The 68570-nt window shown below is 34.0% G+C and overlaps 9 protein-coding genes and 1 long non-coding RNA gene across 26 annotated transcripts in view; 5 read left to right on the top strand and 5 right to left on the bottom strand.

The window, feature by feature from the left end:
- LOC110617124 (protein OCTOPUS) overlaps positions 1–1306 on the top strand; it is a 2075-nt gene extending 769 nt beyond the window's left edge. The window contains exon 1 of the mRNA XM_021759767.2: positions 1–1306. This exon is cut by the window's left edge and continues 769 nt beyond it. Within this exon, the coding sequence (XP_021615459.1) occupies positions 1–1133 (1133 nt within the window). The 3' untranslated portion in view covers positions 1134–1306.
- A 3847-nt stretch (positions 1307–5153) lies between these two features.
- Positions 5154–8413, bottom strand: LOC110616757 (protein NRT1/ PTR FAMILY 8.1). Of its 6 annotated transcripts, none has more exons than XM_043959348.1 (5): positions 8172–8413; positions 7385–7506; positions 7084–7301; positions 6304–6857; positions 5154–6159 (listed from the first exon to the last, which is right to left on the bottom strand). In XM_043959348.1, the coding sequence occupies exons 2-5, from the start codon at positions 7488–7490 to the stop codon at positions 5325–5327; spliced, it is 1713 nt and encodes a 570-aa protein (XP_043815283.1). In that variant the 5' UTR covers positions 7491–7506; positions 8172–8413; the 3' UTR covers positions 5154–5324. The 6 variants fall into 6 exon arrangements, with proteins under 6 accessions (XP_043815283.1, XP_021615115.1, XP_021615041.1 ...); XM_021759423.2 differs by having other exon boundaries at positions 7385–7497; XM_021759349.2 differs by lacking the exon at positions 8172–8413 and adding an exon at positions 7711–8156.
- Positions 8414–11524: 3111 nt separating this feature from the next.
- Positions 11525–15293, top strand: LOC110616958 (laccase-4). The gene is made up of 6 exons (XM_021759541.2): positions 11525–11720; positions 12940–13091; positions 13177–13421; positions 13516–13644; positions 13794–14714; positions 14851–15293. The coding sequence occupies exons 1-6, from the start codon at positions 11622–11624 to the stop codon at positions 14979–14981; spliced, it is 1677 nt and encodes a 558-aa protein (XP_021615233.1). The 5' UTR covers positions 11525–11621; the 3' UTR covers positions 14982–15293.
- LOC122724415 lies at positions 13104–13946 on the bottom strand. The gene is made up of 2 exons (XR_006351824.1): positions 13804–13946; positions 13104–13630 (listed from the first exon to the last, which is right to left on the bottom strand). It is a non-coding gene; the product is annotated as an uncharacterized LOC122724415 (long non-coding RNA).
- Positions 15294–22912: 7619 nt separating the features above from the next.
- Positions 22913–25543, top strand: LOC110616675 (transcription factor DIVARICATA). The gene is made up of 2 exons (XM_021759163.2): positions 22913–24241; positions 24725–25543. The coding sequence occupies exons 1-2, from the start codon at positions 23820–23822 to the stop codon at positions 25215–25217; spliced, it is 915 nt and encodes a 304-aa protein (XP_021614855.1). The 5' UTR covers positions 22913–23819; the 3' UTR covers positions 25218–25543.
- A 2486-nt stretch (positions 25544–28029) lies between these two features.
- Positions 28030–41774, bottom strand: LOC110616465 (beta-glucosidase BoGH3B). Of its 2 annotated transcripts, XM_021758865.2 has the most exons (9): positions 41401–41774; positions 40910–41114; positions 40657–40747; positions 39583–39728; positions 37867–38110; positions 37419–37523; positions 37160–37342; positions 29980–30181; positions 28030–28948 (listed from the first exon to the last, which is right to left on the bottom strand). In XM_021758865.2, the coding sequence occupies exons 1-9, from the start codon at positions 41552–41554 to the stop codon at positions 28455–28457; spliced, it is 1824 nt and encodes a 607-aa protein (XP_021614557.1). In that variant the 5' UTR covers positions 41555–41774; the 3' UTR covers positions 28030–28454. The 2 variants fall into 2 exon arrangements, with proteins under 2 accessions (XP_021614557.1, XP_021614630.1); XM_021758938.2 differs by lacking the exon at positions 41401–41774 and having other exon boundaries at positions 40657–40739; positions 40910–41052.
- Positions 41775–43101: 1327 nt separating this feature from the next.
- LOC110616593 (sugar transport protein 8) lies at positions 43102–45529 on the bottom strand. Its single transcript, XM_021759049.2, has 4 exons — positions 45211–45529; positions 44772–45091; positions 44039–44665; positions 43102–43810 (listed from the first exon to the last, which is right to left on the bottom strand). Exons 1-4 carry the CDS (start codon positions 45356–45358, stop codon positions 43340–43342), a joined length of 1566 nt encoding a protein of 521 aa, XP_021614741.2. The 5' UTR covers positions 45359–45529; the 3' UTR covers positions 43102–43339.
- Positions 45530–46528: 999 nt separating this feature from the next.
- On the bottom strand, positions 46529–50971 carry LOC122724683. The gene is made up of 5 exons (XM_043960412.1): positions 49796–50971; positions 48861–49663; positions 47682–48569; positions 47176–47307; positions 46529–47063 (listed from the first exon to the last, which is right to left on the bottom strand). Exons 1-5 carry the CDS (start codon positions 50874–50876, stop codon positions 46878–46880), a joined length of 3090 nt encoding a protein of 1029 aa, XP_043816347.1. The 5' UTR covers positions 50877–50971; the 3' UTR covers positions 46529–46877.
- An 835-nt stretch (positions 50972–51806) lies between these two features.
- LOC110615978 (ATP-dependent zinc metalloprotease FTSH 7, chloroplastic) lies at positions 51807–60047 on the top strand. Of its 9 annotated transcripts, XR_006351774.1 has the most exons (15): positions 51809–53073; positions 53723–53788; positions 53863–53997; positions 54126–54191; positions 54542–54727; positions 54816–54902; positions 54985–55098; positions 55191–55315; positions 55402–55510; positions 57170–57295; positions 57882–58202; positions 58281–58404; positions 58734–58817; positions 59010–59087; positions 59461–60047. XR_006351774.1 is itself a non-coding variant. In XM_043959323.1 (14 exons), exons 1-14 carry the CDS (start codon positions 52216–52218, stop codon positions 59012–59014), a joined length of 2406 nt encoding a protein of 801 aa, XP_043815258.1. In that variant the 5' UTR covers positions 51810–52215; the 3' UTR covers positions 59015–59280. The 9 variants fall into 9 exon arrangements, 6 of the variants coding, with proteins under 6 accessions (XP_021614251.1, XP_043815261.1, XP_043815258.1 ...); XR_002488137.2 differs by having other exon boundaries at positions 51810–53073; positions 58734–59087; positions 59461–60044; XM_043959323.1 differs by lacking the exon at positions 59461–60047 and having other exon boundaries at positions 51810–53073; positions 59010–59280.
- A 3135-nt stretch (positions 60048–63182) lies between these two features.
- Positions 63183–67554, top strand: LOC110616265 (phosphomethylpyrimidine synthase, chloroplastic). 3 transcript variants are annotated; one of them, XR_002488189.2, is made up of 6 exons: positions 63185–63635; positions 63715–63842; positions 64608–65434; positions 65817–66493; positions 66860–66960; positions 67149–67554. XR_002488189.2 is itself a non-coding variant. In XM_021758674.2 (5 exons), the coding sequence occupies exons 1-5, from the start codon at positions 63334–63336 to the stop codon at positions 66867–66869; spliced, it is 1944 nt and encodes a 647-aa protein (XP_021614366.1). In that variant the 5' UTR covers positions 63186–63333; the 3' UTR covers positions 66870–67094. The 3 variants fall into 3 exon arrangements, 2 of the variants coding, with proteins under 2 accessions (XP_021614473.1, XP_021614366.1); XM_021758674.2 differs by lacking the exon at positions 67149–67554 and having other exon boundaries at positions 63186–63635; positions 66860–67094; XM_021758781.2 differs by lacking the exons at positions 66860–66960; positions 67149–67554 and having other exon boundaries at positions 63183–63635; positions 65817–66497.
- The last annotated feature ends 1016 nt before the right edge of the window (positions 67555–68570 follow it).

Genomic DNA, 68570 nt, shown 5'->3' with positions numbered 1-68570 from the left:
AATGGCAGCTAAAACAAAAGAAAGATAAGAAGGAAAAGAAACATGTTATTGTTGGAGGGGGAGATGGGGATTTAGTAGTTGAAATTGAGAAGCCGAGTTCCAGAAGATTAAGGGAGACCCAGTCGGAGATTGGGGAGTATGGGTTGGGGAGGAGATCTTGTGATACTGACCCTAGATTATCAGTTGATGTGGCTCGGTTGTCTGTTGATGGTGCACGGTATTCTTTTGATGAGCCCAGGGCTTCCTGGGATGGTTATTTGATTGGCAAAACATGCCCACGGCTTGCTCCATTGGTTTCTGTTGTAGAGGGTTCCAAGTTACCTGGTAAAGGGATTGAGAATCCGAAAGAGAATGTAGACTTAAAGAATCAAGGGGAGACTAGCCCTGGGGGCACTGCTCAGACTAGGGATTATTACTCTGATAGGAGGAGGAGGAGAAGTTTTGATCGCCTTGGTTCAAATAGGAGGGTAACATTAGGTGAAGATGAGTTCAAATCAATATCGAATGCTAAGGTATCTCCCGAAGCAGTTGGGTTATTCCATGGTGCAAAGTTGTTAGTCACAGAGAAAGAACTGAGGGATTCGAATTGGTATTCTCTTAAAGATTATCATGCAGGGAATACTGATGCTCTTTCTAAGGATGTGGATTCTGTTGCTAGTGAGATTAGCAAAAAGGGTTTCAAATTCAAGAAGCTGCAGACGTGGCGTAGCATGTTGAATATTTGGGGTTTGATGCAGAGGAGAAGTGAGGGCAAATGTGGGGATGAGGGAAGCAGTGTTGGTGGAAGTGCAGTTGATGGGCCGGTAGCAGAGTCTTGGCATAAATTGGGAGGGGTGTCCAATGAGGGTACAAATGGGACTGTCAGCCAGAAGCTTATAAGGAGTTATACTGTTAGCGCTAGGGATTCCAGCAAATTGGCATGTAATGTGAGTAGTTTTGAGACCAGGGAAGATGGTATGAAGAGAAGAGAAGATCTTGTGCTGCAGCGCAACGGGAGTGTGAGATATTCTCCAAACAACATTGAAAATGGCTTGTTAAGGTTCTACTTGACTCCACTGAGGAGTTACGGAAGAAGCAAATCTGGAAAGAGTAGGCTACAGAACTCACACTCTATGGCAACGAATGTTTTGTAAAGGCGCATTAATTGTTCTTCAATGGAATGTGATGTTGTAAAGACATGGCTTAATGTGTTTCTCCTGGTTCTATAGATAAAAAAACACGTCATATTTATCACCTGTTTTCTCTGCTTAATACCTGTTTCCAATAATGCAGCAATGATAATTTGGAAGTATTTGTTTTTGCTCAATTTGAATTCAGTAATGATGCTTTCCAAGCAGTGGAGATGATTTATCTTTTGCGGCATTCCTTGCATATTGAATTGAAGTACTTGAAAATGTTATGAATAAAATTTTGGTCTCTGTATCCTTGAAAATGCTAGTTACTGATCTCAGTAGTCTAGTTTTGGCATTTGAATTTGCTTCCAGACACATAGCTGGCTGCTTGTTGAACGAGATCAATGATCATTACCATGTAGGATTATTGCCACTTGATATATATATATATATATTTGACACAAATCACAAGTTACACCAGACAACTGGCGCTACACTTGGAGGAAAGATTCAAACCTTTACATTTTCCATAAGATTAGACCACATAGTTCTTTACCATTTGAAGACTGATAATTGAACTGGGAACTAACCAGGATACCTCATTGATGTTTTCAATCCATGGGAACAGTTTCAAGTGCTGGCATTTTGCAAGAATACATGTAGTATTGTTGGTTGCTGATCTGTTTCATCCCGCTCTCTTACGGTTACATGAGGAGTCTATCTGTTTGTGGGTTCATTTCTACTTATTTGATCTTGTTGTCAGTGTAACTGGGGTGGATGATGAAATCCTTATATGATCTTTTACTTTAGGTGAAAGTGTAAAGTGTGATGTTTGCTTTCTCTGTCTTTAGGAATGGTTAATTGTGCTTAGTTAGTAGCTAAGGCATGTTGCTTTTTGATTTACTGGAATTGCCATTCACTTTTCTGGCTATAGGTTGATTGCTATCGGATCTTAATTTTGGTCATACGTGATCTGGAAGATATTGATGTTAAGGGGATAGAGAATTTCCACTTGCCCCAAATCGAGAAGAGAAAGAAAAGAGATAAAGCAAAGCATGACCGACATTTGAGACATAATTAGTGCATGAGTTGCTTTATCAAGTGGAGTAGGACTTTTGAGCGCAGTACTTAGATTTGGAGAGCAATTAAACGAAAATTCTGAAACTGAATACTAAGATCTTTACGTGGTCGGTGTGAAATCTAGTAGTTTTCTTAACACTATTGAATTTTCCCTTTCAATTTACCTTGAAATAGTTATAAGTTCTCTATTTGCCACCTTTGTGTTGAAGCTGTCATTGGGACAAACAGGTAAACAGATATTGAGAATTAGTTTGAGGTTAATTTGACATGTTTTAAGCGTAAGAAGTTCAAAATAATTAATATTTTTTAAAGTATGACAACAAAATTCAGTTAAAAAAAAATTAATTAAAACAATTTTGATTTAAAAATTCGATTGAATATCTTGATAAAAAGGTTTTGCTTCATTCATAATGAATCTTACTTTGGGTAACAGATAATAGTCCAGTACGACCTACCTTGTGAAAGAATTAGTGACTCAGCCGTTGAGGTTACTGTTATTACGCTTGTGAGATTTTGCCAATAATTGCTCTTGATGAATTATTTTCTTGTATATACAAACTCGATTGGTGCGATCCTTTTGGAGCTTCTGCATAGGATTCCCCAATTCTGCAATGTACTGTTTGGTCCCTGAAATCAAAGCCAATACGCCATAAAGGCCAAGTAGCCAAATACCTTTTTACCAGGACGCGTTATCTATATCTTCAAAAACTCGACTGTAATCATGATTTTAACTTCACTTCTCACCTGCATCTACATCGTACAAGGCCTCGATCTTCATTCAATTAAAGGTCCAGTAGCTAATCCTTCATTGTTATTTACTTATTTAGGAAAAAGAAAAGAAAAGAAAAGAAAAAAGAAAGTTGACATTTGGATTTGGAAGAATCTTAATTCTTGTGGAGCCAAATGACTGACATCTGTGCAAATGTTAAAAGTTTCTCTCTGATCTTCTATGATAAGAGTCCTTTCAGGGGGGACCCGAATATCAATAGTTTTCAATGTGCTCTTGCTTCCTGCATTAATCAAGAACGCAACGTATAGACACTGTTTTGGGAAGAGAAGAATCCGTGTTGAAAAAATTGAAAATATTGCTTAGATGAGTCCACGCATTATTCTCTTTAAGCAACACTAATTTCGTTTGAAAAATTTGAGTGCATTAGAGTATGATTCCTCTAATTCAACCACAAACGTACAACTGGTCTCTTTATTGTATGCTGCAATTTTTTGGTTGGGATTTTCGAAAAATTTTGTTGGACAAAATTCTTACATCTCATCATAAAATTAAAAAACATATCAAATTAAAAGTAACTGGGATTATTAGTGGCATAAAAAAATCTAATTAATGACTACCTATTATTCATACATCATGATGCATCACAATAGCTAACACGCAGATGCTATAACTATAAACACAAGTTTGTCTCTTTTTTCCATTTGAAGCATCATACTTGGTAAATCATGCCAGACAAGAGTGCACAAAACGAGTCTCATCATCAACCAAAACATTCATTAGGCATTCAGATAAACACTAACACAAATAGCTACCCGAATAAACTTTCATCAAACACTTAAACCCCATCCCATGATTGTTGTCCTTTCTGACTCAACAGTCAACAGCATAGCCTCTGTTCATTCCTCATCCTCAGCCGTAGCCTCTGCGCATCTTGCTCTGTAACTCTTTTTGATAATTGTGCGCATCTTTATCTCTTTTCACAACCCACCCTTTCGGCTTCATGTTGTACCGGTCATTCTCCCCTTGGTAATGAACTCTTCCCTGGCTTCTGTGTCGCCTGGATGCGGAAACTCTCGCCACCCTCTCTCTCTTATTTGGCCTTGGTTTCAGCGTCCACCATCCAAGTGGCCATGTTTCGTTTTAGAGCCACGCAACCCCGTACAGAGTGCAAGTGCACAGCAAATTCTTGCCTATTTGCTTCCACAAGTACCCGTCTTCTTCCTCTAATCCTTCGTTCCTCAGGTACTTGTCGCAATTCGCCGGTTTAAGATACTCAAAGAATGAAAACGTTAACTTATTTATTTTATACATGCTCTTTTTTTTCCCCTCTAACAAACATTTCATTAAAAATTTTAATATTTAATATAAATAATATTAATGACGATTTATCATCAGTTTAGAGAATGTTTTAGTTAAATGCAAAATATTTTCTTTCTGTTCTTTTATCTTCTATTGAAATAAAAGATTTTATCTGAGAAAAAAAAAAGATTTTAGAAAAAATTATTCTTTTCCTCTTCTCTATTTCCTTTTGTTTTTTTCTCTCTTTTTTAAGTACACTTTTAAGCGTTTAAACCGCATTCTACGTAAGGGAGATTGGCTCGATTTCAGATTGAGATCGAGAACTATGCTTCTTGCGAACTGAGCTAGATGGGTTTAGGGCTTCTGTTATTTTCTTTATCACGTAAAATATAACAGATTTTATCGTAAAAAATAATATTTTTTTAAAAAAATTAGTTTAGTATATAATATACAAGAATATCCCTTGGTTCAAACGAGGAAACTGAAGACCGAAGAGCTCCAGCCTTCGATGAGAAGACGGCAAGCCCACAATCTATGTGATGTTCAGCTGACTTATTGAGAAAGAATTCCACATCAACGATTTACTAGAAAAGGCGGATTCAAAAATTATTTGGTAGTTTAGGCAGGCTGAATTGTTAAAGCCTATTTTTATGTCAACCTCTCTGGTCTCAAACTCAACAGTGCGTTCATAAAGTCTTCTCCTTTATGGATTATAACCTGTCGTTCCTCTGCTAAAAATGCGGGTTTTTTGCCCATCAGAAATGCCGTTTTTGGATACTTACAATAAAATATCCAGGGGAAAGGTGATTCGTGGGTTTCTAAAAGCTCTATTTTTCATAACTGAGTCAATGGAATGATTTTGTTAAGAGGTATTAATCTATTTTTTAATATATATATATATATATAGAGAGAGAGAGAGATTTGAGCTTTTAGGTTCCATTCTCTGTTACATTATTGCAGACACATGGAGTGCTGCCTTTACTGCAGACTTCATAGATTCCTTTTAAGTTCTATTTTACAAATATGAAAATCTGGTAAAAAACATGTTCTCGATCACTGATTGAATTTGTTTACAGTTGCTTCAGCAACAACAGCAAATATGATCAACGGAGAGTTCCTATTGGTGTTTTGTATGTATACCACTTTGAGATGAAGAGAAAGGCACCTAAATTGAGCACACTCATTACTGCCAACATCCAGAAGAAGTAATCGACATGGCCATAATTTAAGTTGTCAGGTATCCACCCAGGTTTTCCATTCCTGGTGGAGATGCTTGTAGTAATAGTCATGAGGAGAGAGCTCAAATAATTGCCAAGAGCAACTGTGGTGAGTGATAAAGCAGAGCACAAGCTCCTCATGGCATCAGGTGCTTCCTGGTAGAAGAATTCCAACTGCCCAATGAATGTAAAAACTTCTGCACACCCTATAAGAAAATACTGTGGAACTTGCCAAAATACAGATATAGGCACTTGTTTGATGTCATAGGAGTCGTGTCTTTTAACAATTCCAAGTCTTATATCTTCTAAAACTGCTGCAGATACCATTGCAAATATTGATATGAAGAGGCCAATACCCATCCTCTGAAGTTGAGTCAAGCCATATCTGTTACCTGTGAATTTTCTTGCAAATGGCACAATGATGCGATCATAGATGGGGACCCAAAATATGACGCTGAGGGTGTCGAACACAGAAAGAGATGCAGATGGGATCTCGAAATTGGAATTGCCAACAAATTTATTCATTTGATCACCTTGCAACACGAATAAGTTGCTCATTTGACTGTAAACTGCAGCAAAGATTATACCCGTGGCCCATATTGGGAGCAAGCGAATGATGGATTTTAGCTCTTCAACTTGGGTTACTGTGCTGAGTCTCCATGGGTTTACTGAATCCTTTACATGATCTTTTTCTGTTTCCACTGCTGCCTTGTCAAAGAAACTGCAACAACAAAATTGCAGCAGCAGGTAAGAAACTAAATTAGAGTTTGATTACTGAAACTAAGATGAGAGATTTTTCTTTCCTGGTTTCTTTTGGATCCTTACGAATTGTAATATATTTTCAGCGATAGGTTAAGACGATAACCTGAAATATGTGGTGTGCTCAACCTTGCGGCTTCCTTTGATGTTGGATTCAGCATCTGCTGTCTCATACAAAAGAGACTTGTCAGCAGGCACTACAACCTTGTATTTCCTGATGGACGCTACTATCACCTGGCAGAGACGTGTGAGAGGGCTGCCTCCTGGCTTTTGGTACCTGTACAGCCGAGTACCTGAAAAAAAGCTCACAACAGCAATTGCCATTGCTATTGCAGGAATGCCAAAACCCCATCCCCAACTCCAATTGTTTTGTACATAAACCAGCACAGAGGAAGCTATAAGAGCTCCAACATTAATTGAAAAGTAGAACCAGTTGAAGAAAGAGCCTTTGTGCTTCTTCTCCACCTCATCTGTATCATCAAACTGATCTGCTCCATAGGATGAGACACAAGGCTTAATCCCTCCTGTGCCTACAGCTATAAGGTAAAGTGCAACAAAGCACGCTGCACTTTGTCCATCAGTTGGATCACAGTCATTTTTCGCATAACATTTTGGCTTTAGACCAGGGACAGACGCTGACATTGCTAAAAGTGTCATTCCCTATGAAAAGCAAAGCCAAAAATTGTGTTATTTAGCTAGAACATATGCTTCCAAGAAAAGCTTATTCTAAAATTCCAGGTTGATCTTGTCAAGGTTAAAGAGTTGGGTATTGTGTTAACACAAAATTCCATAGCAAAATCAAAATCCCTTTTGGTTTCAAAGGTTTCATCAGTAAACAATCTTCTGTAAGGTGAAATCCATGCACAAAGACCAAAAAGAAACTTACAATTACATAGATGATGGAGAAAGTCGCAATAGTCCAGTATCTTCCTAGATAAGCATCAGCCAGAAATGCTCCGATCAGCGGTGTAGTATAGCATGTTCCGCTCCAATCAGAGTTATTTTTAGCAGCAGTAGCACTCTGCTGATTCAAGACGTGCTTGAAATAAAGAACCAGATTGGAGCTCATCCCATAATAAGCCAATCTTTCACAACATTCATTTCCTGTTGATGAAAGCTAAAATTGATAAGCATTTTTCTTTTGCACGATCAGATCTACTACTTGTCTTAATAAATTACATCGTCACCTATTATGAAGGGGCAGGCTCTCCAAGTTCCAGTTTCCTTCCTGTTAGCAGGATTCCCACGGTAGTCTACAGTTCCATCTTTTGTGTATATATCCTCCTCTCCCATGGCTTCTCTGAAATTTCTTGCAAAGACAGAAAATTGAAACTGAAAGTTAGATTCACGAGAAAAGAAGACAAAATCCCAGAATTTGTCCTCCCCTCCTTGTAATTACAACAAGTTCAGATAAGAACTGACACTTCCTTGCAAAGTTAACGTGAAAAAAATGGAAACCTACTTCTCTGCTACTATTAATAACAGACTAAGAAAGGCAAATAAGCATCCAAACCTCAGCGTCAAGAATTCTTGCTATGATCAAGGAAAGCAGTTTGGCATGTGGGAAGAGAAGAAAATTTTGAAAATACTAACGTTTCAGGATATTAATCACTAATCAAAGCACATAAGGCTCACACTCAACCACACATATAAACTGGTGACCCAACTATTATCCACTCTCTAATCGGCAGATCAGATCAGTAATGTGAAAAAACAGGAACGCAGTAAAACAGATACCCAGCTTGATTCCGGCTTTGATTGATATCTGGTATTGACCAAACTTAGATAGTGGAAAATTCTAAACAAAAAAACTTTGGCTTTGCCTGAAAAAATTTCCCCCATGCCTGTGTACACACGCACACAGAGACAGAGACAGAGACAGACGTAAAGGACTTCTTTCCTTGGTTAGTTCAAACGCAAGTGCAACTATAGCAAGTAGCATTTTCAAGGTTTCCAACTGTTGAAAGTTCAAACCTTTTGTGCTCCACTCAAGTTGATAGGTGATGGGTCCTTCTTGGTGCGTCAAAAAATGCAAATCAGCTAAAGATTTGCAAACCTAATATAATTTAGGAACTTAAATAGAATGGATAAGAATCTCAGCTTATGGAGTCTTAATCATCTTCTTCCAGTTCAAATCTTGACAAGTAAATAAAGGGTCTCCATTGGTTTTAACTACAGTGACGTTGGGTTCAAGGGATTCACCATTAGTTCTCCTCTCCTAGCTGTAGGCTGTTGGCTGTTGCTATATACGTGCATAGCTTGGTCCCAGCTTAAAATGAGCTGCTTCTGCTACTATATAATTAAAAAATTATTAAATTGAGCAGTTTGTACCTCCATGGAAAACAACGTTGATTTACTAGTTTATTATAACTGCGTGACGTGGGGAAGACATAATTATGAGATTGGTATAAGCAGTTAAACATTGTAATTATATTATAATTCTATTCTGTTAGTTTCCTTAGAAAATGTTTCAGATATAAAGAATCTGCTGTCCCTTTGTTTTCTGCTGTATGATTGGTATTACAATGAAAATTCCTCTTAATATCCCAACTGAATATACTTTGAAAGCTACATGAAAAGTTATAATAAAATTAACGGCATCATGTGAATGGAGTTTAAGAATGGAAATCAAGTCAAATCATTGTGTGAATAATAATGTGGACAAATGCATAGCTAGGATTAGGATGTGAACGCTGGACTTATGCAGCTCCTGCACGTTGTCTTCTTCCCCTAAAGGACAATAACATGACTCCAATAGATTGGAAATTATTCATTTGTTTCTACTTTGATTATAAATTTTAGTCTTTTTTTTTAACAAAAAAGAAAAATGTGTGGCAGAATTGTTTGAAAGGTCTATGGTCTTCTAAGTCCCACATTTCTCTTTCAATACAACTTGCAGTAATTACAACGTTGGGCTTCCAGCTTTCGAAACACAAACTACTGTTAGTCTCGATAGAGACATGGGCATATGGCTAAGGTTGCGGCTCCAGCTAAGCTATAAAAATAGTTCAATTATTATTAAAACTTATTAGATAAAAAAAATTAAATATTTATGTTAACTTATATTTATATCAAAAATTTTAAATAATAAATTTTAAAATTTGAGTGAGAAATTTTATAATTTTATAATTTAATTTGATTTGCAAGTCTTTTGAAGAAACCTTCAAAAAGACCATTTGATTCAATACGGGCCCAGTCCGCCCAAAAGGTTCGGTTCGGGCTTTTATCTCTTTTGGACCAAATCACAAGCCCACATTTCTGCTTCCCCCACACCACTCCCTGCCCCATTTTTATATAAGCTTTTGTTTTGTCAGTCGGTGAAAACCAGCTTCTACCTAGTTTCAATTTTTTATGGCAAGAATTGCCCAATTTCCCTTGCTACAACTTTTGGTAAGCATGTTCATTTTGGATGTTTCTTAATTTTCACAAATTCTAAAGCACCATCAATTATTCAAGGCTTCCATTGATTCAGTAAATTGTGATAATAACATTTGCTACACTTGTATTAACATCCAGATGGCAGATGTCGTATCATCCTGCAATCGTATTTTGCAGATGAATTCAGCAGGGAACCTGCGGACTCTGTGTCTTTGAGTGAGCACACTGAACCCATGTCTGAACTGAATTCAGGAAAGTCCCGGTTCCAACCTATCAGAAAACATTGGAAAGCAATCTATATATGTAATAATTATTATATATATTTTAATTTTTAATAAAAATCGAAATGATAAATTTTATAGAATGGTATTTTTTAAATTCAATTGAGAGTTTTAAAATAATGCACCACACAGGAAGTGAGGCTAATAAAGTAAGAAATTGAAAAAGAGAAGACAACAACAGGACAACAACATTTAACTTGGACTTGCAGAAATCAGATTTGATACTCAGGATTAGAAAGGTCGGCAGCTCCTCTTAGCTTTGGTTTTGAAAGGATAAGAGTAATTACTTAGATATATCAAATGTTAAATTAAAATTATAAGTCATGAATGTATTTCTTTTTTAACGAGAGATTTTAAATTTAAGGTCTGACTATAAAATATTTTTAAAACGTAAGAGAACACATTTATATTTTAATAAATTTATCGGTTTCATTTTATTATCGGTGAAGATTAAAATTAATCAAGTTAATAAATTTTAAACTGCATATTCTAAAATACTTAGAAGTCATAAAATATAACATAAAACATTCAAGTAATTCAATACCTATTATAAGAAAATTATAGACATGATCACTTTTCATTTAATTATAGGTAAATAAAAAAGGAAATTATTTAATTAAATTAAATAAAATTAGGGAAAAAAACTAACTAATTATTTCTAGAAGGAAGAGCAGGATAATTATTAAACTCTGTTAATGAATTTGTCAGCCGCCATGTTATTATGTGAGTAATAAAAATTCCATAAAGTGGAATTAGATAGACAGATAGAGAAAGGTTAGATGAGATGTTACCCAACTCTCAAAATCTCAAAATCTTTAGCTTTGAGAGCAAAAATTTCCAGCCTATGAGATATTCATGACAACCATTTCTCAACCATACTTGATATCCAATATATGTATCTTTCATCTAACAACCACTTCCATACATTTACTCATTTAATTTCTAAGTAATTAATTTGAAGTATTAATAAAAGGCATATTTCATGTTTCATAATTTTTATTTCACATTGGATTAACTTTTTTTTTTTGGCATTTATGAAGATTTTAATGATTTTTTAGTGGTGGAGAAGGGGAACTTTGCTTTGAAAAAAAACTTGCACAAAATTCATATTGTTCAGTAAGGATTATGACATATATATATATAAAATTTTGAAGAAGTTGGAATCTAAAACATCTCCATTTTAATTAAAGCAAATTAAAGTTCCCAAATAATTAAGAGCTTGAAGGTTAATGGGTGTCTTTCTAATGCACTTATCTTCCAATCAATTGGTGCAAATTTCAACTGCAATCATATTATAATGGAACATAATAAAAGCTAATTGACCCAAAAAAAAAAAAAAAAAACTATCTCTATAAGCTAAGGCATTTTATTTATTTATTTATGGTTAAAAATTAAGTTAGATGAGATCGGGTGTACTTTACCCAATACGGTTGGACCAAACCCAGTTGCTGACCACCTAGTCAATTGAAAAATGGTCTCAAGAGGCTCAACTATCTTAGCTTCAAGAAATGTCTTTAGTTGATGGATAACTACTTTGTGTGATACACAAGAAATCATTTGAAGTTTCTGCTCACTTCTCTTTCTTTCTGCTCTTTCATTCCATATTCTATAAGGAGAGCTTTCTCTTCAAGTATTCTTGCTTCTACCTAATTGCCTAAAACGACATGGCAGCAATAACTGTGCCTTTATAAGCTTGCATTGCTCACACATTTCTTAGTGCACCAAATAAAAGCTTTGCTTGTGTGGGAGCCAAAAGAGAAAAAAAATGGAGAGAGCACCATGGATTCACCTCCTAGTTCTGATGGCTTGCCTGCAGTTGTTTCCTGCACCGGCGGAGTGCATGGTTCGGCACTACAAGTTCAACGTGAGTATATATACTACTTTGTTCTATTATTTATAATGCATGGTCCTGTTCTTGGAAGAGTTGCATGCACATTTATGTCACCTACAGCTAGCTAAGCTAAGCTAAGCTCATCATTTTAATCGAAACTAATAATTAAACCAGAGAGTAAGCTCTTCATTATTATTCCCAAACAACAGAGTTGCAGGCTTTCTTCTTTTTCTTCTTTGTTTCAATAAACCCCGCAAGCTTAAGAGCTTCATCCTTGGATTATGATAGGTGCTAAAAATAATATTATAGCAATACCATTACTTGTCTAAGTGAGTATATATATATATATAAATTAGCAAAATCCACTGATGCAAGAAATAAAATTGTAATTAGCTGTCTTTGGTGAAAACTTAACTGGCTCTTACCTATGGTTTATTGGTTGATGATCTTGTCGGTTTAATCATTTTCTCGTTTCTTATGGAACTAAGCAAAATCTGCAAGCTCATCATGCGCCCTTTTCTTCCCCGGCCCCAAACCCCAATACATAATTATAGATTTCATTTGTATAGGTTTATCACGAAAAGCTTTTAATTGAGATGACTGAGTAACACCCAGAATTAAGTTTATAATAATTCCTTCCTTTCTCTTTCATGAGAGATAGCAAATTTAATTAGTTTTATATATGAAGGAAATAGGACCCTTTTTTTCCAAAAAATAATGTAGTTAGTTTTAGTTAATGTTAATATCTGTCTGTCCAATTATAGTTATATTAATGATTGCATGTTTTGATAAACCTATACGGCAATTATTCACGTGGAAGTTTCCAACTTAGAGATTTATTTTTTTTTAAAAAAAAATGTAAAGAGAAAATAAAAATTGGGGATTTGAATAATTGGTTTGGACCATCAATTTGAACGTATATCCATAAATAGCTAGAATTCATATATTAACAAAAAAAAAAAGCAATATTATTCAACCAAATAAATAAATAAATAAAGCATTTATTACACTAGACATGTTGGCATCTAATTATTGAGTTTGGTAACTGAAGTATAACTAATAAAAAAGTGGTTATTTATAGATCTAATTAAATTATAAAAAAATATCAATAAAATAAATTATTAACCATAAATTAATACTGTTTATAAAATTTTATAGTTTTTTTTTTAGTGTATGAATATGTTAATTAAAGTTTAGTCGGACTTGGCATTCAATATCTTTCATGGCCAAATTTTTATATGTATATATGTAGGTGGTGATGAAAAACACAAGTAAATTATGTTCAAGCAAGCCAATTGTTACTGTGAATGGGAAGTTCCCTGGACCCACTTTAGTTGCTAGAGAGGATGACACTGTGCTTGTGAAGGTGGTCAACCATGTCAAATACAATGTCAGCATCCATTGGTGAGTACCCTCTAGATAAAAATTTTGGGTAAATTAACATGAGAATGAGAAGCATTTGTTGATGATATGATTATTGTTATTTTAGGCATGGGATTAGGCAGCTAAGAACTGGCTGGGCAGATGGTCCAGCGTACATAACTCAGTGTCCTATCCAGCCAGGGCAGAACTTTGTCTACAATTTTACTATTACTGGCCAAAGGGGTACCTTGTGGTGGCATGCACATATCCTCTGGCTCAGGGCCACTGTCCATGGTGCCATCGTTATCTTGCCCAAGCGTGGTGTTCCTTATCCATTTCCCACTCCCTATAAGGAAGAAGTCGTTATACTAGGTGAGCTTAATTAATCAAGTTTAATTTAGAACTACAAGAAACTGCAATTTATGAAAGAGAGATGATAATGATATGAAATTTTTTGGAGTTGTAGGTGAATGGTGGAAATCAGATGTTGAAGCTGTGGTCAATGAAGCCATGAAATCTGGGTTGGCACCAAATGTCTCAGATGCTCACACCATTAATGGCCATCCAGGACCTGTCTCAACCTGCCCTTCACAAGGTTCAAATTAAAACCCCAACAAATAGAATATAACATCTTAACGCCAATAAGCAAAACTGAGACTTTTTGCAGAGTTTCAAACCCAGCACAAGATTATATATATCGTTTAGTTGGAAACTTATTGAATCCTTATTTTGCTTGAACTGCAGGGGGATTTACCTTACCAGTACGTTCCGGCAAGACCTACATGCTTAGGATAATCAATGCTGCACTTAATGAAGAGCTCTTCTTCAAGATTGCTGGTCATCAGCTGACAGTTGTTGAGGTTGATGCCGCCTACGTTAAACCCTTCAAAACTGACACAGTCCTTATAACCCCAGGCCAAACCACGAACGTTCTTTTAACTGCAGACCGCAACTCCGGCAAATACCTGGTTGCAGCCGCCCCTTTCATGGACGCTCCCATTGCTGTAGACAATGTAACTGCAAGTGCCACCTTACATTATTCGGGTACCCTTTCTAGTGTTGCCACCACCCTCACCGCCCCGCCACCGCAAAACGCCACCCCAGTAGCAACAAAGTTCAGTAATGCTCTGCGTAGCTTGAACTCGAAAAAGTACCCTGCTAGAGTCCCTTTGACAATAGATCATTCCCTTTTCTTCACTATTGGGCTTGGAGTGAACCCTTGCGCTACTTGTGTTAATGGTAGCCGAGTTGTGGCAGATATCAATAACATAACCTTCGTTATGCCAAAGATTTCTCTACTTCAAGCCCATTTCTTTAATATTAGTGGAGTTTTTACCGACGACTTCCCTGGAAATCCACCGATCGCTTACAACTATACAGGGACACAACCAACCAACTTTCAAACCATCAAAGGAACGAAGGTTTATAGACTTGCTTATAACTCTACTGTGCAGTTAGTTTTACAAGACACTGGGATGCTTACCCCTGAAAACCACCCGATCCATTTGCATGGCTTCAATTTCTTTGAAGTGGGGAGAGGAATAGGCAATTTCAATCCAAAGCAAGACCCAAAAAATTTCAATCTTGTCGATCCTGTGGAGAGGAACACTATAGGAGTCCCTTCTGGTGGATGGGTTGCTATAAGATTTAGAGCTGATAATCCAGGTAAGTATATATATACAAATTTTTTATACTACTATTGATCCGATTTAGATAAAAATTTTCTATTTTTTATATTATATAATAAAAAACATATATTTATTTCTATTTACTTATTTACATATTTATTTTGTGGGTGTAGGGGTGTGGTTCATGCATTGCCATTTGGAAGTTCACACAACATGGGGATTGAAGATGGCATTTGTGGTAGACAATGGAAAAGGCCCCAACGAATCTCTTCTGCCTCCTCCTCCTGATCTACCCAAGTGTTAGAGAATTCCAATGTCTGCACCACAAATTTAATTAATTCAAAAGTTTCAAGTAGTGCTGGACTTCTAAAAATAAAACAAACAAGCAAGCGGTTTTAGAAGAGTTCTTACAATCGACCCAAGCTGAAAAATGCAGTTGCCCCAAGTAGAAATAATATTAATAAACCTCGGATTTTTCTTTTTTTGGTCCTTGTTTTGCCTTACAGTTTGTTCCCAAAAAAGGTTGTTTGTTGCAGGGCTTGATGTAATTATGCAAATATATGTTCTGATGATTTAAAGGTCCAAAGTAATGACAAGTTCCTTAATTTGTTTTCCATATAATCTTCTCTCACTTACTATTTTAAGCATATTAATAGATCCATGTTTGTATTTTTTTTTCATGCTGTGGATGCATAGTCCCTTTTGCTCAATGGTTGGCTTCTTTCTTGTGAGGAGCTAAAAATTAAGGCAATTTGGAGGTGGAGATTTTTTGGATATATCTCATTTCTAATTACTTAGAAAATTTCCATTGAGATAGATTTCATGTTAGAGAAAATGTTGAATTTTTATTATTTTTTAAACTTATAATCTCATAGTTTTAAAGTATTAAGGTAACCATGTGTACATTATTTTAAAATATAAACATAAATATATTAAATTCAGCACTCGTAAATTTAATTTGATGGTAAATACATTTAAATAAATAAACGAAAGATCTCGAATTTTATTTTGTGAAGTCTCCAAATTTCATTTAAAGTAGCTTGGCTTGCATTAGCTAGTAAAAGAAATAATCTATGGAAGAGTTGGTGCACTTCGTTTCCGGGAGTGGCTTAAAAGATAACTTCAAAGGGAATGAATCTAAGTGGGTGTGGTTAAGATGACAGTGTCAGATTTTTAATATTTTTATTTGATTAATTTTTTCTTAATAAATACTGCGTCAAAATTATTTCCCATGGAACGAAGGACTTCTGGACTTTTGGGCCCATAAAGGTTTGGCGAAATAAGGCCCAAATTTTCTGGGGTTTTGGGTCATTATTTTGCTTTATATAAATTCATTTTTATCTTATTGGAAGATCTTAACTCTAAGACATGTGACACTAATTTCAGAGTCTTGGGGGTCCATTTGGGTAAATGTGAATTTCAAATTAAGTTTTTATTTTTATTTTTTTAACTCAAAATTAAAAATTAAAAGTTAAAAGAGTAAAACTTTAGATTTCTCAAATCTACTTACTATTAAGTTAAATCTCTGAGTATAAATTAAATTAAAATTAAATTTTTAATTTCTTACTTTAAATAAAAAAAATCAAATTTAAATGCCTTTCATTTCATATTTTAAATAAAAGTAAATTTTCGTCATTAGTAAAATGGTTCAAAATTATTTTCCGTCATTTTCTAAATTTTGAGATATAACAATATATATATTTACGAAAAAGAAATGAGAAATTCTTAAATGGAATTGCTGTGTTATGAATTATGTCAATTTCAAAACATAAATATATAGGTTTTATTTTTTATAAAATTTTTTATTTATATCTTAAAATTAATTTGATTCACAATATACCAAATCCAAGCAAATATTTTTCTATTTAGAATCTAAAATTTTCACTAGATATGATTTTATTAAGAAAAAAAAAATGACAAACTTTATTTTATAAATAATAAATTTAAATATGCTCCTATATTTTTCTTCAGGATAAATAAGTTCATTTTATTTTATTTTTTATCAAATAAATTTACAATTTTAAATTTAAAACTAAACACATCTCAACATAGTAAAATATTAATTTTTGAAAATCTTTTAATGTAATTCTTGATGTTATGAGATTTAAAAAATAGAATTTACAATAATTGTGTAAGTTTAGTTTGAGAGGAATGTATTCTTTCTCTTTATTCATTTTTATTTATTTGTTAGTGATGTCTAACAGTATTTCTGCTATAGTGTCAACTATTTATGTCACGCGGATCCGTACATATAGAAGTGTCAAGATACTTCTTCATATTTAGGCAGCCATTTAATTTCTTTTAATGCGCATGCGGACAGAGTTGTAAAATGACTGAGCTTGTTGTCTTTTCTTGTGTCATGTCAGCGGACTGAACTTTTCCTTATTGCACTTAGACTTGTGAGTAATCCGACCTACCTTGTGTGCTTAAATCAGAATTGGAGATATTGAACCGGTTGTTTAGACAAGATTTTATGGACTTAGGGCCAGCACTATCTTTTTGAATTCGTTCTGCTCTAGAGTGGTAAAATCTGGAGGTCAACGATTCTTATTTTTTATTTTTATTTTAATTAAAATAACATATTATGAAAAATTAATATTGTGATATATTTTACCTTAAATTTTTTACTTCAAAAAGATTAAAATGAGCTTCTTTAAAATCCCATGAAAATTATATAGATAAATTTAGACTTGTGTTTTTTCTTGTGAAATTCATGAATAAACAGAATCTGATTAAATTATAAAAAAAAAAAACAAATATTGAAATGAGATCAGAGTAAATTTATATAATTAATAAAAAACTCATAATCAGAATGAAAATGAAAAAAAAAAAAAAGGAACAGGGAAGAAAAAGGTAAAAAGGGGAACACATGAGTCATGAGTGGGAAGCAAAAGAGAGAGAGTTTTGACTTTTCATGATGAGAGAGCGTTTAAAAAGGAATCTTTCCTTTTATGGAAACAAATGGGTGGTGGTTCCAATCAACTTTATTATTATAATTTTTTTTTTAAAAAAAAAGGTTATTTAAAAAATTATTGGAACACTATAAATAAATTTAATTTGGATGCAATCTTTAGTTGCCATCGGTTTCGATTCCTCCAGGCCAGCATTTGCCCCTACCTCCCTCTCCCTGTCTGTCCACCCTACGTTTAATGCCTATCACCTCCATATTTTCATATACCGTGTATTTTTTCAATCATCCATTCATTCTCCAAAACTAATATGTTCTTATAATAGTAAATAAATTATTTTTCTTAAATGGAAGAAAATAATTTTTTAAATAACTTAATTTAACACCCAGTGTTTTACTTTCATTGAAACAAAAACACAAAACCTATTTATTATTCACTATTAAAAATACACACCCAATATCAAAATGATTTTAAATTTCTTTAGAGCAAAATACAGTATTTTATTACTTAATTAACAGAGAATATTTGAAAATTCAATTGCAAAAAGACAATATACAACTAGAAAAACATATTATTTTATTTTATGGAATAAATTAATTGGTTGAAGGCGCATGCACCAACATATTTTAATTACAATAATTATTTTATGAAATGAGAAGCCTGGAACCAACTATATTATTATTTATTTATTTTTATTATGTTCCCCATATTGTGTTTGCCCAAACATTTATTCTGCATATATGACAATGCCAACCATTCATCTTCTCTTATTTTTATATATGATTCATCCTAAAATTAACAGTAATTTTAAATGTATTTTCATTGGGTGGATGGTAAAGAGAGAGGGAGAGGTGAATGTGAGCTGTCAATAGAAGAGGGTATTAATGGACACGTTGCCATTGAATGGGTGAGAGCTTCGAGGTATCCTTCCCTTCCTCCATACAAAGATGAAAGATGAAAGATGATGATGTGGACGTGGCCTCACCAGTCAACATGTTGCATTTGCTTCTACCTTTTTTTATTTTTCCATTTTAATTGATGTTGGTAATGGTTTCCACTTTACAATACGCAATCTCCCAGTTTTCTCAATTTTCACCCCACTTTTTCTCCATCTAATTTCAATCATCTTGTGGTCCTCTTCATTTTCGTAATCATTTTTTGTGGTCCATTTCCCTTTACTTCTCTCTCCTCCTCAACACATTTTTTTTATTTTTTTTATTTTTTTACAACATTATAATTAAATTATATACTTTTAAATAATTTTTCATTTGTTACTGCATCTGATTTACTTCTGTAAATCTTATAAATTCATACCCGATTTGAGAAGCTTTTTCTAGACTTGCTTCCAAACCTTTCTCCTCGGTACTTAATGAAATATTGATGGATCATAACATGATGGTCGAGAATTACTATTTTACTAAGAGAATTGTCATGAATGTGACTCTGCATGACTGGGAGCTGTAGCAAAAAGAAAGTGAAAATGGGGGAACCCATTAATTAATTAATATTTATAAATATAGTAAGAGAGTAATGGCAGAGTACTAAATTACCCTTATTGTGCAACTCAGGAGTTGGATAAAAACCGTTGTCAGAGAGAAGAAAACACAGTGAACGCCAACGAGAGAGAGAGAGAGAGAGAGGCAGTGTGGGCAGTGGCAATGCAAATGCAATGATATATGATAAGTACAGTAGTACTTGTAGCTATAATTATTAAGGAAAGTTAAAAATGCAAGTTGTCGGTTACTGCTCACTGGAAATTCAAATCAAAGCTACCTCTCTTTTTTTTTTTTTCACTTGTACCTATTTGCTTTTAATTTCTTCTTCCTATATGTCACACTCACTTTGCATAATTTGGTTAATTCTTCAGGGGCAATTGTCGTCTGTACCAATCACTCAGGATGCTGAATTTCTGGAGCTCCGGGAGCCTTTTGGATTTTTCTCCACACTCTTTTTTCCCCTTTGTGTATGTGTGTAGACCCATCTGTAGTTGCTTCAGAATCTAATCAAGTTAAATATATTCTTTTTAAAATTGAAATTGATAAAAAAAAATTCAATGAAAATTAAATTTATATTAAATAAAATTGATTAATATAGACGCAAATCAATTTTTGATCAATCCAAATTGAATTAGAATTCTGTGAATAATAAAACTATACATGTCTGATTTTCTGTGTGGGTACCCTCTTTCAATTGTAAGTGTATTATGTGTATAGACAATATTGTATTTATAGCAGTAGCCATATTCTGTGTCTTTTTCAATGATATTGCAAGGAATACACATCACCTTATAGTACGCCAAATTAACCAGCTCAACTTGATGTGAGCTCTCATAGCAAGATTCACTTTCTTCATATCACAATATTATTCTTTTTTTTTACTTGTTTTGTCCATTGTTTCAAGAGATATTGCACATAGGAATTTCACTTATTATTTTGTAGTTCAAAACCCTCAAAGCATGAGAACATGCTATTCGTCCTTCAGATTCAAACATTTCACATCTACTGTGGACATTATAATCAATTTTAAGGAATAACCAGTGTTGTACATTACCAAACAGTCTTATGTTCCTTTTCTATCTTTTGGTACGAATTCAAATTAGTTAAATCTTTAATTACTAATAAATTCTAAATATCGTGCAGCAGTAATATTTTGAAATACAAAAACGCAGTAGATTTCCATTTTCCAGAGAGGAGAGGAGTGGGGGCGTGGGAAGGACAAGGACAAAAGCAGTGGAGCAGTTGGTCACATCAGAAGGGGACCGCTTGGTTGTATTGGTTGAGGCTTGTAGAGGGAGCCAAACCAAAGGCACCACCTATGTGGAAAGAGCGTGCTCTCACGCCCCACCGTTCGCCGACTAGAATATTTGAAAGCTGGTCATTGAACATGACGTGCAGAAAATGGGTCCTACAATTTCTAGCTCTTTTATTTGGTCGTGAGAAACACTCGCTGGGATAGAGAATGTGAATAGTATTATTCCCCCTACTCAATTCCACTAACCTATCATTTGTGAAAAATGGTAAGACAGACAGGTCGCGGTTGGCTGGCCAAGCCCCGGAGGTGCCAATGTAGGTGACGAGAGGAACGTGCAAATGCTCGCCTATGGTCGATCTCATCATTGAAGATTCAACTTCTTACGTGGTTCCAGCTCATTGGAGGGTTACCACCTTTGATTGGCCTTTATTAAGGGAATAAGAAAAATACACAGTAGATAAAAATAAATAATGTGGGAAAAAAAGCAAATTAAAGCAATCATGTTGTTTGAAAAAGTGAATTTATTAATTCAATTAAAATTCATGTATATAAAATGTACTTAAATTGTACTTAAATGTATTTTAAAAATAAAAAAATGAGAAGTTTAGGGTTTTTTATATGTGAAAATAAATTGAGAGATAAAGCTCTAAAATTATGAAAATTATGTCGAAAATTAAAAAAATTTATACATATCTTTTAGTTATATGCTAATACATGTAAGTTTTCTTATATTTGACTTGGGATTGTTTGACTCAATTATGGTTGGTTTTGTGATTGTCTCTTATAATTATTAGTGACAAATAAAAGTCTATGGGAATTGATTGTGGTTTAGGGAATGAACTGATAGAGTTTATTATTAACAATAAATTTTTGATAATTTTAATATTTTTACGATTAAAATTATAATTTTTAGAAAAGCTTTAAGCTGATTTAAGAATAGTGACTTATTCTACGCTCAACTTTTAGTTTGAGGTATAATTGATCCTAATTATTAAGATTTATCATAATTCAGTAGTTTTGTTTTTTATTGTAAATTTTTTTATTTTGGAGATAATTTTTATTTCTATTAATTTTATTCGTAAGTCTGCTAACAATGTAATTTATACGCTTACTTGAGCTAGTCATGATATTCCGAACTTAGTTGAAATTTTTTTCTCACTTCCTGATTATATTTATGAGTTAGATCATTCTTGAAATATGAAATTTACATTTTTATTCAAAAAAATAAATAAAAATCAATACTTTAACACACCAGGAGTTTTTATTATTAAATAACAATTAAAAATATAAATTTTTCAAAAAATAACTAAAATCAACCCTTAATATACTAAAAATTAGCTTTCCTTTATCCATTAAAACATACGCTTTAAGTCATAAGTTTAAATTGAAATTTCTCCATATAAATATATTTTTAATTTTTTTAATAAAAATTGAGAAAATAAAATCTAAAACCTATTAGATTTAGATTTATTGAGATGCAATTACTAATAAAATAACCGTATAAGTATTTATTTATAATTTAATATCTTAAAATTAAATTTTATTTAAATTTTATTAATATATTTTAAATATATTAATTTTTTAAATATTAAAAAATATTTTAAGAGATTTTTTAAATTAAATAAATTATAATAATTAATTTATATATTATTATAGGATAAAAATAAAAATGAATAATAATTTTAAAATAATAAATAAAAAGTATAAGATGGAAAAAAACAGTGAAGTTAACGGATGGCCAATAGAATGTAGGTGTGCAATGGATAAGTATGATGCCCCATGCAATGCAATACATGAACGGTCCAAATAAATGGCTGCATGATATCAATAGCTGGGTTGCTGAATTTGGCAAGTCATTGTTGCTAAAGGAAGTGTTTGTAACCAGTGGCATCACGCCACGTATTTAAATCAGACTGGTTGTAAAGGACACAGTTCCTGGATTCCTTGAGATCGTAACCTGTTTAATAATGTGGGAAAGCGAGACTACCCAATTAGAAAGTGTTGTAACCGTCTGGGGTCCCACATCCCTAGTTACTTTTTAATCTGAAATGATTTGAAAAATAAATATTATTATTATTATTAATTGAATATTTATTTTAAAATTTATATAAATTCATTAGAAATATATTGTATATATAAATTTAATAAGTATAAAATTCTTTTAATAATTGCATTCCTTTGATTTTGCTATTTCATCGTCAGAACGTTTCCCGTGGCGGCTACCATTTGAAACTGACCATAACAGAAAAAGAAAAAGCGTAAATAAATAGAAAATCACTTAAATCAGGAGAGTTTGATCCTTTTACCGGTTGTTCTATTGGACGGTCCAGATAACTAGTTCAGAACATGTGAGCGCCTAATGCTCCACACAATAAGAGAATTTATACACTATTGTCGGGCGATAAGGTAAATTCAAAATTTTATAATTTGAATTAGATTTGTCTAATTTTAAATTTGAGTGACAGTAAAAAACAAATGAAAAAGAAAAATAGTAATAATATTTAAAAAAAAAAAAGTAGAAAACTCAGAGAAACAATTTGCTTACTTATATAATAGGAGTCAGGGAACTTTTCCATTGTTACAGTATAACAGGCCCCATATCCTCCAATCACAGCACACCACCTTCAATCTCTCTCTTGAAGATTTTAGCAAAAAGCTTAGATTCATTCCTTGGAGCTGGGTACCTTAGCTTTTGAGCTTCCAATGAGCGTTGTGGTCTCTCTCATTTCATAGGAGTGCTGCCTATATATTCTTTTTCTTTCTTCTCTTTTCTTTGTTGCTCAGACCTCAAGGAAAAAGGAAGAAAGCAGACAGATCTTTTCCCAGCTTTTCATTTTTTCACTTCTACTACCTCAGGAAATCAGTTTTCCATCTGCGTTTTCAATTTCCACATTTTTTTTCTTATTTGTTTTGAAGTTTTAGCTTCTCTCCAGTTTAGTTTTCTTTGTTTCCCTAACATCGAAGAGCTTGAATATGCTCTCTTAGTCCACCGCCAAGCTTTCCTCTATTCAAATTCTTCGCTTCTCTATCTCAGTTCCTGAGAATTGTATCTGGGTTTTTACTCTCTTGCTATAGAAAGTTTTGCTTGTTTGTTTTCCATGGAAGTTTAACTGGGTATAGATCTCAGTAGTGGTTCTAGGGTTTCATCCTAGAATATTTTGAGAGTATTTTCGGTTTTATTATAAATGGATTTTACCAAATTTTTTTCTTTGATTTTCGGAAAGTCGGGTCTTTTGTAGATTCCTCGGGGGTATGACTGCACCACGAAAAAAGCTATTCTGATTCCTCTTTAATGCTTCCTGATTTAACACTGATATTTTTCTGGAGAAACCTCCACCTCTCCGCATTTCCTATCTGGGTTCTTTTCCTTTTTCCTCTGTTTCACCAAATTCAGCGCCTCTAGCCAATTTTTTTCACTGAAATTCTCGGATTTGTTCCAATCTGTTTCATGTTATAATAGTTTTGCCTCTCAATTTGATGCAATGAAGTGGGAAATGGCACTTCTTTCACCTGCATCGCATCATTCAAGCACAAATTGGCTAATAGATGAGAGCAAGAGCACCAAGTGGACTCCAGCAGAGAACAAGATTTTTGAGAATGCTCTCGCAGTGTACGATAAGGACACTCCTGATAGATGGCACAGGGTTGCTGCTATGCTTCCTGGGAAAACTGTAGGGGACGTTATAAAGCAGTACAGAGAATTAGAAGTTGATGTTAGCAATATAGAGGCGGGGCTGATTCCAATTCCTGGATACAGAACCTCTCCCTTTACATTGGATTGGGCTACCAGTAATACCTGCGACGGCTTCAGACCATCGTATTCTCTCGGAGGGAAGAGATCTTCAGGTCGGCCAGCCGATCAGGAGAGAAAGAAAGGAGTTCCATGGACAGAGGAGGAGCACAAGTAAGTTTTTCTTGCAGTTTTATGTCGGTGCTCGTTCTATGACTATTACCATTATCTTTTTATCTTTTTTTTTTTTTTTAAATTTCAGCTGAAACTTTATGTACTAGGAAGGAAAATATCAATTTGAGAGGAAAGGAAAAAAAAAAAAAATACAGAGTAGTTGTTTTTTTCCTTTGAAATATTGTTTGTCTTGATTTTAAGGATGGTGAATGTGGAGGAAAGCTGTAGCAGTACTTGTATCAGGTTTTGGGTAGAGAGCGAATATAATCTGTGTTAGAATCTAATCTGGAAGACAGCATAATTGTACTAAGATTCTTTTAATTATTTCTTCTGTTCAATTGATATTTGGAACTTGTACTACAGACATGTTTTTTGCAGCTGCATTATCTTTATTTTAAAAAAATTCTACTACATTTTGCTGCCTGCCATTCTCTTTGATTAGTGTTCATCAACCACAAATCATAACACATCAATTTGCTGCAGGCTGTTCCTGATGGGCTTGAAAAAGTATGGCAGAGGAGACTGGAGAAATATATCCCGGAATTTTGTTGTAACTAGAACTCCAACGCAGGTGGCTAGTCATGCACAAAAGTATTTTATCAGGCAGCTTTCAGGAGGGAAAGATAAGAGAAGAGCTAGTATTCATGATATAACAACTGTCAACCTTAACGACGTGAGAACTCCGTCGCCGGACAATAAAAGATCACCACCTTCACCTGATCAACCCAATACTGTGCTTTCTCAGCATGCCAATGCTGTTGGCCTGCCTAGAACGCATTTTCAATGGAATCAACCCAATAGTGGAGGAACAATGGCTTTCGGTGCATCAAATGGGAATATGTTGTTGTCTTCTCCTTATGGAATTAACTCATATGGGCTTAAAATGCAAGCTCAAAATCTGCACAGAGAATCTTACATTTCACCTCAAAGTTTAGCCTTTCCGATGCAATCTGCACAGCACTATCCTCATGGATGAGAGTGTTCTATGGTTTCAATTTCTCCAATGCCATCTTTTCTTTTAGTGTCGCTTCCTTTTTGCTTTTATCTGGGGTCTTTGTGTATATGTCATCAAGAATGCAAGTTTAGTCCATAGCCGGTACTAGAACTTGGAGGATAAAGGATTCTGTTTTGCTTGGCATTTCAATCTCTTAATTATAAAACTGAAAGGGAAGATTCCATCTTTCCAATGTATAAAATGGTGATCTCTATCCAAATGAGCATGGGAAATGTGTTCAATGGATAGAGTTGTTGTAAAAGGGAATGGGAAATGATTCTGAAGTGAGACTTAGACTTCACAGTTGCCTGCTCCATGATCTGACACCTTAAGATGGATAGTTACACCAAGATAAGATTACAAGTATTCTGAAAGAGATTTGCATGCCAACTTATGGAATTCCAAGCCCAGGCGGAGAATATGAAATAAGTTAAAAGCTTAGCATTTGAAAAGCTGATGATGCATAGTAGCATACTGTTAGTATTACTATATCATCTGGTCAAAATAATCACCAATCTTTAATTGTATGTTTCTTATCATCGTTCAACACCCCCAATCCCCTGCTTTCAGCTTGACAGATCATCCATTCAGGCAAACTATGGCCCCATTGAGTTGAACAAAATGAACCGAGTGTTTAAATCTTATTGCTGTCAGTCATAAAGCAATTTGAAGTTGGATTTTCCTTTGTACTTTCTATGATCTAATTACCTACTTTTGTTTATAAACCTTTTTTCTGACTTTAATTATGCAAATTTTCAGACACCCAAAATGGCCTAGCTATTTGAATGGTATTATTTACCTTCATGTGATAGTAGAGGCTGACTCTACAATCCACTAAATGAAGCAGCACATTCATCAATTCTTTTTATTTGATTTAAAGAGGAAAAAAAGAATGCAATATTTATAATTTTGAATGTTAATTTCAAATTTGAACAGAAAAAAGATTCAGATAACCGACTCTAATTATTTTGTAATTAAGAGTTATTTAATTTTTTCAGCTTTACGAGATCTTTGTCATGAGATCCTCTTAGAAAGGAGATCCCTTTTTGGGTTATAAATTACTGATTAAATTAGCATAATATAGTACAAAAGCAGGAACATGTAATTAATTAATTAAATTGGTTTGTGGGTTATCTTTAGATTGTAAATCAATGGTGGAAAGACTGTTGCATGTTTAAAAACAAACATTTTATGGTGATTCTCATTGTACGGCTCCAACCAAACTAATATTAAACATCCCAAAGATTCACTATTATCTATACATCAGAAGCTTCAATTAAGAGCCCATCTTAGGGGACAAAACTACCTTTGCTTTTCACTATGTGGAAAACAACACTTATTTGCCTTTTCTTAATCATTCCATTTTTTTAATACATATATATATATATTTTATTTTAAAATCTCCAACTGGGCATATAGATTCTCTTTTATTGGAGAAATTTTTCATTGACCATAAGTTCTAAAATAAAAAAAGGAAAATAAAATGAAAAGCATATTCTCTGGATTAACTGCTTTGTTGAAGTAGATGGTTTTTAGAGATATTAAATCTTTAAAAATCTTTTATCTTTTTTTTTTTTTTTCGAAAAACCTCCCTCCCTAACATACCTTGAAAGAACCATGGGTTAGACTCATTTTTCTTAAGCTATCAAGTTAAGATTTGCATCTCTCTCTCAAATCACTCGTTTCAGCATCAATCATAAACATCGAATTAATGATTTATCATCTTGAATATGCAAAAAGAAAAACAAAATATTATTTATAAAGCATAAATGACATTAACCGACCAACTTAGCCTCAAGTTGTATCTGTTTAAAATCAACACATAATTCAACAGAAAAATCTTGTTCCTACGTGCTAAGGATTGTTATAGCATTTAAAGACAGATGGTGCAACAGTTCTGTTGAGATGCCAATTTGCACAAAATCTTTTTAACAGAGAGGTATAAGAGTGTAAGTAAGAGCATGAGATGCAAAGTGAAAGTAGCTAAAATTATTAAAGGGTTAGTATCAAAAATCAGAAGGGACAAATGGTAAAAACAAACTTCAAAAATTTCTGGTGTGTTGTTGCTTTCTCATTCACTGTTTTCCCATTTCAGGTTCAGATGGCTCTATTGTTTTATTTGAGTGAAGCAACACTGTCATAAAAAGAAAAAGCCCCACTAACCACCCCTTTCATTAGCACATGGTATATTCTTCACTCCCATTAAGCAAGGAATACAGGACACCATGAATAGGGTTATTTTTTTGGCCCTTCTATTTATTTAATTAATTCTCTGAGCAATAGGGTCACTTCAACAAGCTTTTCTGCGGTAAATGACAAAACTAACCACCATCTTTCTCTAAAGTAGAGAGGCCTTTCTGCAACTTGTAAATCAAATAGTATACTTCACTTTATTCTTATTTCCATCAACATTAACTAGTTAGAAAGTAAAGTGTTCACACTTTCGGTTATCCTGTTGCATCCCTAGTTTCTGAACTATATTCTGATTCTTCTCTTAGGATGGTTTCAGCTAAAAACGGTAGCCTACTTTAGTCTGTACTGTGAAGCTCTAATTTGTAACTCTATCAGAAAAAAAGATCTAGTGAGGTTGCCTGCTGAAGCAATTTTGATTCGTCACGCAGCTCCACTGGTCCACGGATCTAGGAATAATTACTTATTTTGCACATCAAATAACAGATGAGCAATGAGAAAACAGAAGATGCATTAATCTCAAAACGGAAATCATAGAAATGTAAAAATATTTCGTACCCCTTCATGTAAACAAATAGACTACACTACCACCATTTGAGGCATCTTTGGAAAAGATAAAATGGTATAATAAAGGGGACATACCATGATCAATAATACTGGTTGGAATCTGATACTGCTGTCTTCAGAACATTTTTTTTTCCTGATAGATGTACACCTTTCTGCAATAGGGCGATCCTATGCATCTCTGCACATACTCAAATACATAACTGACAGTTACCAGCTTGACTATCTTTACTTAACTACCAAGTTGATCATCTATATTCAACTAACCATGAATCAACTTGGACAAGAACAACCCATACAAAGATGACACAATTGTCACTAATTGAAGTGGATTGTGAAAAACAAATCCACACTTGTAGGATATAATGAGAAAAACACTGTAATAGATGCATTAACTTATGTAGCATCTTGCAGCCATTTATTCAAGAAACTTGGACCTTGGGCCAGCCTTAATCTCCGAGTAATTCAGTCTAAAGATTTCTCCTCATTGTATGTCAACCCAAAACCAAGGGGAAATAAAGGATCGTACGAGTTATCCCCATTATTCATAGGCAGCTGTTCAACCTTCTTAAACCATGTCACTGGCAGTTTGCCCTTAAATCCATAGTCTCCATATATAACATCTATGACTCCTGCTCCTTCAGTTCCAGGCAACCAAGCAGCTACAAAAGCATCAATTTTTTCTAAGAGACATGCCTCTAAAACTAAAGGTCTTCCAGATATCAAAATTGCCAAGGTGGGGATTCTATCAGCTACTGAGGTAATAATATCCGCTCCATTGAAGGGTATCCTGAGCTCTGAATTATCACCAGTGAATTCTGCATATGGATCTTCACCAACAGCTACAATGGCATAAGAAAGATCTTGGCGTGCTAAAGTGTCTGGAGATGGATATTTCTCATGAATCACTTCTGTTTCTCCTCCCACTGCATTTTTTATAGCATCCAAGATAGTAGTCCCTAAAACATAAATGATCTCATAAGTGTGATACTCATTATTCACAGCATTAGTCATGAAAGGACATATAATAGACAAACCGTCTGATCTTGGATTCTGGTTGTAGCAATAAAGTCCAAAATAAGCTGGATTGCAGCTCACTCAGATGGAGAAATATATGGTGGGCATAAGAACCTGGGATCTAAACCAATGATTGAAGAGTTTAAGAAGAGGGCATGTTTGTGTGGCCAGCCATTAGACCCAAAAGAAAATTTTTCAAAATAAGATGAAAAGAGATTATAATTGCTGTTCCACCTGAACTCAAAGTACATGTTTCCAATGTCATTTTCTTCTATTTCTTTTCAAGATGGGGATTTGGCAGGGAGAAGTCGGTCCACCCAGAGTGGAAAGAAGTAACATATTGCCTGATTATTCAGACAGCCAGAGTCAGAAAAAGCCACCCACCCATTGTCATGTGCATAGGGAGAAAGGTTGGCGGGGGGAAATGGCCATGGTGGGGTTAGATTTTACTATGTTAACAAAGTGATCTCGTACTTCGGTATAAACCCAGCCCTGATCCAGTCCAGAACTGGAAATGCTCCAACTCAGAACTAAATCCATTCAAAACTTTTTTGACCAAACTGGCCTTGTACCAGACTGGAACTGGCTGGTTTGGTTCAAAATTGGATTTTAAAAAAGAAAGAAATAAATAAAATTTAAACTATAGGATTTAATTAAACTAGCACTTTTTTGGTGGGAGGGCTGCAGTTCTAGTTCCGGTCCCATGAACTTGAACCGGAAATGGCCAGCCTCCACCCTATAGGCAGAGAGGATGTGCAGTGGGTGTATATGCAATTTATCACAACATTGCCTTTGGTAGGAAGGACGAAAGTGAAAGGTGGTGTAGGGAAAGAGGATAAATTGATGCGACTGCTAATGACCACGCGAGAGACTGTGATCAAGGAACAAGATGAATGAGAATGGGAAAGCTCACACATACACACAAATAAATGTCACTCATAGTTCTTTGTTGTGGACAGATCAAACTGCATACCAATAGTAATCTTGCCACTTCCTCCATACCAAGTTATTGTCCACCCTCCACACTGATATCCAAGATCATCAGCATGTGTTCCAACAACAAGAATCTTCTTAGCATTTTTATCTAATGGAAGAAAAGGTTTCCTTGGATCCTTCCCATTTTTCAAGAGAACTAAAGACTTGCGAACTGCTTCACGTGCTAGTTCTCTATGCATCTGTCAAAAAAAAAAAAATACTAAGATTGAAAAGGAACCTAAAGCAACAAATCAATGAGATAATCTACAAATGACAATTCAAGTAAAATCAAGTGTTCAACAGAATGAGTCATTCAAATGATATTGTAAACTGTAGCAACTAAAACTGAAGATCCACCCCGTTCTATTTATAGATTAGGATCTCCTGATTGTTATGTTACTCTAGTTCAAATATGTGATAGATATGCGTAAAAAGTTTCACTTCCCCTGTCCTCAAATTTCATTACGCTTACTGCTAATTTGAAATGTCAAAATGTCTTAGTCATGTCCAAGTATCCATATTTGATGCCGGTAATTTTGAGATAAAGTGAAATACATGAAAGGATAGCTCTCCCTTTATATATCCCTTCCAATTCCAATACCACTCTCAGGTCTCAACAGGATTCAAACTAAGATCTCTTAAACAAAATACCAAGCATTTATAGTATGGTAACCCTTGGGACATGTCTTCTTCATAATATATTTATCTTGTGTCCAACAAAAAGAAACTCTTTATGACCTTCCCCTGTTCCTTTTCCCTCTCTATATTCGCAGATGTCAATGATTCAAGCTCCTCAAAATGATTCTGAATTTTAGATTCTAAACCTGTTTTGCAATCAATGGATTGGATATGACCTCAAAATGGAAATCAGATTGCTAATGATGGTGACACGAGTTTACTATTTTGCAGTGTTTGAATTAATTGAATGTCAGTGCCAACCAGTGTCATCAAAGCGAAAGGCGACATTAAGGTGACTGAATCTCCTATGACATATTGCCTTAGGCGAGAGGCGAGACGATACCTTTTTGTAAAAGACAACAAAGCGAACTTTTTTACTACATATTTTAAGTATACATGTATAGATAAATATAATATATTCCAACTATAGTTTATAAAATTTAATCTAACTAAATACAATTATAGTTTATAAATTTTAATCTAACTAAATACAACTATAGTTTATAAATTTTAATCTACTTAAATATTAATTTCTTTAGTTAGATTAAAATAAATAAGATATAGTTGGTGATTAATTATATCTATATATAATGTATAGAAGATTAATATTTGATGACCGCTGGATTTCACTACCCAGTCTAAGGCCAGGCCCACGATGACAGCCCATGACTTGAAGGTTTCTAAGTCTCCCGCGTGAGCCAGGCCCAGCCCGTCCAGTCTTAAGACCGGACCCCATTTAGATTCCTCAATCAAGCCGGCCCAACTTTACCGGTCCAGAGACCAGACCTCCTTGGGGCACCGATCTTACTCTCATCTTCCGACCCAGCCCGGGGAAGGAAAGGCAGCCAGCCCATCCGCCTGGTGGGTCCCCCAGCATGCGTGTCAGAGGAGAATTAAATGGTCGTTACGCATGGGACAGAGATCTGATACTCTCAGGACAGAGATCTAATACTCTCGTACGTCCATATCAGTATGGCAGAGACAGATGGCCCAATGAAAGCAAGGCAATTACACGTCACTGACAGGCAAAGGAAAGGAATATGTTATAAGTTATAGAAAGTAAATATGTTAATATAGGAAGTAAATATTGATAGATGGCTCAGTTGCTTAATCTTAGGGATTGTATAATTATAGGCTTGATTTTCCTTCCTGTTTAGTTACCGTCTCTCATGTATAAATAGGTTGTAATCTCTATTGTGATATACAACAATAAATATTATCTTTCTACATGGTATCAGAGCCTTTCTCATAGAGATTTTTTTTTTTTCTCTTTTCTCTCTCGTAAAGTTTTAAAATTTTTTTTTGGAGACTTAGGGCTCCGTTCATTTGGGTTATCCATAAAGGGTAACATTTGGATCTCACCATCGCTAGAGTCACCACACCGATTCCTTGTCAGATTTGAGGTTTGTTTGCCGTTCGGGTGTTGGGTGGAGGTGTTTTATTTGGTACTGTTTATCGGCACTGTTCACGGTACTGTTCATCGGTACTGTTCACGCCGGGTACTGTTTTCTGATTCTGTGTTTCTTTTGTTGCTATCGTTTTTGGGTGGGTTGTCCTTATGGCTGGAGTTAAAACCACCATCGTAACTGATGTAATTCCTATGATGACTAAAATCACGGAACACAAATTGAATGGATCTTCCGATCAGGGAATTTTGATATCTGCAGATGAGTATGCACAATTCATCCAATACCAGGCATCTATAAAATCTTCTAATTCCTCCTCTATCACTGCAATTGCCGAGTCAGGTAACTCTACTGCATGTCTTGTGTCTTCATCCTCCAAATGGGTTATTGATTCTGGTGCTACCGATCATATGTCAGGTAATTCTACCCTTTTGTCCAATCTTGAGTCTCATACATCACCTTCTTATGTTACTCTTGCTGATGGCACTAAATCGTCTGTCATGGGTTCTGGTCATGTCAACTTAACCCCTTCTCTTTCTGTATCCTCTGTGTTATGTCTCCCTAAGTTCGCATTTAATTTGCTTTCCGTGAGTAAACTCACTCGTGCATTGAATTGTTGTGTCTCATTCTTTCCTGATCACTGTGTTTTTCAGGATCTTTCGACGAAGCAGATTATTGGTAGAGAAAGTGAGTCAGAGGGTCTTTACGTCTTGGATCAGCAACTACCTCAATCTCCTCGATCTCTGGTATGCTCCACGCGTTTAACACCTTTTGATGTTCATTGTCGTTTAGGGCATCCTTCTCTCTCGGTTTTGAAGAAGTTATATCCACAGTTTCATTCTTTGTCTATTCTAGATTGTGAGTCTTGTCAATTTGCCAAACATCATCGTTTACCTACACTGTCTCGAGTCAATAAACGGGCTTCGTCTCCTTTTGAGTTAGTCCATTTAGATGTTTGGGGTCCTTGTCCTGTTGTGTCTAAGTCTGGCTTTAAGTATTTTGTTATTTTTGTTAATGATTTCTCTCGTACTACTTGGTTATTTTTAATGAAGAGTCGTTCAGAATTATTTTCTATTTTTTGTGCATTTTATGCTGAAATCCAAACCCAATTCAATACTTCCATCCGTATATTGCAAAGTGATAATACTAAAGAGTATCTCTCTGGGGAATTTCAATCTTATTTGTTACAAAAAGAGATTCTTCATCAGTCCTCTTGTGTTGCCACTCCTTCACAAAATGGAGTTGCTGAAAGAAAAAATCGACATCTTCTTGAAGTAGCCAGAGCCCTCTTATTCCAAATGAAGGTACCTAAATGTTTTTGCGCTGATGCTGTATCCACTGCTTGTTTTTTGATCAATCGCATGCCTTCCTCCGTCCTTCATGGTGATATCCCTTATAACATTTTATTTCCCACTAAATCTTTGTTTCCTATTGAGCCACGTCTCTTTGGTTGTACTTGTTTTGTTCGTGATGTTCGTCCACAGGTTACTAAATTGGATCCCAAATCACTCAAATGTGTCTTCCTTGGCTACTCTCGACGTCAGAAAGGGTATCGTTGTTTTTCTCCTGATCTGAATCGGTATCTTGTGTCTGCGGATGTAACATTCTTTGAGTCCACTTCGTTTTTTCCGCCATCATCTGTTTATAACACCCAGGAGGAGGAAGATGACCTCTTGTTATACACTGTTCGCTCTTCGTCTCCTCAGACTACTCCTACACCTTTCGCTCATGTGCCAGGTCGCCCTCCCATCTTTCATGTGTATTCCAGACGCTTAGAGGACTCTGACTCCGTTCCGCTACCCGCTTCTTCGTCGACCGATCCTGCTCCTACTGATCCTTCATTGTCTAATTTGGATTTGCCCATTGCTCTTCGCAAAGGTAAACGTACTTGCACTTATCCTATTTCATCTTGTGTCTCTTATGATCAATTATCCTCCTCTTCTCGTTGTTTTGTCACTGCTTTAGATTCTATTTCAATTCCCAAAACTGTTATTGAGGCTTTGTCCCATCCTGGTTGGCGTGCTGCAATGGAAGAGGAAATGATGGCCCTTGACACTAATGGTACTTGGGAGTTGATGTCCTTGCCCCCAGGAAAGCGGGCTATTGGGTGCAAATGGGTGTTTGCAGTGAAAGTAAATCCTGATGGATCTATTGCTCGCCTCAAGGCCCGTTTAGTGGCCAAAGGTTATGCACAAACTTATGGAGTTGACTATTCTGATACATTCTCCCTAGTTGCCAAGCTCGCATCTGTCCGATTGTTTATTTCCTTGGCGGCTACTCATGATTGGCCTTTGCATCAACTGGATATTAAAAATGCTTTTCTTCATGGTGATCTTCAGGAGGAGGTTTATATTGAGCAACCACCTGGTTTTGTTGCTCAGGGGGAGTCAGGTAAGGTTTGTAGACTTCGAAAATCGCTTTATGGCTTGAAACAGAGTCCTCGGGCATGGTTTGGCAGGTTTAGTGAGGTGGTCCAATAGTTTGGAATGAAGATGAGTAAGTGTGATCACTCAGTGTTTTATAGAACTTCTGATAGTGGAGTAATTCTGCTTGTAGTATATGTGGATGATATCGTTATCACAGGAAGTGACATTGCTGGCATCACATCCCTAAAAGAATTTCTTAAAACACAGTTTCATACAAAGGATTTGGGTTCCTTGAAATATTTCTTGAGAATCGAAGTTATGCGGTGTAAGATAGGCATCTTCTTGTCTCAAAGAAAATACGTTCTTGATTTGTTGGCAGAAACAGAAAAATTGGGTGCTAAGCCTTCAACTTACCACAGAAGACAGTGAGCCATTTGCAAATCCTGGAAGGTATAGAAGATTAGTTGGCAAGCTGAATTATTTGACGGTGACTTGTCCTGATATTGCATATTCAGTGAGTGTGGTAAGTCAGTTTATGTCTTCTCCTACTGTTGCCCAGTGGGATGCTCTGGGACAGATTCTTTGTTACCTTAAAGGGGCCCCAGGGCGAGGCCTATTCTATGGTAACCATGGGCACTCAAATATTGAATGCTTTTGTGATGCTGATTGGGCAGGCTCGAAAGTTGATAGGAGGTCAATTACTGGGTATTGTGTTTTTGTGGGAGGTAACTTGGTCTCATGGAAAAGTAAGAAGCAAAATGTGGTCTCCCGTTCTAGTGCTGAATCTGAATATCGAGCTATGGCACAAGCCGTTTGTGAAATCTTGTGGGTACGTCAACTGTTGGAAGAAGTTGGGTTCACAAATTCGGTGCCTGCTAAGTTGTGGTGTGATAATCAAGCAGCTATCCACATTGCCTCCAATCCAGTATTTCACGAGAGGACTAAACACATCGAGATTGATTGTCATTTTGTTCGTGAAAAGGTCCAACAAAAGATAATATCAACAGGATATATCCGAACTGGAGAACAATTAGGAGATATTTTCACTAAAGCTCTAAATGGGACTCGAGTTGATTATATATGTAACAAGTTGGGCATGATTAACATTTATGATCCAACTTGAGGGGGAGTGTTATAAGTTATAGAAAGTAAATATGTTAATATAGGAAGTAAATATTGATAGATGGCTCAGTTGCTTAATCTTAGGGATTGTATAATTATAGGCTTGATTTTCCTTCCTGTTTAGTTACCGTCTCTCATGTATAAATAGATTGTAATCTCTATTGTGATATACAACAATAAATATTATCTTTCTACAGAATAAAAGGGGAAGAACACCCTCTCTCAGACTAAGCTTACAGAACCCATTGTAAACCCTATTTTCTGGATCTCAGATTATCAATATTAATTTCTTGATATATATATAAATAAAATTTATAATTATTATAATTACAAATAATATATAATTAATATATAAATAATTAAAAAATAATATTAACTAATAAAATAATATATAAATTTCTAAATTATATATATTATATAATACAAAAATCTATTTCATAAACAATAATATTATTTGATATAGAATATAATTCTAATTTAGAATATATAATAATTATATATATATAATTAATAATAAAATATATATAAATATAACTAAAAAATTAATATTAATTTTCTATAAATAAATAAATAATATTTATTATATATTGCTAGTACCAAGATTAATATTCTATTTCCATGTTATTAATATCAAAATAATTTATTATATACTACTAATATCAAAGAAAAATTAAAAAAGGTGAAGAAAAGTCAAAAGGTTTCCATGTCTCTTTTTCTTCCAAGGAAAAAAGTTATTTTTAAATATTATTAAAAACCACTTTCTCTTCCAATGAGACCACCTTATTCCTCCTTCTCTTCTTTCTTTGCTTCTGTTCTGCTCTTTTGTTTTTTTTACTATTGAAAAAAATATATAGGTCCTGGCGCTAGGCAACGCCTAGCCTGCCTATCACCTAGTGCCTTTCGACGCCTTTAACAACATTGGTGCCAATATTGGCAACTTCAGGTATTTAGTATCTATTTTGACTTCAGAATCTAAATTCTAAAATCCAACAAAAACAAAAGGCTAAATGCATTGCACCCCTATACTATTTGGGACTAACTTATTAAATGCTTAAACTTATAAAAAGCATAACAATTAAACATAATTAGCCAAGTCTTGATTAAAAAAAGTTTAAAAATGGCTCCATTTATTATTGACTGTACCTAAATTTTGTTGATCATGATATAAATTTTTATAAAATGACAAAGTACCTTTAACAAGACAAGAATAACTTTGTCATCATATGAAAATTTTGATCATAATCAATAAATTTTAGAGTATACTTGGTAAAATTTAGAAAACAGTCAACAATAAGTGAGATCATTTCTGACCTTTTTCTTTACAGGACATGGTAATTGATATTTAATCATTATGACTTTTATAAGTTTAGGTGTTCAATGGGTTTAACTCTTAATTTAGATATTCAATGGGTTAATCCCAAATAATATAGGTTTAGCCAAACTAAAATACATGAAAAGCAAAACTAAAATACATGAAAAACTAATGAATGTAGAAATGGATGAATCATGTATGTTATAATGAAATAAATATATGTTACAATGACATAAATACCCAAGTACCCAAGTATGTTAACAGGGTAAAGCAGACCATGAACAAAATATTTACCTTGCAACCAACCAAATCTATTAAAGATCTATCTGCAAAGGGATATTCAAAAAGACCAGCAACAAACTTTACTCTCAGTATTCGCTCAACTGCATCATCAATTCTGGCCATTGGTATCTCTCCTGATTCCACCAGAAACATCAGGTCATCCACAAATTGTTCATGTTTAAGACCCACCATCACCTGCAGAAAGTGAAGGCATAGATCAAGGAAAGCGGTCTTTACTCTATATCTATTGGAATTAAGGTTTAGCCTCTACCATGTCAATTCCAGCATTAACAGCAGAAGAAATGCAGTTACTATAGTTTGAGCCATGAGGATTGCTAAGTCGGTTCAATCCTTCCCAGTCAGAAATCACAAAACCCTGCCACAAAATATTGCTTCAAACATATCCACATGTCCCACAATAAGTTTCATTAACTAACACAGGTGTCAAAGTACTTTGTTAAAAGCTATATTTTAAGAAATATAACCCAAATCTCTCTCTTCCTTTGAGAACAGAAAAAGATAATGGAAAATAATGAGGGGCGAAATCAATTTAATGTCACAAGCACTGATCATAAAGAAGAAAATTGGAGATTAGTTTGCCAGTAAGCAACTAAATTGTTTTATTTGATATCATAATTAATAATAGCATTATACTTTGAGGAGAGACAGTTCCAGTCATTTCAGAATATTACAAGTTGAACAGAATAAATGGTCTTCACCTGAAAACCTAACTTATCTTTTAAAACCTCTGTCAGAAGAAAACGGTGAGCATGCAGTTGATGTCCATTCCAACTAGAATAGGATGCCATAATTGTGGAAACACCCTGCGAAATACAGTCTAGATAGGGTGCCATGTGGACCCTTTCTAGATCTTCATATGACATTACAGTATTCCCCTCATTTATACCTTTGTAGGTGCCTCCATCTCCCACAAAATGCTTAGCACAGGCAATAACATTGTTCCTGGAATCAGAAAACAAATCAGAGTAATTAATAAATGGTGTTATAATAATGACTTTACCAATTTCAAATACAATATAAACATACATCCATACAATCCAGAACAGAATTTCTTAAACCACTAGCCTCAATGAAGATGCAATGTATAAATCATTTTCATGAGTTATGATAATTAAAAAAACATTGATCATCTGCCACAAAAGATTTCTTCATAAGTTGTGATAGTAGATCTGTAAAAGTTGACACCAGGCAAGAAATATCGTAGGATATTGGAAGCTCAAAGCTTAAAAAATTCTTTACAAAAAGAGTACCAATTACCAATATCAAAAACAAATTATGTAGAATTTAAAAACTCCATCTAGTCATTCACCTTAAAACTAAATGACTGTTAAAGCGCTTAAAAGTCCATCTTCTGCTTTCTGGACTAAAAGCTATTGCACACTGAAAATATCTACAGAAAAGTATGCTTTCAGTGAGTTTAAGGCCTTAAAGGACTCTTTGGAGCATGTATGTTTTCATGAAAAATCTTTTGCCGTTGATAGAAGGACTTGTCTTTTGATGTTATTCAGATAAACTTCTTTTATCCATCAAAGGATTCAGATAAACCTGAATATGAAAAAAGTAATGTAACTCTTGCAAAATCAGTAGACCTCAATATGATTAAGGTAAACCAAAGTTGCTGAATATGGTTGATGGCTTCTGTATGAGAAACCTAAATTTGATTTCAGAATGTCTGAAACAGCTGTATTTTCAGAAAAACCTAGAATATAGCCTGGTAAACCACTTGTATGCTTCGGCCAAAAAAAACACTTGTATCCATTTTGTTGCATGAAAATCTATCATTCAGTTGCTAGTTTCTTCAAGTCCTCCGTAAATGCCAGCTTCCTAACTTATTTTAATGGAAGGAATATTGAAGTACAAAGCTTTAATTGAGACATATCTGTTGAATATTATATTCATTCTCTTGAGCTTTATACTTGCAAATACATTTTCTGTGAATTGCTTATGTTTCAAATTAATATTCAATCTTTGTTTTTGACATATCAGTATCTAACATTCATCCTGTACTCAATGTTATGAAAAGTGTCCTAGAGAGTCAAAAAATATCTGCAAGGTTATCACCATAGAGATTGTATCAAGAGAGTTGAAGCTTTGCTGTGAGGTGTCACTGTTGTATAAGGGTTTCATTTCCTCCTGCTGACAAGATCAATAATGGAAGGGAAAGCAATGTAGTGGATCCTAGAAGGGACGTCAGAGAGAATGTATTTCAAGGAGGATTGGAACTTCATAAAATTTGGGCTTTGATCCTCTACTCTCTATTTAATGCTTTGAAGCATTGCATCTTTATTACCTTGGGCTGACAGGTTTTTGTTACGTGTAGAGACCAAGTTCTTATGATCAACCCAATTCACCCCTCCTCTCGAAACCAAAGGGGAAAACAGGGAGGGAATCACGTTTGAAGTTATGTTCTCTACCTTCCAGCTACAAAAGGATAGCCATTTGGGTGTCCTTCAGGAGGCTTCCCCTGCAAACCTGCGATGGTAGAGGTCATCTTTCTAACTATCTCTGTGTCTTCACTGTAACTCTCATAGCATCTTCCCCACCGGGGATCTTTGCATACCTGTCAGAAACCATTAAAATAAATACAGTAAATAATAATTACAATCGAGAAGAAATTATAAAGAATAAAGTGCCAGGAAATGAAATATAAAGAACAATCCATGTTGGTATTATTTGTCAAATTCCTGAATCCATGTCGGTATTATTTGTCAAATTCCTGAAGCTCATGATTTGAACCATCCTCTGGATTCTGTTTAAGTTATGTTATTGAAAAATACTATCAAATTTCAGTGGAATATAACATCTCAAAATCCTTCTGGATTCTGTTTAAATTGTGTTACTGAAAATACTGTCACATCTCAGTGGAATATAACATCTCATAATATCCTACAAGTTGAGTATATGCTGTTCACATCATTATGGTGAAGCTTAGTGAGAATTGCGAACCCTCAAGATAAACAGCAAGTGATTTCTAGAACTTGCAACTATACATAAACATTTAATACTGATTACAGTTAAGAAATTATTCTTTTCTTTTTCCCCCTTGTTGGAACACAACTTGAAAAATTACAAGCAACTCCAAATTTGGATTATAGTACAAGGAGCAACAGTAATTTTGCTACTTCTTGAATATCATTCAGTCAGTAATTTTAGCAAGCCATAGAACATTATAACCTTGAGTACTACATGTATATGATTAATAAATTATTGTTTCTTTATTTGCCCTTGTTGGAAAAGCAACACTAACATTGAATTATTGTACAAGGAACTACAGTAATTTGCTACATCATGACATCATTCAGTTGGTAATTTTAGCAAGCAGTACACTATTTATGTGCATGATCAACATCCCTTTTTAATCTAAGAAGGCTACACAATTCAGCTAGTGCTTGCTCTGCAAAACCAGAGAACTTCAAAAGAGTAGCCAACAATAGGAAAATAACATACAGCAAAAATTAAAAGGAAAAAAAAAAAAAAAGAAAGCTTACAGCCACACAGGGTGCAAAAGTATAATGAATGCCACTTGCCCTAACTTCGAGCGCTGTTGCAATGCCTATCCTTTGTATCAAATCTGCGTCTCTACACCACATTGGGGCATTAGAGTTCAGAAACAACAATCTAACTGTTACAAGTATACATTAAATTCTAAGTTACCGTAAAGTTTTATTCTCTATAAAAATCAACTGAAAATGCTAGTTATTCCAATTGTCAATTAATTGAACGCTGCAATAAAAAATTCACCTGGTGGCTCCAAGGCTAACATTGTGAGGAAAAATGGTGGTACCATAGACACCATTATTACCATGGACAGCATCAATCCCATATATAATTGGTATACCTAGCCGTGAATCAAGTGCCAGCTTTTGAAACCCATCAACCATATCCGCCCAGTCAGAGGACAAAGCATTCTTAAAGGGTGCACTACCTCCAACGCTAAGTATACTCCCTACCAAAAAGTAGTCCACCAAGTTTATGAGAAAATGCTTAATAAACGAACAAAAATTGATACAATCACTTTGATCAACATCTTCCCCTCCATCTTTCTTTCTTTCTTTCAGAACCCAGTAAGTAAAAGAAAACTAATTAATTTCTTCATAATAACTTAAAAAACTTCAGTTAAACAATTTTCAGGTTGGGTCATCAAGAATATATATCAAAATCAAATTATATTACTATCGAGATATATTTAAGCTTAATGTTTTAGAGAGCATGATAACAGAGGAAGAGGGTACCAATAGCGAAGTCTCTGAGATAGTAGGGAGAGGCAAAGCTGCGCTCAATTTGGGTCATCTGGGCAATCTTCTCTTTTAACGTCATTCTTGAAAGAAGGTCTTTGACACGAGCCTCTACAGGCGCATGGGGGTCTTTGTAAACGCAGGGATCCATCTTCTTCACCTAGCTCGTCTCTGCTCCCACTGGGATAGCACCAAAATGTACCGGAAAAAAAATACGAAGAAAATCTAGAACTCGGGATGCCCTGGGGCAGTTACTACTTTTGATCACGGCCCGGTTCGGGTTATGGATCGAAATCATCCATTTCAGCAAAAAATCAGAGTTTATGGCCGATTTTCAACGGTTTCAATCTTGAAGAATCCAATTCCGGGTCAAGTTATGGGCGAATTCAATTTCAGTTTTTTTTTTAAAAAAAAAATTTTACTGCAAATCATCGTTGCATTGAAGTCCATAAAGACAAACATACAATAGCTCATCTTATAAATTAATTATTTAATGTATTTTTATGATTTTTATTACTTATTTTATATATGTAATATTATTTATATTTCATAATAAATTTTAAATTTAAACATTTATAATTTCCATAATATTTTATCTATTTTATAAAATTATTATTTTTATTTATTAACAATATAAATATAAATAAATATATTTATAAATTAAATATTAAAATTTAAAAATTAAATTTATTTATCTAATAAGAAATTAAGTGGTTATTGAGTTATTTTTTAGAGATTTAAATACTTAATTTTTAATTCATAAATAAAAATTTAATTGTGTTATAGTTTTAGAGATTAAGTGGATATTTTTAAAAATTTATGAGTTTAGATGACCATTATAAAATATTCAAGGAGTTCAATGAATCATTTTATTTGATTAAGAAACTACTTTTAACAAATTTTTAAAAGGTCTAAAAAGATTCTTTTAAAAAACTTATAAGGGATTTTCTCAATTTATTATTTAGCGTAATTTAAATTTATATAAAAAATTACATTTAAATTTTTATTATATTTTTTTTCATTTTTCTTATTTTTATTACATATTTCATTATAATGAATGTATTTTCCTAAAGATATTTTAAAATTTTTTAAAGAATTTTCTAAGATTAAAGTTTATTTTTAGTTAATGAAAAAATAAAAAAAAGATATAAATCATAAATTCAACTCAGGTAAAGAATCTTTTAATTTACTGTTCATAAAATTTAAATTTCATTTTTTCTGAAATTTGTAAATAATACTTTTTGAATTTTATAAAATTATTTTATTCATTTATAATAATATAAATTAATATAATTTATTTGTAAATTAAATCATTAAAATGTAATATAAAATTTTTTTTATTTAAGAGTTTAGAAGAATATTATAATATTTATTTGGGGTTTTACTATATTTTTTAATGAAAATTTAGCAGTATTAAATTTTAGACTTTTTTATACTATTTTTAAAAGATTAAAAAATTAATTATTTTATTTAACTAGAGTTTAAATGATTTTTGCCTATATTTTGTTAAGAGCTTAAAAGACCATTTGCCTAAATAAATTATGAAAACTTCAGCAGTTATTTCACACAATATCTGCGCTATACTAGATTTTTTTGCAGACTAGGCTGATTACCTGGCTAGATTTTATATCATAAAAGTTCGAAGCTTAGGAGGTTAAATAATTATCCTTTCGGTATTGAAAGAAAATAATGCAGATATTTGCGTAAAAAATGAAAATAGGCGGTGTTTTACTTTGGTGATCCACTGCCATTGATCCATCACGCCGATATCTCATATTTGGTTGCTTAGAGTTCAACAAGTAGAAGAGAGGAAGGTACTTGGAAACTGACGAAGGAATTAGGAATCCTTTGAACAACCGTGAAAACCAGACAACATACACTTTATCCAAAAGAAATAGAAATGATAAATTGAAACTGTAAGCCATCTACAATTTGATCACTTACAATTTCCCAGTGGTTTATCTTGGAGTTCCTGCTGTCCCTTTCGAGCATCATAATCCTTGTAGTACCTCTTCCAAAACCAATGCTTCTTCCATACTCTATCAATCATTTCATCAATTGGGATTCCTTTCGTCTCAGGGAGCAGGAAAATGGCAAAAAGGCCCATGACAACGAGCCAGAATGCGAAGAAGAAGAAAATCCCAGATCGCATAGTGCATAGCATTGTGAGAAATGATTGGGCAATTATGAATGTAAAGAACATGTTCATGCTAACGGTAATAAACAAAGCAGAACTTCGAGTCTCCAGTGGGAACGTTTCACTAGGAATTAACCAGCCAAGGGGACCCCATGACCATGCAAAACCGGCCAAGAACACACATATAAAAAAGATCACAGCTACACAATAATGTTTTGGCACGACATTTGTGGTTTTCAAGTGCACTGCAAGAATTCCCCCAATGGCACACTATAAGGAAAAAAGTCATCACGAGAGTTAGCATTGCCAAACAATAGCTGGGAAAAATTTTATTTGGCTTTACAGTCAGAATCAATCACCTAGAGGAAAGGTTAATGAAAGGGAAAATTTTATAACTAATCGTCTTTGTAACTAATCGTCTTTGTAACTAATTGGCCATTCCGAATAATTTCGTATTTTATTTTGCTTTTTATTTTTATTTATTTATTTTTTGCTTACCTGAGAAATGAGCATTTGAATGGCAGCTTCAACAAGCAATACCCTTCTTCCAACTCTATCCACAACTAAAATTGCCACCACTGTGCCTATTGGTTTCACAATATTGGCCATAACAGCTGCAAATAGGGACGCATTATCACCGAACCCCATAGTTAGAAAGAGCACAGGGGCATAAAACATGACAGCAGTAATGCCTGTGAATTGCTGGAAGAACTGAAGCAGTGAGCCACAAATGAGCTGAGGCCTATTGTACAGACTCACAAGGTTCCTGTAAGGGTGTTTATATTGTTTAGCCAATCCAACAGCACTAAGAATTTCTGCATACTCTTTACCAACATCATCAACACCTCTGATCTTCTTCAGAGTAGACAAGCCTTTTTCTTTTCTCCCTCGATCAATAAGGCTGGTTGGGGTCTCCACAATGATAATAGAACCAATTAGAAGAACTATAGCAGGCACTGCAGCACCACCCAGAGATATCCTCCAACCATGTGGGTGCAGCTTTGAAGTAAAATAATTAATGATATTAGCACTCAGAATGCCAAACGTGATCAGCAACTGGAAACAAATGTTAAGGCCCCCTCTATACCTCGGAGGTGCAATTTCGGATATGAACAATGGAACTGCCTGCAGCGGCATTTCCACAAATACTTAGAGGATAGTAGGATAGAAACTTTCTAAACCAATTAAAATTACACGAATAACCTGACAAGGTGTGTTTGATTCGAGTCACCTGGTTACCAAATCCGACTCCGGCACCCAGAAGCATCCTTCCAGCGATTAACATGGCAAGGTTCTGAGCAGCAGCATTCAATATAGCTCCAGCAAAAAAGAAGATAGAAGCAACTTGGATGGTGGGTTTCCGGCCATATTTCTTGCTAATTAGGGATGCAAAAAAGCTAGCCACAATGGCTGCAAGATAGAGGGAAGATGTGAAAAGCTGGAGATATTGGTTACTGTATTTGCAGTAGTTGTTTGCCTTGGCTTGGTGTTTCTTGACATAAACAGTAGGGAAGAACTTCATCAAGAAACTATCCATTGAAGTTACTCCTCCTGCAAAAGATCAATACCCACTTATGAGACATTAGAGTAAGATAGCCCCAGATCTCAAAATAGCCCAAAAAATAAAAATTAAAAAAAAAGTTAATTAATTGTGAGTGAGTTTTATATACCGGAGATGCCAAGATCATAGCCAAACATGAAACCACCAACGGCTGCAATTATGGTACAAACAACGACCTGCTTGGTGAGCTTGGCGGGGAAGTCCGGAGGAGCACCACCATCACTAGTAACACCGTTGACCTTGGTGAAGCCAGGCATGGCGGAACTTCTACTTTCTCTATAAACAAAGACCTCGGAGCAAAACGAAGTCTGTTTTCTGTAAAATTACCAAAGTGGAGCATTTCATCTCTTGATGGGCAAAGCGAGTTTTAACTATAGCTGCTAGACAAGGAAGCCAGTCCCGGTTTTTGACTCCACGTTCTACTTGGTGCTCTAAAAGCCCAATTGCGCATACACTTTTTCTTTTTCTATTTAAAAAAAAAAAGACTGTTTTGAATTTATAATTATTTTTTATTTTATAATAAAACAAAAATAGCTGTAATATTAATGTTATAATATTGTGCAGTAAAAGATCACAATACTAAATAAACCGCAAATACGTTGATAAAAAATATTAACATCTCTTATGCATTTATCATCGTACTAATTCAAAGATTATAAAAAAATATTAAATTTTTAAAAATAATAATTTAAATTTAATAAAATTTTAATAAAATAAGTGTTTAATAGTTTTTTTAGTGTAAAATATACTTATTCTAACTATATTTGTATCACTAAAATAATTTATGGTTGTTAATTTTAACAAATTTTATATTTAGTGACAAAAAAAATTGAGGGAACATGTTCTTAACATAGAGCCTAAGCTTCTTGAATGCTCATCAGTTAGTTGATCACCTTTTTTAAAAAAAAAGAAATACTCACTTTCCTTTAATCAAAATTTTGATAATTTTGAAATATTAATTTAAGAAGATTCCCTTTTTTTTAAGTTTTTTTTTTTCTAATTATGACCATTACTTATTATAATTATACATGTCATTTTGTTATAAAAAAAACAATTTGTCTAAATTATTAAGACCTTTCTATTTGTTATTTATAAAATTAATAAATTAACTAGGAATTTAATTTTAATTAATATTATCTTTTTATTAATGAAAATTGAAAACCAGTATAAATATAAAAAAGCGTATGTAAATCCTGCAAATTCTTGTGAACAGCCTGGCCAAAGTCCCATGTTTTAAATTATAACGGCAACTATAAGCACTGCATGGCCCAGATATTGTTTGATGATAATTAACCCACTTGGTTTTGTAGACAATGGATTAATACTTTACCAATAAAATGAGAAAAATATTAGTGCTTTTGTCAAAATTTTGATATGATACCCCACTTTCTCTTTATTTTACTGCAAAAATGAAGCAATGAGAACAAGTAATTTTTAATGTTTCCAACTTTGAATTTCTCCATCAGCTGATCATTGTAGTGATGGTAAAGCTCACAGTAATGACTAAGTACCTATAAAGAAGTTGTTACACTGAGAAATATAAAATAGCTATAATTTCATCCGCAAACATAATTGGTAATGCTAAAACTTCAGTTTTTCTGCTCCTGTTAACTAGATACTGGTCATCTACTGGATCTGATGCTTGCCGATTCTTACGTAGTTACATACCATCTCATGGTGCCGCAGTGTGTCCACCTACTTGCATGGTGCCTCAGTGTGTTCACCATTTGCCTCAGCAATGATAATAGCATGGTATATTAATTTTATTTATCCAGCTCAGTTTTGTCCCCAGCCAGATCCTGAAAGAGGATCCTCCATGGCATTTGATCGTTCTGTAATATCTACTTTTTCATCTAATCTTTGGGATTCACCTTCACCTCCTGTAACAAGCTCATGCCTCTCCTTGCTTGTTATGTCTTCCGCTACTGCATTGTTAATAGATCTAGAATTCTGCAAAAGAGCCTGTTGGTACCAGAATGTAAATTAAAAAATTTGGAAGGAATTTGCCAGAAAGGAATTGCTTATATGCAATAACAGCAGGATTAAATTGCAAGAGAACAGAACATATATTCACCTCTCTTCCTCCAATAGTGACAGGGATGCCAGGCTCTAGTGGGTTGGCAGCAGTTCTTTGTTCTGTCAAATCTTGGTATCCTGAGTTGCCATTAGCATTTTGTGTAAATTCCCTTGGAGGATTTTTCAATTCCTGTTCCATATCATGCAAGGCATTGCATATTAGTATTTCCTTTATAGAGTAACAAGTTTCTTTTCTTCTGATACAAATACAATAGCTCAAGTGCATGTTATAAGCTGAAAGGCAATTGAAAAGATAAATAATATTAAACCTACATTTGTTTCATAGAAAATATTTTCTGGCTTGTCAAACCCTGGGAAAAATTAGTTAATAGAGATTTTTTCTCATTAAAACAACTATTTTCAAAAGAGAAAATCATTTTCTCCATTTTGAAAAACTTATGCAGTTTCTATTATCTTATCTAAATTGAGAATTTATGTTAGCTAAGATCAACAGAAAAAGGGAAAGTGTGCATACGTGTTGTCAAGTGCTAAAGAACCACTGACCTCAGATTTTTCCGACTTGCTGTCAATAGATGGATGATCTGTTACATGATGTCCACCTTGAGGTGCAGTGTGAGCTAAATTTTCAAGTGCTTGTTCATCCAGCGACTTATTCCTCACTATCCTCCCCTCCGTATCAGATTCTGGAGCAGCTATGTGCATGTGTTGATTGCGATCTGATGATGTTTGATCTGATGTGCTTCCGTCTGGTAGAACGGACTTTGGAGATGAAGATGAAGTTGAAGGGCTAGAAATTTCTTCAACAGTCATTTCTGTCTGTATCCCTGACGTAGAGGAAGCATTAGAACTCTGGTTTACACCGGAAACTGGAACTTCTGTGGCATTTCGCTCCTCTTTACCATCTTCTGTGATTTGCTTTGAAGACTCGGTGATAGTTTGGTTAGCAGGAGGCTTACCAGAATTGCTTTCAGTATACTTGTCAATTTCTGATGTACTTTCCTCAGCTCGTTTTGCCAATTCGACTAAAATTTCTTGCTCAATTTTTTTTTCAATTCTATCCCTATCTTCACTTGATCTCCTGTCTATCTTAGAGATATTTATATGGGCTACAGAATCATCAACTTTATTTTCAACTGCACCACTATTCATGTGAACTACTGGATCATCCATACTACAGGCAACATTCAACTCTTTTGCAGACTGCTCAAGAGTATTCAACGAGTTTCTTTCTGACTGTTTGCTAGATTCTGAATCAATTTCTTCACCTGGTTTTCTGACTTCTGATGTCCTGCACTTTTCAGCTTCACCTTCATCTTCCTTGTCTTCAACTGAATTTGTTACTTCCGAATCATCAAATTCATGTACTGGAACATCCGAATCATAACTAATGTTCATCTCCTCCACAAACTTCTCAGGAGGATTCGATGATCCCTGATTAATAACCAAAAACTGCATTTGTAAGTTATTAATTTTAACAATTATTTTGTTTCTTCCGAGAGAAGAATCAGCACGTATAAAAAATTAATTTTAATATTCAGAAGATAGAAAATATCTTTTCATTCACAAAATTTGTGAATAAATAGAAGAAAACTATAAGGTAAATTATTCATTTACCTAAATATTAGTTATAAATTTATTTATCACTAAGACTAAATCCTTGCTTTAAGGATGATTAGTTCAACATTTTAGACACTCGAAGCTTAAATTGTATGTTGACCAAACCTCGTTTAGCATCTGTATATTTATTCTTGAAGGTGATGAAACTGGATCCCGAGGTTCCCTGTGAAAACCAGAAAAGCCTGGATCCTGAGGTTCCTTGTGAAAACCTGGAAAGCCTCCTGCAGTATCCTCCCTAGTTACTTCATTGACTTCTCCAAATTCCATTTCATGTTCTTCAACTTTGGGCGCATAAGGTGAGGCTCCCCACATTTCATCACTGCCAGAAGTAATTTCCTTCTCTATGTCTCCATCATATGTCAAGGAATCTCCATCAATAGATGAAGCAGATCCATCTCCTGTAAGTGGAGGAGAACCAATTTCTGAGACCTCAACTTGCATGTCAGAAGCTATGGAATGGGTAGGGGTATGCAAAGGCCTGGTATGTGTGTAAAGTAAATGGTTTTCCAATCTTGATCTGTCAATTGTAGAGGGGCTGTCTTCGTAGGTGAGTTCATTTACAGTTCTGGCCCTAGGAATTGGACAGAAACCTGAACTTGGTGAAGGACTAGACGCCATCTCAGGAAATCTAAAAACAGTTGGTAGAACTTCAAGTTTGTTTGGTTTGGTGATTCGTGTTCTCTCTTCTGGTAACGATGAAGAGCTTGACTCATTTTTAGTTTCTTCTATCTCCATTTCACTGTGGTCTGCTTTCTCTTCCTCATCAGAGTGGTTTCTAACCCGGTTGGACGATTCACCTTCTTCTTCTTCTTCTCCTGTCACAAGATCAGTGACACTTACACTACGGCGCAATGGTTCTCCATTTTGGTTTGATAAATTATCTACTAGCCAGCCTTGATTTCCATTATCTGCAAAATGTTTATTGATTCAGCCTCGTAGCAGAACTTGCTGTTTTCTTTTTCTTTATGAGATGAAGAATATAATACCCTAGAAAAAGGGGGAAACAAAGGAAAAATAGAAAAAAGGAGGTGTTGCCTTGCCTTGCTGCCTTCTTAGCCTGTTGTTTCCTGCAATACCATACCCATTGAGTTTGGCTTCCAGTGGAAAAGACGGTCCCAGAATGAAGCTCTGATGCCTGCAGAAGAGAAAATCTTTCTGGTGAGGTGCCTTGAATTCTTGCTGGAAACTGTCTGCCGTGAGATCGGGTTTTTCCTCAAGGGGATCATATGGAAGGTCGAATGGGTTCCGAGTTGGCAACAAGACAGAAGGGGCTGAACCAGGAACTTGCTCATCTGGGTTATTAGCAACATCAAAAGGATTGCCTCTTGTAACTAATACTGGAGCCACTGGAATTGGACTATCAAAGTTCACATTGATAAGAATTTTCTGTGTCTGCATTTTGAACAACTTTCTTACATTTCGCCTTGCAATTAGGCTTTCTAGTCTCTTGTTTCTTTCTAGCTCAGATAATCCAAGATCCATAAGATTCTTTTGATCAACTTCAGTCCATTCCACAGCCTTATTCGTGCCTCCTTGTGTCTGTCCTTCATCGTCCTCTTCAGAACTTGAGTTTTCCAATTCAGTGTCGCCACCACCATCATATTTTGCAGCCTGCTCTTCCAAGCCATCCAAGGATGTAAGATCAGAATTTGACGCTTCACCCAATGCTGCAATAGTTTCACCAATAGAGACATTGCGTGACATTCCCTTCCCATGATCCTTTTCTGTAATTTCTCTTGGTTTTAATTCATTCAGGACAGCTCCACCAATTGAATCACCATCAGGAATTTTTGAAGATTGTATAGAAGTCTTGTCATTTCTACTGGAAAACAGATCAGCTGTTTGATTTGCACGATCCTTAGTCTCATTCTTCACTTCATTGTTGGTTTTCGAATGTTGCGAGTGAAAATAAAATCGGATAAAAACAGCAGTGCAGGCAAGAAATGGGAAAGAGTAAAGCAAGAAAAGGAGAATTTTAGGAATAAAAAAGTAGAGAACAAACGAGAATAACAATACACCGGAAACAAATGGATGATTCTGTACAAATCTACAGCATACATTCGTGGAAAATTTAAGAGTTCTTCCCACAATAATTTGAATGTCCTTTGCATCAATACTCATTTTTATTTCTCTTAAGAATCTATTAAGAACTAACGAGATTTAACAAACACATGAAATTCACAAACTCATATTAGAAAACAAAATTGAGAGAGAGATTTTTGCTAAAACACTAAATGGTGAGCTCAGAAAAGAAATTGCAGGTTATTAGATGATGTTTGTAACGCCAGTGAAAATGGATGAGGATGACAAGAGAGAGTAGTTTATCCAGAAATGATGACCAACCAAAAAATCTATTACTGTTCTCAACAGCATTGAATATGAGGTTTCATTTTTAGAAATAATTCCTGTTGGTTTAAGACTATTTGAGATCCTCTTATTTAGGACTTGAAGTTGCTATTTTTGAGAATTATAACAAAATAGAAAACAGGCATCTGGGTGGTTGTTATTGCATTAAAAGAATTTGACTTGAGAAGACCAAAAACCATGACAAGTTCATTACATGGCTAAGTTTAAACATGAAATCTATTTTGTTTTAGATACATATAAAAAGTTAATTGCGATTCACTATTGATTAAGCAGAATGAAAAACATATCATAGATTTAGACAGGAAAGTAGGAATGTAAATTGGGAAAGATTAAGGAATATAAACTATAAAAAATTTCATAATTTTCTTTTATTACGAAAAATAATTCTATGTTGAGTTAAGAAATTATTTTATTTCGCTTTATTTGTAATTTTTAAAAAAAATTAAGAAAAACAACTTTTTCAATCTTACTATTGTTTTCTTTTAGTCAGTTCCAATATTTATTTCTTAAAAATTAAGAAAAACGAATATGTCAAGAATACAAAACAATTATTTAGTCACTTATTAAAAATGAGGTTTTTTTATTTACTATTTATATAAAACGTTTCTTTTTTGGTCGAAATCTTTAAAACGTTATTTGAAATCGAACGAATGAGTATTGGATTAATACGGCCCACCGCCTACTAATATCCGCAAACAGAGTCCCATTAAAAAATCCAAGCGCGTGTGCTCCTTTCCTCACTCTCCCAAATAGATTCTCGCAAATCTCCGATCAGAATCAACCACCGACTGCCACTATCTTCTTTGCACGTGTTCTCTTCACAACACAGCCTCAGCCATGCGCGTCGCTACACTCGATTGTTTATCCAACACCTATGTGACTCACAATCGCAAAAGCGATAATGGTAGACGGAGAAATTAGCAACTACGATTCCTGAAAAAGGAAAGCCGGCGGTTTTTCTTTCAAACGGCTGATAATCCACGGCGATCGTACTAGTTAATGTGCCTCTGTTCTCTCGCGGAGAATAACATATAAATGAACATTAATATTTCATTTTTGTATTTCGGTTATGTAGGTTTTTGTGAAAGAGATCATGTCATCAATGCTTGAAACTCGAAGGTCAATAACTCACACGAAGTTCCAAGCTAATTGCACCTCTAATTTATGCTTCGTCCGTTGCCAGTCTAGGGTACTTCTCCATAACTGTTCGCACCGTTTTGTTCCTAATTCGACGTCGTTTTCTTCGGTAGTTTCTTCCAAAACACTACTGCAAGGAGGCGGAGGGTCCGGTGTTTGGGGACTAGGTATTTTAAGGAACCAGAAGGCAAGAGAGTATAGAATTTTGGCTAACACTGAAGATAGTGATTCCACAGCAAGTTCCAGCGAGAAAAGGAACGAAAACGAAAGTGAGAAGGTCAGTAATAATCCGCCAAATTCGGGGCCAAAGCAGAGGAGAGAGAAGCAAGGGAAGAGTCAATGGTGGTCGAAGAAACAGAGCTGGAAATGGCAACCCTTGATTCAGGCGCAGGAAATCGGGGTTTTGCTTTTGCAATTAGGGATAGTTATGCTCGTAATGCGATTGCTTCGTCCTGGGATCCCTTTACCCGGGTCGGAACCGAGGCAACCGACGACTTTTATTGGCGTGCCTTACAGTGAGTTTTTGAACAGGATCAATAATAATCAAGTGCAGAAAGTGGAGGTTGATGGGTTGCATATCATGTTCAAATTGAAAAATGATGGGAGTAATAGTTATGAGAGTAGCAAAGTGGTCAGTAGTAAATTTCAGGAGTCGGAGTCTTTGTTGAGGAGTGTGTCACCTACTACAAAGAGGATTGTGTATACGACTACTCGACCGATTGATATCAAGACTCCCTATGAGAAAATGCTCGAGAATCAGGTGGAATTTGGATCCCCTGATAGGAGGTCCGGCGGATTCCTCAACTTCGCATTGGTGAGTTTTGCTCGGCGGTGTATTTTTTAATGATAAGAAGCTGAGTGCCATTAGCTTGTACATTCAGCATCCCTATTGACTTTACAGGTTCTTTGGCTGATTTTGATAATAACCATGGGAAGGTGATGTTTGCGCTGATTTGTTGGTTTGATATTAATCAATTATGTGTTTGATCTCTCCGAGTGTAGACTAGTAACTGAACATTTGAGTTAAATGGATGACCAACGTGATCAAGAACATAGTTTAGTATGAAAGATATTGAATTTCAAAATTGGGACTTTGTTCAGTTTTGGCACTGATCTTTAATTGATCGTAACATCTGAAATTTTACTTTAACTAGAGCATCCCTTTGGCAGCCATTTTTGTCATTGTTGCTGCTGTTGAATTGTTGGCAGCATGATCTGCCACTGCTTCATTTCATGATTTTTTTTTTCTATGCTCCAACGTCTACCTCTCATGTCCATATTTACATGGATAATAATTTATTTTGACTTTGTTTCAGGGTTAAAAAAGCACATTAACAATATAATGAACTGAATTCATTTGTGCGCCACTCCTGCTTTAAAAAGTTGGAAAGATTAAACAAGTTGTCTTTTTGAAGTCCTAACAACTGAAGTTTCTCATCTCTGACTTCATCTGTTTTGTGCAGATAGCTTTATTCTATATGGCTGTGCTTGCAGGGCTTCTTCACCGGTTCCCTGTTAGCTTTTCACAGGTACAAATTATTACCTTGAAGTTAATTCAATTTAGTAATGTGAATTTCTGAGTTTGTATATGACCATTGTGCAGCATCCAGCTGGCCAAATTAGGAACCACAAGTCTGGAGGTTCTGGAGGTTCAAAAGTAGCACAGCTAGGAGAAACAATCACTTTTGCTGATGTTGCTGGTGTTGATGAAGCTAAAGAAGAGCTGGAAGAGATTGTGGTATGATAGGCATAGATCCATTTGTCACTTCTAGAATGTAACTGTGTCCTATAGGATTTTCCTCACTTTCCTGCTTATTAGGAAATGGTCTCTTTATTTAAAATATATATGATATTTGCTACTTCCAGGAATTCCTCAGGAATCCAGACAGGTATGTACGACTTGGTGCTCGCCCTCCTAGAGGTGTTCTCTTGGTAAGAATTTAGCTGAAATTCTAGTTTCTTGCACCCTTATATCTTGGAATTTCTGAGGATCTGCTGTCAGCATTTTGACAACTATGAGATATTCATAGCCAGAAAGATTCATCCATGAGGTGCTAAACACATTTGTGTTTGCCATTCATCATAGTTTTATTCATTTGCCTAGATTTGTACAATGGTTCTAGTTTTTGCCTCCTGCTACAATACTTGCATTTACATACATCAACTACTCATACTCTAATGTGTGTTCTTTCTGTGAAAGATAATATAATGGTTCTCTAGATTCTGATGGATGTATCTAAGGGGAAATATTGTATATGAGTGTCATTCCACCTATCTTACAGGTGGGGCTTCCTGGTACTGGTAAAACTCTTCTTGCAAAGGCTGTTGCTGGAGAAGCAGAAGTGCCATTTATTAGTTGTTCTGCAAGTGAATTTGTGGAATTATATGTTGGCATGGGCGCCTCCCGTGTGAGAGATCTCTTTGCTCGGGCAAAGAAAGAAGCACCATCAATAATTTTTATTGATGAGGTAAGACAACAGGAATGGTTATCGAGGTGGATAAACATGTTTACTGCTAGGACTTTCCATTGCTAATCTTTTCTTTCCTTTTACACAGATAGATGCTGTTGCAAAAAGTCGTGATGGAAAATTTCGCATTATCAGCAATGATGAACGGGAGCAAACTTTGAATCAGTTGCTCACTGTAAAATCCCTGGCTGTATTATTTCAAATCACCAGATATAGCTCAGTTAATATGGAACTTGAAATGTTTGAAAATAATTCAGGAAATGGATGGGTTTGACAGCAACTCTGCTGTGATTGTTCTTGGTGCAACAAATAGATCAGATGTCTTAGATCCTGCACTTCGTCGTCCAGGAAGATTTGACCGTGTGGTTATGGTTTGCATTTAGCATATTCACATATTCAATTGTCAAGATTTGACGCACAAGTTGTATAGATTTCTCAGAAAATTTTCTCATTTGGTCTACAGGTGGAAACACCTGATAGGAATGGAAGAGAAGCCATATTAAAAGTGCATGCTTCCAAGAAAGAACTCCCTCTTGAAGTAGATGTTGACCTTAGTGACATTGCATCTATGACTACTGGTTTTACTGGGTAATCTGCCTCCTGATTTAGAAATTTCCGTCTCCTATATTTAGCTATCGTATCAGGGTGACTTTTTGCATTTTTATATTTTCCAGGGCTGATCTTGCAAATCTGGTCAATGAAGCTGCTTTACTTGCTGGAAGGAAGAACAAAGTAGTTGTGGAGAAGATTGATTTCATTCATGCAGTGGAGCGGTCAATAGCTGTATCTCTCTCTCTCTTTCTTTCTAAATGAGGAGATGGGAATTGGTTTCTCCACTTATCTTGTCTTTATTTATTTATTTATTTTTGCTATATTGTTTGCTTTTTCTCTTTTGGTCAGTAATTTAAAACTTGAAGCATTGATCAATATGTGCATTAAACAATATTAGACTTGGCCAAGACTTTTACCTAACTGAGGTGCCGTAGTCATTGGTTCAACCAGCAAGTCATGAATAATTAATTGAATGTTACACCTATTAATATAAATAAATAAATTTAATTAACTAATTTTTTATTATTCTAAAATCAAAATTTCAAAATTCATTAATTTATTTTTAAATATATTTTAATGGTTTAAATTTTATTTAAAAATGGAATTCAATAAATTTTATAAGTAAATTATTAAATAATACTAAAAATTGAATAAAATATATTTATTTTTAGAAATTATTTAAGCATGTTATTGAGGTTTAAAATATAAATTTACTAATTTTATACAATATGAGGATTATCAGTTAGTTTTATATATTATGAAATTGAAAAAAACTTCTAATATGTTTCCTATATGATAATTTAATTGGCATAGCATAGTTATAGAGAAATTGTGTGCGCACGGGCAAGCGCATGTGTATAGAAGCTTAGACTTGTTCTTTCTGCAAGCCTTTGTATTCCTCAGTTATGTTATTATGTTAATTCATGCTGTGATCATCAATTTTTCTTCCAAGTTGCTTGCTTCTTCTGAATTTCTTTTTTTATAAGCTCAATCTTCTGTCCATGTTCTTCCATGTCTTTTTTTATTGCTCATCCTTTTTTTACCCTTTTCTTTTGGTTTTAATGTATCTCTTTTGCCATGTTTTATTAAGGAAGAAAGGAAAATAAAAATATTTTCTTTCTAATTTCGTTTGGAATGAAAGAAAGTTGAGAAGGAAAGAAAATGAGAATGAAAACAACAATTAAAAATTGATAATAATTTTCTTTCCAATTTGGAGAGGAAGTGAGTGGAATATAAATGAAATTATATTTTTATCTCTACGATTATATTTTTAATTACAAATAAAAAGGATAAAATAAAGATTTTACTATTCAAAAAGACTTTGCTCTCTTATTTCCTCCCTAATATCTAAATGAAAAGGAGAATAACTTTTCCACTTGTGTTTTCCTTCGTTATTTTTCACTCTTTGTTTTCTTTCCTCTCCAAAATTATCCAAGCAAGGGCTTTATGTTTTAATTGAGTGCACACTGTTGCTCTCTCTATTTTGATGACCCTGGGCAGTAATATACCAAAGATCTTTTCCTTCATTCCTAGGAAATGGAAGAGTTTTGAGGGAGAAAATTGCATTTCTCTTCATTCATAGACTCTTGGTTTTTGTCTGGCAATTTTGGTGTGATTGTCGATGTTTGATGGATAGACAGGCTATGTGAGACTTGAAAATTTGTCATCTTGTATAGGATTCATTTCTTTGTGCTGTACAGGAGACGTCATTCATTCTTTTGAACCCTTTATAGTTTATATGTGGGTTGTTATTCCTTTGGTGTCATTGAGTTGAATTTAGTGTTTTCCTACTCAGTATATGCGTATTACATTTTAAGACTTACAGTTGTAGTGAAAAAAGAGTAAATTTTAGAACTGCAATGAATTGAACTGAATTTCTTTTAATGGTAGGGCATTGAGAAAAAGACTGCCAAGTTACAAGGAAGTGAGAGGGGTGTGGTTGCACGTCATGAAGTTGGTCATGCAGTAGTAGGTACTGCAGTTGCTAACCTCCTTCCAAGACAACCACGCCCTGAGGTGAACTCACAGAAACTTTACTTCTTTTTCCTTTTTTTTGTGCTGCCCATAGTTTTTTGTTCCTTGATTTAAATTCAAAAATAGCAAGTTGGGTTGACCTTCTTGATAAAGTTTTTTTTTTTTCCTTTTTCTATTTTCCTCGTTAGCCAGCTAGTGGAGTTAGAAGGGGCAAGAATTGCTCTCTTGTCGCAGTTCTCTTATTCGCAAAGCCACTTATTGAGTTTATGATATGCCAAATGATAGACTCATTCATGCTTGCTTGCTTTATATGTGCCAAAGGGATGGCTTGAGCTCCCGTGTCTCACTTGTTGGAGCATGCATAGCATGTTAATTGAGATTGTACATGAGCGCACATTTGTCTACAGGAGCTGGGTTAAATGCTTTATATTGATATCGCGCACTAATAGTATTGAAGTCCAACAGAATATTGAACACCAACAAGTTTTTCTTCTTTCTCTATTTTTCCACAATTGCAAGACACAGAATAATGAAGTACCTTTTTTAAAAAAAAATCCAGCAAGGAATTTCATTTTCCATTTATGATTCTCTCCTTAATGTGTATAAATTTCTTCTGTAATGCCATCAGAAGTTAAGCATATTGCCAAGATCAGGAGGGGCATTAGGCTTTACTTATACACCTCCAACAAATGAGGACAGATATTTGCTCTTCATTGATGAATTACGTGGTCATTTGGTTACACTTCTTGGAGGACGTGCAGCAGAAGAAGTTGTGTATTCAGGTCGTGTCTCAACAGGTGCACTGGATGATATACGACGAGCTACTGACATGGCATATAAGGCAGTAGCAGAATATGGTCTTAATCAGACAATAGGGCCTGTGTCTCTAGCAACACTTTCTGGAGGTGGGATGGATGAGTATGGAATTGCTTCATGGGGAAGGGATCAGGTGCTTCATTAGTTAAAGTTCATTTTTCTTTCTTTGTGTACTGTGTGCTTAATGACTGAGCAAAATTTAATATAACAGGGGCATCTTGTCGATCTTGTTCAAAAAGAGGTAAAAGTATTGTTGCAATCTGCCCTAGATGTAGCACTTTGTGTTGTTCGTGCTAATCCTACTGTCGTGGAAGGGCTTGGTGCCCATCTAGAAGGTAATATTATGGTTTTAGCTGTTTTAATATCTTGGTACTCTGTACATTATCAAGTCGGTGGCTTGATGCATGTCCAAGTTGTTATTCATTAGTTGCAGCTTCTCTTCGAGTATTTTATCTGTGCCAATTTCGTTTTAAAAGGATGTTTGTCAATTTTGAGTGGTGCTTGACTTGTATGGTGTATTATTTTCTCAGTGTGATATATATGAATCATGGTTGTAATCGTCTGATCCTAGATCTCCTCATATAGGATTAAATTTGTTGTCATTGTGAAGAGTTGCTACCTGCACTTACCATCCTGTAATAATCTCCATTATTTATTGATCCAGAAAAGGAGAAAGTAGAAGGTGAGGAGCTGCAGAGGTGGTTAAAATTGGTAGTTGCTCCAAAAGAGCTCTCACTCTTCGTTAGAGGTGAGAAAGAGTCGCTTCTCCCGCAGCAGACTGGCTTGTGATGGCAATATTTGCACATTCAGCTCTTCAGTATTAAGAAAAATACAAATTTAGCTTATAGCACTTCAAACCAGCACAACCTTGGCTTCCCCTTAGCCATACAGCATTGTATATTTCACTGAGATAAATTTTGGTTCATTTTGGTATTAACAACCTAAAGATACACCAAGTTGGGAAATCTGAAGATTTATTTCTTCCGGAGCCTTCTCAAGCCCCCTTTGATTCCTGCAGGTTGGTCTTTGAAACTGTTCTATATTTGCTGTGGAGTCGGTACAGGTTTTGGTTTGTGGCAATTGTTGTTGTTTTTTCCAAGCTGTATATATTGATTATTCAGTGAAATATTTATAAAATTTCAGATATGTGAAGAGTTTGTGAGAACATTGTGCATATTATCACTAGAATGTTACAAGTTACAATTTATATCTATATGCTGTTGACTCTTGTGTTGAAATGTTGGGTGGGGACTCCAGTGTTTAGGATCACTGGGTCTGAGGATGGGAATCATCTTGAAGTGTTAGTAAGTGGATTATTTGCCAGATTTCTAGTGTCCTTTCCTAGAGATGCCCTCGCCAACAAGATCGGTTTGTGCATGTTTTGCATTTAGGGCTGAAACCTGGTTGAGAGGAAGAAAGAAGTTGATCTATGGACCAATCAGCGCAAGATTGTGGAAACTATGATCGGCAGCAGATGATTGATTGCTGGATGACCAAAATGAAGAAAAAGTTTCTGAAAAATTAAAGGTCGACTTTAGAAGAAAACTGCAATTCCAGTTCTGATGGGGAGTCAGATTGACTCAGGAATGTTTGTTAAAGAATGAAGTCCCACATCACATTGAGAAGCTGTGTGATGTTTCCCTATAAGGCAATGAAATATGGATTTGACGTGAGTGAATCAGCAAGCATCAGACTTAAATGTAACAAAATATCATGAAAAATGATTATGAAGATTGTTTGATGATTTGACATTGATATTTTTGTTAGGAGAGTAAAATATCAATGTTGCTTTCTGAAACGACATCATCTTTGTTGTCTATAGCAACAGGAATCTGAAGAAGGCTAAGGAGCAGTTGTGGTCTTCAATCTAGAGTATTCGGTAATGGTATGAACTATAAAGGATGGCAGGTTCTTGCCAGTTGGATGTATTATCTAGAGGGGTAGTTGTCTCGGGGAGCATTAACCCTATCCATATTAAGCTGTACACTGGAGTGGCCCTTGAAAATAAATATTTAATCTCTATAATATAAAATAATTTATTAGTTAGTCACTTAATTTTAAAAGAAATATTAAAATATTTTTTTATTTTAAAATTTTAATTAATTAGTTTTTTTTATTAATTTTAATAAATAAATATTTAAAAAAATTAAAATACTTTAGATATTTTTTATAAAATTAAAAAATATTTTAATATATTTTTTAAAAATTATAAACTAATTAATTAATTTTCTCATAATTTAAAAATTAAATAAAAAAAAAAAGATTTGCTCTTTTTTTCTGCTAAATGCTGCTACTTATATAATTTAATCTGCCAAATTTTACTTTATTTTTTTATTAACACGCAGATGTTAAAGCTCGATTATTTTGATTTGAATCTTATAATAATTTTCCCACCATACATTTGGATGAAAAATTTGAAATATGATAAAGAATTGATTTTATTTGATTGATTATAGTAATAAATATGCATCAAGCTTATTAAGTTTAAAAATATGAAAAACATCTTTTTTGAAATAATTCATAAAATAATCTTATTTTACATTCACTCTAGTTTTTAATACGTGAAATGATGCAATTTGAATTTTATAATTTAAAATTAATTTATATTAAAATTAAAACTTCAATTTCAAATGTAAGTATTAAGATATTTCCTAAGTTTAATTTCGTAAATTTAATTATGAGTTCTAATATTGATATACTAGTTATATGAATGTAAAGGAGTTCTAGTCTAGGTCTTGGGCAAATAGGATAGGTGAATAATATTTTAAATTAAGGGATTCAAGTAAAATTTATAAATTTTACAATTTGATCATGATTTTTATTTTTATTTTTATTTATACTAGTGTTATCACGTTCTAATATTCATAAATTTTATTTATTTATATATATTATAAATTTAAATTATAATAAATCAATTGATAGTATTAATTATTTTTATTTTTTTAATATTATAATATTAATTTTAAAATTAATATAATGAATTTTTATAATTTTCTGAATAGAGAATGAATTTTATTGCATTTAAAGTATGATTTTATTAGTTTAATTTTTGATATTATAATTTATCACTTTAATATTTTATAATTTTTTACTTTCAAATTAAATATATTATTAATAATTAAAACAACACTATATTATTTAAAAATTTTATATTATCAAATTATCACTTTAATAATTTATAATTTTTATCCTGAAAGTTTGGTTGAATTATCATCTACTTTAAATTTAAATATTATTTTTAATAATTTTAAAAGCAATATTTATATTTATATATATTTTAATCTCATAAATTTTAATATTTTTATTAAAAATTGAATTATCATGATCGGATGATTTAATCATATTATCGATTATTATTTTATAATATTTTTTAATTTAAAATTTTTATTTAATAATTTAATATTATCTTAATTTTTATATTTTTATTTATTAATGTATATAACCAAAATTAAATAATAAATATTAAGTTTTCAGTTTAATATTCAAATATAATAATTGATATTATTTAATTTTTTATAATAGTTTAATTTTTAATTTAAAATTAAAAATTATATTTCTATTAAAATTAATAATATATAAATAATCTAAATTGAAATATAATGTTGGACAAATATGAAAAATCAAAGTGAACATAAACCTAAAGTAATTAACCATACAAATAATCTAAATTGAAATATAACGCAGTACACATGAAAAATCAAAATGAACATAAACCTAAATTAATTAACCAAACAAATAAATTGAAATCAAGAATCAAAATGAGAGTCTATCAATATAATTAAAAATGTATTTAGAACTTGAGGGGTTAATATCTCCTAATTTAAATTCATGTAACAGTCTTTGCCTTTCTTGTCTCAAAATTAATAAAAATTACTAAATTCTTTATCAATTTTATTAAGCTATTTTTTCAACACACAAAAATAAATAATAATCAAATTAGCAAATATACAAATATCTTTTTTTATTTTATTTTACTATATAAATAATATAGTAGGATGTGAATTTAATAATATCAAATAATTCAGATATTTATAATAGAGAGGCCATAATTAAATTTTATTAGTTACTATGAAAACTTCATTATATTCAAATAAATAATAATTATCTGTTATTATTTTAATATTATGATAATTATTTTTAATATTCTTAAATAGTATTTAAATTTATTATTTTAATAATTGTATATAAAAATTTTAAATATATCAAAATCTATAAATTTAAGGATAGATATGTTAAAATTTTAATATTATTATATTTTATATATTTTTAAAATTTTTTTAATTTATTAAAATTAATATAAAGTATAATAATTTCATATATTTTAAAAAATAATATAAGAAGATATTATATTAAATTTAGAATTTTATTCATATAATAATTATAGTTAAATTTAATGGTAATTATTATATTTTATACGATGTAATAATAATATATTATTATAAAAAATTTAAACTATAAATATGATTATTTATTTATTTAATTAATTATTGATAAATCATTTTCATATATATTTATAAAAATATTTAATTTCATATTTTTTATAAATATTTAAAAATTTATTTTTTTTATTTATTTTATAATTTTATAATAATCACATTATAACATAATATTAAATAATTTATACTAATCTACCAATATATATATATATATATAATTAAATAATAAAACTACTATCTAATTTATATTATTATTTTAAAAAATGTAATATTATTATATTTTATATATTTTAAAAAAATTTTCTTTAACTAATTAGAATTAATATAAAGTAAAATATTATCGTCTATTTTAAAAATTAATTTTTAAACAATAAAATAATTTATTATTTAAATAATTAAATATAAATATAAATCATTTAAATATTTTTCTCATTTTTTTCTTTCCTTCTACTTTTGTTTATATATAATATAGATTAAAAAAAAAGGGTTATAGGCGCCGCCACCGGGTGAATCTGCGAAATGATCTAACGGTCCTCCATTGAGGAGTGTACCTCGAGATGTGCAGACGAGGGTAACCTGCACCCCTGTAGATTTTTACAGATATATCTGACCTCCCCACGTAAGCATTCGATTTTGGCGTTTGAGTGGTTGCAGGTGTAGCTGTACCTGCCATATATAAATACAAAGGCAGAGCGAAGCTTTAAGCTCCCGTGACCTCGCTTACCTTGGGCTGCGTTCCGCTGTTCAGTTCTTATCTCCTCCCTCACAGTCATCAAGATATAAAGACTCCTCGCTGCATTTCCTCGTTTTTCTCTCTTTTGTGACGAAATGGCATCGGTGCAAGCTACTAGTTTGTCCTCTGCTGTGTGCAAAAATGGAAGCCATAAGTTTCCAAGCGGCTCCTTCTTGCCGGGGTTTGATGGTGTGCTTGGGCGTGGATCTCTTAAGAAGGAAATATGGCCTCGTTCTTTGGCGACATCTGTTCCTAGGGCCACCTTAACCTTTGATCCTCCAACAACAAATTCAGATAAAGCTAAGCAGAGGAAACATACTGTTGATCCTTCTTCTCCTGATTTCCTTCCTCTTCCCTCCTTCGAACAATGTTTTCCAAGAAGCACCAAAGAATACAGGTTTCTTTCTTCTCCATCTATTCCATCTATATTTCACAAGTTATTTGATATGTGATTTTCTGGTATAATTTATCTGCAGGGAAATTGTTCATGAAGAATCCGGTCACGTCCTCAAAGTTCCTTTCAGACGGGTCCACTTGTCTGGGGATGAACCCAGTTTTGATAATTATGATACCAGTGGTCCTCAAAACATTAGTCCCCGTATCGGTATGGCCCTTACTTTTACTATTACATGACTGAAACAAGTTGACTGCTGATTATGAAGTTTTTGCAGATGATATAGTTTTTTTACGCTTTTCTTATTTATGATTAATTTAATCTTAGAGTGTAGGTCGTTCCACTGCCATCCATACCATTTTCTGCCGTTTTGTGATTTGACAATTTACTAATAGGATGGATTAGGTTCTTGTGTTTAATTTTGTAAAATGAGCTCTTTAGTCATCCAGTTAGATTCTAAGTAGTATTGATGGTTAAAATTTCAAGGACTAAATAATATGGATAGATAAAATTAGAAGAACTAAATGATATAAATATTTAAAGTTAAATAGTTGAGTAGTGTTTTCTTTGATAGAATGAGTAAAGGGTTCAATTGTATAGGATGTATTAATTAGATTATAAAAGATTTAAGTAATTAATTTTAATAAAATAGTAAAATACAGTGACTTAATAGTAATCCACCTTATTAATAGGTACAAGGTATTAATATTATAATTTGCTTATTGATGTTGGCTCGTTAGAGTAGAGCTTCATTTTACCGACGCCTTTTCTTTCCCCCAAGCAAGAAGATTCTTCTCCATAAAATTGCTTAGTTTAGTTATGCTGTCCGTCTTATATTTACAGTGTGTTTGGAGCGTATTCTCTGCCTAGTTTTTTCTAGGCCTTCCTTTTCTTTCTTGGCTATATTTTGTGGATTAGAATGGTTTGCATGGTGAAGTTATTTACTGAATTTTATGAATGTGATTGTTTAAACAGGAATTCCTAAACTGAGGAAAGACTGGGTTGATAGGCGTGAGAAGCTAGGCGCACCAAGATACAGTCAGATGTACTATGCGAAGCAAGGAATAATAACAGAGGAAATGTTATATTGTGCTGCTCGTGAGAAGCTTGACCCAGAGTTTGTCAGGTCAGAGGTTGCTCGTGGACGGGCAATAATCCCTTCGAACAAGAAGCACCTGGAGTTGGAGCCAATGATTGTTGGAAGAAATTTTTTGGTCAAAGTCAATGCAAATATTGGAAATTCTGCTGTGGCAAGCTCTATTGAGGAAGAAGTTTATAAGGTTCAATGGGCAACCATGTGGGGTGCTGACACTGTCATGGACCTCTCAACTGGTCGGCACATCCATGAGACCCGTGAGTGGATCTTACGAAACTCTGCTGTACCGGTTGGAACTGTGCCCATCTATCAAGCACTTGAAAAAGTTAATGGAATTGCTGAAAATCTGAGCTGGGAAGTCTTCAGAGACACATTGATTGAACAAGCTGAGCAGGGTGTAGACTATTTCACTATCCATGCTGGGGTTCTTCTACGATACATTCCTTTAACTGCTAAACGCATGACAGGAATTGTTTCTCGTGGAGGATCAATTCATGCAAAGTGGTGCTTAGCTTATCACAAGGAGAATTTTGCATATGAACACTGGGATGACATACTTGACATCTGTAATCAATATGATGTGGCACTTTCGATCGGTGATGGGCTGAGACCTGGGTCCATATATGATGCCAATGACACTGCTCAGTTTGCAGAGCTCTTGACTCAAGGGGAACTAACCCGTAGAGCATGGGAGAAGGATGTACAGGTAATGATTTCATCAATATAGCAATCTCTTATGTTTAATCTCCGGCAAATATGGGAAAATTTCAGAACTTATATTTTTTCATTTTTGCTGATTCTTTTTCATTTTTCATTGTTTATTGAATTCCTTGTTTGGAAAAGTTTGCACTCTAAACCTAACTAGTAAGTTCATGCCGCCTTTTTCAAAATATATCCTCTGCAATCTGGCATAATTGGAAAAATAACAATATGAGAAATAAGATTTTGACAACCTTCAACTCTTTTTTTGTCAGTTAGGAGTATGCATCTATTATTTATGGGTCCATAAACTTGTTCTGCCCATGGCCATATGGGAGTTTTAGTGCTTACTTTCAGTATCTTTGTGAAAATATGTTGTGTGCTTTCAGGTGATGAATGAAGGACCTGGCCATATTCCTATGCACAAAATCCCAGAGAACATGCAAAAACAGCTCGAATGGTGCAATGAAGCACCTTTCTACACTCTTGGACCCCTGACAACTGATATTGCTCCTGGATATGATCACATTACCTCTGCCATTGGTGCTGCCAACATTGGGGCTCTTGGCACTGCACTTCTCTGTTATGTCACACCAAAGGAGCATCTTGGGTTGCCAAATAGGGATGATGTGAAGGCAGGTGTTATAGCATATAAGATATCTGCACATGCAGCTGATTTAGCAAAAGGTCACCCTCATGCTCAAGCCTGGGATGATGCATTAAGCAAGGCCCGATTTGAGTTCAGATGGATGGACCAATTTGCTTTATCCTTGGACCCCATGACTGCAATGTCCTTCCATGATGAAACCCTGCCATCAGAAGGTGCAAAAGTAGCACATTTTTGCTCCATGTGTGGGCCGAAGTTCTGCTCTATGAAGATAACAGAGGATGTGCGAAAGTATGCGGAAGAGCATGGTTATGGTAGTGCAGAGGAAGCTGTGCAGCACGGGATGGATGCCATGAGTGCTGAGTTCCTGGCTGCTAAGAAAACTGTTAGTGGAGAACAACATGGTGAAGTTGGTGGGGAAATCTACCTGCCAGCAAGTTATATTAAATCCTCTAAGAGGTAAGGATCAAATTCAAATAAACCTAAAAAGGTCTTCTACTTTGGTGGAAAATCTAGAATTGCATTAAGTAAATAATACATTAATCATTTGCAATTGCAAGTACACTGCTTACTTAACCACTTTACCATCTGACTAGCAAGATTAAGCAAAGGGTCCTGTTCCTTGTTATCGTAAAGTCTCCAGGCCAAACTTATTATGGAAGATTGTTTGATATTAGTTTCTGTTATGCTACTGTTTGAACCATGAAAGTAACCTTGTGAGATCATGGTTACATTATGCTTGATATCTCATTTGTGTTTTTTATTTGGTTGGACTATGACTTTCCTCACTTGGAACTTGCAATTTTTTTTGGAATTTTCTTGCAGGAGCATGTGAGGGGGAAGATTTGGTTAAGTCATCATTGGAACTGTGATGCATGTCTGAGTTGTGAGGATGATGGATATGCTGATTTGCTTTCCAGATGCAGGTAAGTTGATGATTTAGCGTGTTAGGACCTGGAGACATTATCTTAGTTTGATTCATGTTTGCTGCGTTAATAAGAAGCGATAATACAGTTGCTACATTCTCTTTATGTTCAAGTTCTTTCTCTCTTTTTTTTTTTTGTGTGTGTGTATTTATCATTTGGATGTTGTCTTGACGAAAGAAACGCACCAGGGGTGCCTGTATCTGCTTTAATACTGGCCATTTTGGCCAGAGGATAGAGCTGGTCAGGCTGAGAAAGTCCCTTTGAACCTGAACAGGATAATGCCTGCGTAGGGAGTGTGCATTTTCTTTTCCCTTTTTCTGTTCTTGCACAGGGAGGCAGCTTCCTATGGCTCGGGCTAGCTGATCCATATGTGCAGAATCAATCGCCATTGAGCCCAGGATTATCACTTGAGCGGCTGCAACGTCATCATGGCTGGCAGTTTATGCAATTCTTCAACCAATATTTTAAATAGTAAAGAGAAAATTTGACAAGGCTTGCTTGATCAGCCATTTATTGGATTTTGGTCAATCCATGGTACGATCACTAAAATAATAAAAATTTCGTATATCCGATATAACAAGTGAATATTTTGGACATACTAGTTACAAATTTAAAACTACTAAACTAGCGCCTTGAATTGGGGGCACAATCTTCCTTTTCTTTTTCCAAAAGAAAAAAACAGAAAAATTGTCATTTATCGTAGTTAAAAGGTTGGCAGCTTTGCTGATTAGCGAACTTGGTCTGGTGAAATCTTTTGATTGTGGGTGACTGAAACTTTTGAGTTCCACTATGGTTGCTGTTCACATCGCAATTTATCAGCAAACCGTACGAGCTGTGTGTATGATTTAATGTCCATAAATGCGGCAGATAAATCCGCGATTGCTATTGTCTATCAATTGCCAGGCTCAATAGGTAAGTCCGGATTCCAAGAAGAGAAAAAAAAAATCAGTAGGCAAGCCCGACTAGGAGCCTACTAGGTCTAGAAGAAGAAATCAAGGTAGGAGCCTAGACAATAACGGGAAAAAAGGGCAATTGGGAATCTAGCGGATCTTGCGTGAATTAATAGGTAATTTTTCAAATTTTTATTTTTTTGTGTTGAAAAAATATACCTACATACTTGCATAACGTAGCATTTATTAAAAAGATAATAATACAAATGTCCAAATAAATTGACAACTGTAGTGTAATCTGACAATTTTTTCTATAGGCTTTCTAAATATTATGTCCTTAGTTTTTTTATAAAATAATTACAAGTATTTTTAAATTCATTAAATTAATATTAAATCATGTTTATTCTCTATTGACACAATAAAAGATAAAATATTTCTAATGGAATAAAGTATTTTTAATGAATGCTTCGATTTTACTTAAAAATTAAGACTATTTAAAAGATAATACTTTCGAACTATTGATTCTAACATCGATTCTAACACCACTTGATTTAAACTCCGCTTTAATATGAAAAAGTAATCAATTTTATAGGTAAAAAATCATCAATTTGATAGGTAAAATATAATTGAGATCAATAATCAATAATTTATAGTTAACTTTTTGAATTTTAGTTAAATATACAAATTAGTCATTACTTAAAGATCGAACCTTTTAAATTT

The sequence above is a fragment of the Manihot esculenta genome, chromosome 1 (assembly GCF_001659605.2).
Source record: "Manihot esculenta cultivar AM560-2 chromosome 1, M.esculenta_v8, whole genome shotgun sequence".
Lineage (NCBI taxonomy): Eukaryota > Viridiplantae > Streptophyta > Magnoliopsida > Malpighiales > Euphorbiaceae > Manihot > Manihot esculenta.
This window is presented reverse-complemented; position numbering and strand designations above follow the sequence as displayed.

Coding starts and splice junctions, on each gene's coding strand:
- LOC122724683 (XM_043960412.1), bottom strand. CDS start 50,876: ATGAGTATTGATGCAAAGGACATTCAAATTATTGTGGGAAGAACTCTT. Junction 49,664..49,795: donor CAGGCTAAGAAGGCAGCAAG/GCAAGGCAACAC, acceptor AACATTTTGCAG/ATAATGGAAATCAAGGCTGG. Junction 47,308..47,681: donor GCAAGTCGGAAAAATCTGAG/GTCAGTGGTTCT, acceptor GATATGGAACAG/GAATTGAAAAATCCTCCAAG.
- LOC110616675 (XM_021759163.2), top strand. CDS start 23,820: ATGAAGTGGGAAATGGCACTTCTTTCACCTGCATCGCATCATTCAAGC. Junction 24,242..24,724: donor TGGACAGAGGAGGAGCACAA/GTAAGTTTTTCT, acceptor AATTTGCTGCAG/GCTGTTCCTGATGGGCTTGA.
- LOC110615978 (XM_021758297.2), top strand. CDS start 52,216: ATGTCATCAATGCTTGAAACTCGAAGGTCAATAACTCACACGAAGTTC. Junction 54,192..54,541: donor CTCCTAGAGGTGTTCTCTTG/GTAAGAATTTAG, acceptor CCTATCTTACAG/GTGGGGCTTCCTGGTACTGG. Junction 55,099..55,190: donor GATTTGACCGTGTGGTTATG/GTTTGCATTTAG, acceptor TTTGGTCTACAG/GTGGAAACACCTGATAGGAA.
- LOC110616757 (XM_043959348.1), bottom strand. CDS start 7,490: ATGGGAGAGGAGGATATATACACAAAAGATGGAACTGTAGACTACCGT. Junction 6,858..7,083: donor TCTCCATCATCTATGTAATT/GTAAGTTTCTTT, acceptor TGCTTTTCATAG/GGAATGACACTTTTAGCAAT. Junction 6,160..6,303: donor GAGCACACCACATATTTCAG/GTTATCGTCTTA, acceptor TTGTTGTTGCAG/TTTCTTTGACAAGGCAGCAG.
- LOC110616265 (XM_021758674.2), top strand. CDS start 63,334: ATGGCATCGGTGCAAGCTACTAGTTTGTCCTCTGCTGTGTGCAAAAAT. Junction 63,843..64,607: donor AAACATTAGTCCCCGTATCG/GTATGGCCCTTA, acceptor TTGTTTAAACAG/GAATTCCTAAACTGAGGAAA. Junction 65,435..65,816: donor CATGGGAGAAGGATGTACAG/GTAATGATTTCA, acceptor GTGTGCTTTCAG/GTGATGAATGAAGGACCTGG.
- LOC110616958 (XM_021759541.2), top strand. CDS start 11,622: ATGGAGAGAGCACCATGGATTCACCTCCTAGTTCTGATGGCTTGCCTG. Junction 13,092..13,176: donor TACAATGTCAGCATCCATTG/GTGAGTACCCTC, acceptor TTGTTATTTTAG/GCATGGGATTAGGCAGCTAA. Junction 13,645..13,793: donor CTCAACCTGCCCTTCACAAG/GTTCAAATTAAA, acceptor CTTGAACTGCAG/GGGGATTTACCTTACCAGTA.
- LOC110616465 (XM_021758865.2), bottom strand. CDS start 41,554: ATGGATCCCTGCGTTTACAAAGACCCCCATGCGCCTGTAGAGGCTCGT. Junction 39,729..40,656: donor CTTTTGCACCCTGTGTGGCT/GTAAGCTTTCTT, acceptor GGTTTCTGACAG/GTATGCAAAGATCCCCGGTG. Junction 30,182..37,159: donor TAGATTTGGTTGGTTGCAAG/GTAAATATTTTG, acceptor TTTTTTTGACAG/ATGCATAGAGAACTAGCACG.
- LOC110616593 (XM_021759049.2), bottom strand. CDS start 45,358: ATGCCTGGCTTCACCAAGGTCAACGGTGTTACTAGTGATGGTGGTGCT. Junction 45,092..45,210: donor CTATGATCTTGGCATCTCCG/GTATATAAAACT, acceptor GATCTTTTGCAG/GAGGAGTAACTTCAATGGAT. Junction 43,811..44,038: donor TTCAAATGCTCATTTCTCAG/GTAAGCAAAAAA, acceptor TTTTCCTTATAG/TGTGCCATTGGGGGAATTCT.